The sequence below is a fragment of the Lagenorhynchus albirostris genome, chromosome 12 (genome assembly GCF_949774975.1).
Source record: "Lagenorhynchus albirostris chromosome 12, mLagAlb1.1, whole genome shotgun sequence".
In the NCBI taxonomy this organism is placed as follows: Eukaryota; Metazoa; Chordata; class Mammalia; order Artiodactyla; family Delphinidae; genus Lagenorhynchus; species Lagenorhynchus albirostris.
The window spans coordinates 28,702,459-28,759,748 of record NC_083106.1 but is presented as its reverse complement, the minus strand read 5'-3'; the positions used below and the strand labels follow the sequence as shown (position 1 = coordinate 28,759,748).

The 57,290-nt window shown below is 42.5% G+C and overlaps 1 protein-coding gene across 1 annotated transcript; it reads right to left on the bottom strand.

Annotated features, from left to right (window-relative positions):
* Positions 1–698: 698 nt before the first annotated feature.
* On the bottom strand, positions 699–56,768 carry SLC2A12 (solute carrier family 2 member 12). Its single transcript, XM_060167603.1, has 5 exons — positions 56,538–56,768; positions 35,793–37,133; positions 17,101–17,223; positions 13,540–13,672; positions 699–2,103 (listed from the first exon to the last, which is right to left on the bottom strand). Exons 1-5 carry the CDS (start codon positions 56,650–56,652, stop codon positions 1,950–1,952), a joined length of 1,866 nt encoding a protein of 621 aa, XP_060023586.1. The 5' UTR covers positions 56,653–56,768; the 3' UTR covers positions 699–1,949.
* Positions 56,769–57,290: the final 522 nt, after the last annotated feature.

The following is a 57,290-nucleotide window of genomic DNA, read 5'->3' as shown; positions in this document are numbered from 1 at the left end:
AAGATACTGAAGTTGAAATCACTTAGTGATAAACCTACTAGGTTTATAACAGTTTCCTGCCCATTTACAATGTATGGCTAAGCCAAGAGATAGCTAAAGTGTATACAGTGTTTGAACTGCACAGTGAAATGTGTAACAGTTTTGTTAAATATCTTACAATCTGTGATGCTTGGCAAAGAAAAAGAAATTCATATTGATTACCTGTCTTGACCTTTTTTAATCTCAGCGTATAGTTGCACTGAAGGTTCATAATAAATTTCTTAAATTGATCCTCTACAGAACACACTTCCCCTTCTTCCAAAACAAGTGAACGATGCATGTTCTAACTTGCATATGAAATGTATCATGCAGAATGAAGACTGCAAATCTCCCTTCCTGGTAACTTCCCCTGCCAATTTTAATTTAGATAGTATGCTTCAGCACCAGGACTTTTAGTCATTCTCCTGAGTTCCTGATAATACAGTTTTACTATTGCTTACATAGCTTGTAGTCAGATCACTTCATTATAAGGGAATGCAGTAGATCATATTTCCTTATATCAAACTGGGACAGTTTCTTATGGGCCAATAGAACATTTTCAAGCTGAATAAAAAGGGCTTTTGACTCTTAGGATTCTCCTTTCTTCAGATTAATCATATTTTTGTGTTCTTTTTCAAGTTAGGTTGTTCAGTACTTTTTGTGTGTGTCTCCCATGGTTTATAATATTAGTCATTTAATGGGTTACTGCATAAGTGGTTTGAGATTCTTTATTGTAGATTTTCTATCATCGTATCCAAATTCTATTGGTAAAATGCCTCCCCACGTCTTAAAATTCAACTGGTGAAATACAGAAGAGAGCAATCCATTGTTGCGTGGGTGAAAACCCAAGTTTCTGGTACAGTCGGTGATCTCTGTTTCATCCTAGAGAAGACCATATTGAGGGAATTGTCCCGATGTTTGGATGTCATTTATCATGTTTGCAGGCATCTGAAAGTCAGCATCAGTTATAGCCTGTAGGCCATAACCTGAGGTAGTGATGATCCTGAGGAGTGCGAAGAATCACAGGAAACTATGGATCGCTATTAAGGTATCAGGAAAGCCTTACAAAGAGGGAACTGTGTAAGCTTGACTTAGTAACTCAGACCTAACTACTGACAGATTTGGATAAATAACCTACTGGCTTGACTTCTTTTCTCGTGTTTTACTAACAGCTACTTCTAAATAAATATGGTCCCAGGATTTTGAAATTGTCCTTTCTAGCCGTATTTTTTTAAAATGGATGGAAAATGCTTATTTTTCTCAACTATTGCAGAGTTGTTTCTCTTAATATTTTATAATACTAATACCAAATTCATAAAAGGATATTTTGAATTACATTGTAGTTCATTATTCATAAAATAGGATGTATAATCTTTATCCTTGTTGAACTGTAATTAGAAATTGATCGCTAAAATCCTAACCAGGACCCTATCCTAACCTAGAACATGTTTGCAGTTGTCCACATTGTGTCCTGGTTCTTTTTTACACAAGACCCAGTGCAGGTAGTGTCTTGGTAGGTAGGCAAAAAACCATAAGTTTATGTTCAGACAGCTTCTGTGTCTTAATGATAAAGCTGCAACTGGCCTCTATGCATACAAACCTTAAGGTAAAAGTTATTCTCGTCACTAGTTCATAGTCTTTCAAAGGCTGCTCTGTGAAGAAGGTGGAAGATAACCAACCGGTATTATTTTTTAACCTGGTATTCTGCTCAGAGTAAGAAAGGGATCACTTGGGACCTTGTTCCTCACCTACCTTTCATGGTTCCTTTTGGGCGGGTAGAGATTAAAGATTGTCTCTATAATTTCAGGGTGTCCCTTTTAAACTAGCTCTGTGATACTGAAGAGAAAACATGGGAGTGGCCAATATGTATTGGTAGGAAGACACCCTAAATGTTCTCATACTGTGTCAACAGTTGTAAGGTTTTGAGGCCATTAGGTCTCTGGAGAAAGCTGCCTTGGCTGTCCCCTACCCCGTAGCTTTTTAGACTCCAAGAACTGATCTTGGGGTTTTCTTTTTTGAAGCTGTTTTGGCACTAATTCCTCTTGGTGATGACTCATAAAACAAATATTGTTTTTCACATAGTTCCTGAAAGAGAAAGAGGCACTAATGAAAATGTCATTCTTAATTTACAGTATTTAAAAATGTGCAGGCTATAATTTTTTAAATCACCCTGGGGCTTTAATGTTTTAGCTCTGCAAAAATAGACCAAGGTTTATTGCAGCGTTTCCACGTGCCATGAAATTAAGTGCACCACAGACCTTTGATCAATCTCATGCAAAGGGTAAGGTGGGGTGCCTTCTTCTCAGAACATAATCATGGCATTCCTGTCTGCAGGGAAGGATTCCAAGGATAGTCTTACATAGAACTACTGAAGATTACATCCCAGATCCTCTTTCATTTCTTCCCTTTTCTCAAACTCTGCTTACCAATATGCCTATCTATATTTATATCTACATATTCTGCTTTCTGCATTATCCCCTCGCCCCTGCATTAACCAATTCATTTCTGCAACATTATTCCCATCAGCATAAAAACATGCTCTAGTATTTTATGTTTATTTAAATAAACACCTTTGAGGGCTTCCCTGGTGGCGCAGTGGTTGAGAGTCCGCCTGCCGATGCAGGGGACGCGGGTTCGTGACCCGGTCCGGGAAGATCCCGCATGCCGCGGAGCGGCTGGGCCCGTGAGCCATGGCCGCTGAGCCTGCGCGTCCGGAGCCTGTGCTCCGCAACGGGAGAGGCCACAACAGTGAGAGGCCCGCAAACCGCAAAAAAAAATAATAATAATTAAATAAACACCTTTGAACCTGTCTCTCCCCTTTCAAATATCCTGTCCTATAATTTAACCAGTTCATCGAGTGGCTACAACATGCCAGGTGCTGTGGATGGAGGAGATAAAGAGTCTGGCTTTCAAGGAGCTTACACCTTAACAGGAGCCAAGCACGTAAGCATATAATTTCAAGCAGTAAGAGTGCTAAGGAGAAAAGTAAACCAAGAAAGGGAAAAAGAATGACTTAGTTGGGGTCTGGGGGACTGTATCATACTGCTGACATCTCTAAAGATCAGGTGACATCTGATCAGAAACTGGAGTGAAGTTAGGGAGGGAACCATGTGAAGGATTGCAGCTAAGTGCTGTGTTGCGGAAAGTCCAATATGGCTAGAGCATGGCGAGTACCTGAATGACAGACGTGAGGTCGGAGGGGAGGGTAGCAGCCATAGTTAAGAAGCTTGAATTTTATTCAAAATGTAGTAGGAGCCATGGGATTTTGAGCTGAGGAATGACGTTTTTAAGACCCATCTAGGGACTTCACTGGTGGCACCTGGATAAGACTCCGTGCTCCCCATGCAGGGGGCCCGCGTTCGATCCGTATCAGGGAATTAGATCCCACATGCATGCTGCAACTAAGAGTTCTCATGCCACAACTAAGGAGCCTGCCTGCCCCAACCAAGACCCGGCACAACCAAATAAATATTTTTTTAAAAAATTTAATCCCTGAGCCTCAGTAAAGTCCTCAGATGATTGCAGCCTTGACCAACAGCTAGATTGCAACTTCCAGGACCAGAGCCGTCCTGCTAAACCACTCCTAAACTCCAGACCCGCAGACACTGTGTGAAATAATAAATGTTTATTACAAAAAATAGACAAAAGATCCATCTAACTGCTGCATGGAAGGTAGCGTGCAGAGCGCAGGAGTTGAAAGAGGAAGACTAGTTCGGAGGTGAGTAAGTCCAAATAAAAGATGGTGGCTTGGATTTAGAACAGTACTGGTGGAAAGTGTATATTCATATGTTTTGTTAACAGCTAACAAGACTTACTGATATTAGCTGTGGGGTGAAAGGAGTAGCGTGGATGAACCCTAAGCCTCTGGCCTCAGAAGTTCCCCCCAAGCAGAAGACCCGTGGAGGAAATGTGACTGGGTGATCAAGGGGACTGGAAATCAAGAGTTCTGTCAGATTAGAGATGCCTGTTGGATGTTCCAACCACAGATGTCAAGTGGACAGTTGGATTTCGGAATTCGAAAATCAGGTAAAAGGTCCGAGACTAGAGATAATCATTTGGGAGTCATCAACTTATGGATGGCTGGTAAAGCCACGGGAATATATCCAAGAAGTGAGTGTAGATGGAGATCTAAGGATTGAGCCCTGGGCGTTATGGTATTTGAAGGGAGGGAGGGAGGAAGGGGAAGCAGCAGAGACCAAGGAATGACTAATGAGGTAGGAGGAAAACCAGGAAACTAATACTCCAGAAGACAAGTGGAAAAAAAAAATGTTTAAAGATAGGGAGCATGAGGGCCTGGGCACGTGTTGCTGGAAAGTCACATGACACGGGAACTGACCCTGAGGTTTGGTAACTCGGCAGAAGTCGTGAGTAGCCTGGGGAGTCAGAAAGCAGGAAAGAAAGCCTGAGAGCAGTAAGTTCAAGAAAGAATGAGAGGTGAGGACCTGGAGACAACAGAGCGCTCTGGAACTGAAAAGTGGGCAGGGAGTGAGTGGGTACCGGGTGGGGAATTTGAGATTTGAGGTCTAGGGAGGTATGTTGTTTAGGATGGGGAGTACTGCAGCTCTGTGTGTGTGTGTGTGATGATAATCCCATAGAAGGGGGAAATTGATGACATGCTCAAGACAAATGAAAGAATTGGCTTTTGCACTGAGAGAGAGAAGGTGGGCATAGATGTAGGTAGTTGAATAGACGGTGTGCAGGATGAAGTGGGCTCTTTCTTTCTGTTTTCTCAGTGAACTAAAAACCCAAGACCATCAGCAGAGAGTGAGGAAGTGGGAGGGAGTGCTGGAGGCTTGAGAGGGGACAGGGTGTGAGGCCACCATCTTGGACAGTAGGAAAATCAACTGACCAGGGCCATGTGGTAGGTTGCAGGACATTCCTGAAGACCTACTTGAGACTTACGTTCATCAGTTTAAAACTGGACTTGTCAGTATAGTTGGGTGTATCTCAAGCCAAGTTCCTTGGACGCAGGGATAAAACAAGCTAAGAATTGGCTTAATCAGAATTAAGGTTTGCCTGAATGGAGGGAGAGAGGGCAGGCTAGAGGGAGGGGTGGTGCATGGGATCTAAGGAAGGTAAGAAAGGAAGTGAGGACACGGGTGATGACTCTTCAGTGGATTCCCAGTCCTGGTAGGTGCTTGAGAGAGTGAGCTGAAACGCAGAGTGGGCCGAGGGTGAGTGGGATGCTTGTGAAAGGAGCAGCAATGGGTAAAGACAGTCGAGGTTATGATCATCCTGTTTGCTCCCCTTCCCAGCATCATCCAGTCCCTCCTTCTGGCTTCAGTGATACCATATTCTCCTGGCTCCTCTCCAGCCTCACCGTTGGCTCCTTTTCAGTCCTTTCGATACTCACTCTCTGCCTGTTCTCTCCGTGTTGGTGTAATCCAGGGCTTGGTCCTGCACCTCATTCTCCTCTCTGCTCTCTGACTAGACGATCTCATCTGGTTCCATAACCTAAATACCACTTACCCGAATCTGACCCTGACTCTGAGTGTCTCCAAAATTTCATACTTAACATATCCAGCTGCCAACCAGTACTATATCCACCTGATGCCTAACGGACGCCTCTGCAATCCTTCCAGCCCTGAAACCTAGTTCTGAAAGGGCTCCCCTGCATTACCGTCCATGCAGTTTCGCAAGCTAAAAATTGAGGTACCACCCTGACTACTTCATTGCCTTACTCCTATATCCAGTTAATTCATTAATTTATTCATTTTCAACAATGAGCTTCAATTATATGCGAAGAAATTATTCCAGGTGCTGGGAAACAACAGTGAACAAAGTATACAAAATTCCCTGCCCTCAAGGAACTTAATGGAGTGAGAGGAGGTAGACAAGAAACCAAGTGAAATATAGAAGGTACCAGCTTTGGGGGAAAAACTGAAAAAAGAGAGTGGATGCAGAGTTGGGACATGATTGTGATTTTAAATAGGGTAACAGGACAATTCAGAAGGAGATAAAGTGGTGAGACAAGTGGATATCTAAGGGAAGGGAACTCTAGACAGAGGAAACCAGGGCAGAGACCCTGAGTCTTGAGCATTGCGTGGTGTGTTTGGGATGCAGCAAAATGGCCAGTGCAGCTGATGAGAGTGAAAGAGGGGGAGAGTAGAAGGATATGTAGGCTGTACGGGCCGTCAAAGCCGCTGGAGGATTTGAGCAAAGGAATAGCTTGATCATATTTAAAGGGATCACTGGCTGCTGTGCTGAAAACAGATCAGAGGGGATGGAGGCTGAAAACAGGACCAGGCAGGTGGTTACTACAGTAACGCAGGAGAGAGCACGGTGACTCAGATCAAGGGAGGGGCAGTGCAGGTGGCAGGCTCTGGATCTATATATTTTTTAAATACATTTATTTATTTAATTTATTTATTTCTGGCTGCGTTGGGTCTTCATTGCTGCGCGCGGGCTTTTTCTAGTTGCAGCAAGCGGGGGCTGCTGTTCGTTGTGGTGTGCAGGCTTCTTATTGCAGTGGCTGCTCTTGTTGCAGAGCACGGGCTCTAGGCGCACGGGCTTCAGTAGTTGCAGCACAGGGGCTCAGTAGTTGTGGCTCACAAGCTCTAGAGCACAGGCTCAGTAGTTGTGGCGCAGGGCTTAGTTGCTCCGAGGCATGTGGGATCTTCCCAGACCAGGGCTCGAACCCGTGTCCCCTGCACTGGCAGGTGGATTCTTAACCACTGCGCTTCCAGGGAAATCCCTGGATCTATTTTTAAATTAGAGCCAACACTGTTTTCTGAAAGATTGAACATGGGGTGGGAGGGAAAGAGTCAGGGGAGACGCCAAGGTTTGTGACCAGAGCAAGTAGAAGGATAAGGTTGACATCAACTGAGGTGGAAAAGTCTGCGAGTGGAGTAGGTTTGGGGAATATTGGGGTTCAATTCAGATCATGTTTGTAATATTTGTTAGACATTTGAAAAGAGTTGGAGAGCAAACAGTTGAATAGACAAGCCTTGTGTTCAGGAGAGATATTGAAGCTGGAGATGTAAATGTTGGATTCAGTGGCATATGGATGGTGTAAAGACCATAACTTTTGAGATCAATGAGCCAGTGAGGGGATAGAGGAGGGGTCAGAGGACGAAGCCCTAGGGCACACCAACTTTAAGACAGCGATAGATGAGATGGAACCAGCAGAGGATGCTGAGGAGGCGTGACTGGTAGGAGACAACCAGGAGGCCGGTCCCTGAAGGCAGTGAAGCAAGTATTTTGGGAAGGAGGGCGTGCTCACCCCAGTCAATGCTGGGGATGGTCACCGCATGGGCTATTAAGACAATGGATGAGAACTGATCACGGGGTTTAGCAACATGGAGGTAACCAGGATGTTAAAAGGAGCAATGACAGTAGAGTAATGGCCATAAAAGTCTCATCAGAGCAGGTTCATGAGAGAATAGGAAGAGAGGAATTGCTGATAGTGAGTAGAGACAACTCTGAAAGAACTTTTCTATAAATGATGGCAAAGAATACAGGTGAAAATAAATGATAGCAGGGCAGGACTTCCCTGGTGGCACAGTGGTTAAGAATCCACCTGCCAGTGCAGGGGACACAAGTTCGATCCCTTGTCCAGGAAGATCCCACACACCACGGAGCAACTAAACCTGTGCGCCACAACTGCTGAGCCTGAGCTCTAGAGCCTGTGAGCCACAACTGCTGAGCCCACATGCCACAACTACTGAAGCCCGTGTGCCTAGAGCCCATGCTCCGCAACAAGAGAAGCACTGCAACGAGAAGCCCGCACACGGCAACCAAGAGTAGCCTCCGCTCTCTGCAACTAGAGAAAGCCCGTGAGCAGCAACGAAGACCCAACACAGCCAAAAATGAATAAATAAAAATAGATAAATCTAATTAAAAATATGATACAAGAGCAAAACCTAGGGAGGAAAATGGGATCAAAAGATCTTTTTTTTTAAGCTGGGGAAAAAAATCACACAAGGTTGCTCTGCTGATGTGACATAGAGATCTAGGAGAGAGGGAAGATACGGATGATGCAGGGGTGATCAGGGAGGACTATTGGGGAATGTTCTGGAGAAGGGAAGGGCAGAGGGCATGAAGTGGTTGGCTTCACATAGGAATGAGTTAAAAGATAGAACCCAGAGGGATGGTGGTGTATTTGGATGCAAATACTGATGTGTGGGTTGAGGTGGAAGGGTAAGGAAGTTCCCTTTCTGATTGTGTTCATTTCTTCCGTGAAGTCAGGAGCAAGGCTGTTGGCGGGAGTGAGGACGGCTAAGGAGGTGGGAGGTTTCCAGAGAGAGGCCGGCATTGAGCAGTTGTCTAGGAGAGACAGTTCATGGACAAGGGACATGGCTGATTGCCAGGCAGCATGGAGGGGGCCTCTTGAGGTCCGTCAGGATGATTGAAGCTGGGCCCCAGCCCTGTGCTCGTGAGCTTTCGCAGCCGTGTTCAGCTGTGTGCCTGCAGACGCTGGCTCGGCGCGCCTTAAAGCAAATGAGCTCACGCCCCTCCCCTGCTGAAAATACTTTAGTAGCTGCCCATTGCACTTAGGATGAAATCCAAACTCAGTCTGTAAAGCCCCACACGTCAGTCTCCACCGACTTCCCCACTGGATCTCAAAGATCGCAGCCTCCTGAGCATCTTTTGGTTCCTGGAACAGGTCCAGTGTGTTTCTGATTTAGTCTTTGCACTAGCTGTTCTCTGCCTGAATTCTCCTTCCCCCTACCTTTGCAGGGTTGGCTCTTCATTACTACTCAGATTTTATCTTAAATGTTATCTCTCAGGATAACCTTCTCAGATCACCAGTCAAAAGTACCCCCCTGGGCTTCCCTGGTGGCGCAGTGGTTAAGAATCCGCCTGCCAGTGCAGGGGACATGGGTTCAAGCCCTGGTTCGGGAAGATCCCACATGCCGCGGAGCAACTAAGCCCGTGCGCCACAACTACTAAGCCTGCGCTCTAGAGCCTGTGAGCCACAACTGCTGAGCCCGCGTGCCACAACTACTGAAGCCTGCATGCCTAGAGCCTGTGCTCCGCAACGAGAAGCCACCGCAATGAGAAGCCTGCACACTGCAATGAAGAGTAGCCCCCACTCGCCGCAACTAGAGAGAGCGCACGCACAGTAACAAAGACCCAACGCAGCCATAAATAAATAAACAAATAAATAAATAAAGTACCCCCTACAATAAGATACCACCTCAAGCCATTAGGTTGGCCACTACCAAAAAAATAAAAAAATAGAAAATAACAAGTGTTGCACTACTATACATAAAATAGATAACTAATATGGGCCTACTATATAGCACAGGGAACTCTACTCAATACTCTGTAATGATCTATATGAGAAAAGAATCTAAAAAAGAGTGGATATATGTATATGTATAACTGATTCACTTTGCTGTACAGCAAACACTAACACAACATTGTAAATCAACTACTCTAATAAAAATGTACAACGAAACAAAAACCCCAAAAAACAAAAGTACCCACACACACACATGCTTACTATCTTAATTCTCATGGCATTTTTGCTCACTGATTAATGTTATAGCACCTAGAACAGTGCGTGGCACGGAACAGGTGCTCAGTAAGTATTTAGCGAATAAATGAATTTGGGTGAATGAATGAAGGAATGACCACATAAAATGAGCTGCTAAAAGTGAAAAATAACCTAAGTCTCAGAACTAAAATATTTACAAAACATTAACTTGTTAGTTTTCTCTAATTGTTTCCACTTAAACTGGGGAAAAGAATGAAAGTCACAGCTGAAACAGCACATATGGCAAATGTCCCATTTTGTGTTTGTGCTTGTAGCTGGCAGGGCACAAGTTCAAAATGAAATCCTTTCAAATTACATTATTGCTGAAATCTTTTCTGACCTCTCCACTGAGTCATTGTTTATCTTACAAGAAACTTAACAACTTTGGAAGAATATTTGTTTTCTCAGCCTTGTAGAAATAGAAGGAAAAGAAGCCAACTCCAAATATGAGAAAGGAAAATATCAAGCGGTATGGAGTACCAAATTTGAAGTTAATTTGATATTATAAATAGTTTCCTTTCTTGCTGCTTAGGAAATCATTGGGACATACACATCTGGACTCTCTTTCCCTGGGGACAAAAGTTGATTAATTGTTTCATTAACTCCGAAGTTCATGAAGACTCCCTTAGCTCGGCAGTAGCCGTCCTCCATCTTCGAGTTCACTTCAACTTTCCTGTCCTCACAAGTCCCCGGGGGCTTTCCACCACCCCCACGTTCACTTAGCTAGTTCGATCACTTTTCAATACCATTATGTATTTTATTTCTATTTTTGCCTCTGCCATTTCCCTCCAGGGAACCTCGTTTAACACACATACTTCATACATAACTTTGGTCAATTTATATCATTCAGGCTGCTTACATTTTCATTTTTAAAGCATTTGCCAACCTACTGCTTCAAGCTAAGGCATGTCCCAGGCTCTTTGATGTTGCAGAAATCGGAGTTAGCCAAGATTTCTGAAGGCAACTGTTTCCTTTCTGCCCTCAGGTACTGGGCTTTCCCCACAAAAATGCATCCCTGGTAGACACTGCTGCTTGCTCCTCCTAGAAATGAATTTGAAATGCAGAATTGTTTTGCCACCTTGTCTTTCATAATTCGCACCTGTGCCCTTATCTCTATTTGTTCTTCTACACCAACCTCCTGGTACTTGTGGAATCTGTCTAGGGGTGGGTAGTACTTGGGCTTTTGGATCTCTCCTAATTTGCAATTTAAAACTTTCTTGGAGAGGGTCTGGATTTAAGTTTGAGTAATTCAAAAACGTTTCATCATGCAGAGTTTTGTTAATTTAGACAGATTTCTTCCCCACCCCGAATTCTGAATGAATGAATATGTTTTGTTGAGTCTTAGACACCCAGATCACTATGTTCTTACGGAATGTCTTATTCTGGAGGCCTACTGGATGGAAAGATTGGCTTAAGTTTTGTCTTCAAATTTGGTTTGAAATTTGATCCATTCTGACAGCCCCATATTAAAAAAAAAAAATCTAAAGGTTTCTTAACCTTAATTCGTTGAGTACATTCTGCCTTCAAGTTAGACTTTTTAGAAAAGAGGGCAATGAGGAGTGATTCTTAGTTTCGTTCAATGAATTCATTGCTGCTTTCTCCCTGCTTCAGTTTTTTAGTTAGTACTGCTCACAAGAATTGTAACAAACCTTTATTGTTAAAGGCATTCTCTACCCCAGTGCATATGCCCTTCCTCTGCACTTGCCAGCACAGTGTATTGCAGTGGTCTGTTTTCTGGTCTGCCTCTCCAAATAAAGGAGCTATGGGTTCTTTGTCTCCTATATTTTCAGTCCTTTCCTAATACAGTGTCTACTCCATAGTAGATAATCAACAATGAGTTGAATGAATAATCTCTGAAGTTGCGGGCAGGGAGTGGTATGGTGCAGGCCGTATGTCTCTCTTTTCTGAACACATACCTCTTGCTGTTGCACAGATTGTTAGATCATAAGATTAAATCTCGTCTGTGATCCACAGATCAAAACTTGTTGTGGTTTATATTGTTACCCATAATCTAATCCCCACACACAATGAATTCAGCATTGGATTGACCACAAGGTATCCAACTGAACAGTGGCTACTTTTTAATCATCTGCTAGGAATCAATTTCAAGCTAGGCACTGTAGAGGTTACATATGAAAGGTAATGGGCCAAGACCATTCCCAGATGCCAAAACTTTATAACCTACTTAATGAAGGAAGTGAAATCACTGGAGTTTTAGCTAAGGCAATATAAAAAGAAAATGGGAATTCCCTGGCAGTCCAGTGGTTAGGGCTCCCCATGTCCACTGCAAGGGGCACAGGTTCGATCCCTGGTCAGGAAACTAAGATCCTGCATGCCCTGTGGCGTGACCAAAAAAAAAAAAAAAATGTGGGATTAGGAAATATTGATGATCCTGGTGAAAGGAATACTATCAGGGCTAGGGTTACTCAAGGCTTTGAAGATGAGGATTTGCATTGGCCCTTAAGGCATAAGGCTATAGGGTTAACTCTTCAAAGATAACTCTCATGTTACAGTTTACAGATGAAGGCACTGTGTTATCAAGGTCTGAGGCTGTTAGTTATTTGAATCATGTATGTGTAATTAATTGTCGTTCAGTTTCTGTGCTCTCCAAGAAATCCAATTATTTGACTTCAACTTGAATAGAGCCAGGCAATGCTCTGGCCAGGCCAAGGAGATAGCCGGCTTTCCTGACAATTATATTTCTCTTTGTAAATGAATACTTTTCATTTTCATTGAAGGCTTTCAAAATAGGGCCCTATCAGCATCAAAAATTATCCCTACAGTTGACATTTACCTTGAGTTAAGAGAAAAGTTTTTCTGCTTACTAAAATGAAATGTCTTTAAAATGTAAACCTTTTTTTTTTTTTTTTTTTTTTTTGGCCACCCCTCTCGGCTTGTGAGATCTTAGTTCCCTGACCAGGTATTGAACCCGGGCCCTGACAGTGAGAGTGCCAAGTCCTAACAACTGGACCGCCAGGGCATTCCCTGTAAACCATTTTAAAGTATATAAGGTACAAAGTAAAAATCATCCATACTGCTACTTACTTCATACCCTAATAATAATAAAAAACATTATATAATACTAATAAGCCAGGATTAAGAGCTCGGTCTATATATGTGTACACATACCTACCATCAATTCACCTATCAGGTTTACCCTTCCTTCAGACAAAAGCGGAAGAATCACTATGCCCACAATTTCTGTAGCCATCACACATTTCTCTCTACTGTAATGAAAGTTTTTTTAGAAGAAAGGCACAAACGGTAATTATGTAGTTTCCTCCTGTTATATTAAAGTCCACGAACAAGTATCCCTACATTTTTGGGCAGAATGATTAAATCCTAGGAAGTGCAACAAGTTCCCCTTCATTCCTGGCCCCTGTGCATCCTCTCCTCCCCCAGGCCACAGTTTCGACAGTCAGAGCTGTGAGACCTGCTCCTAAAGAAGAGGGGAGTATTCTCCAGGCCACTGCTATGTCAGATTGTTCAAGCAGTCTCTCCCTATGAATTTTATTTAACCAGTGTTCTAACTGCCTATTCATGTAGGAAACTCTTTATCTTTCTTAGTGCACTTTGTGCCATATTTGGAATAATTGTAGACATTTAAGCCCAAGAGTTTTCCTGGTAACCTTAGCCTTAACAAGTGTTTAGGGCTTAGAGACCTACAAGTGTGATAGAGGTGGAAGGCTGAAGCCCACGGTGCTAGCACAAGGCAAGCAGGACATTCCAGGACCACCTGAAACCCCAAGCAACTCCCACCCACTGTGTGGAAAACCAGAGATGGGCGAGGTTCTTCAATCATTACTGAAAAGAGCTTTGAAAGTTTCACTTGTTAGAAAGTTCTGCTTATTCCAATTCCTTAGCTGAATTAACCAAATTAAACGCATGGCAGAGAAACTCAAATTATGCTTTGAGATATGGTTTCTCCACCAAAGGGAATATCCTAAAAAATTTCAGATATTATTATTATTCCACTGTATATAAAAGCTGAAGTTTTGATCAAAGAGTGTTGCTTGGAGAGCAGTGCTCATAATACTCACTCTTTTGCCAGCTCCATTGATATTTGTTCCAAAGAGCATCCCTTTGTTTCGGGTATAAACACAACAACAAAAACCAGAGATGCTAGACTCATAATTGTATATATAAAGCACACACATGGCAGGCCAATGAGATCTAGAGAGGACAAAAGAAATTGGTTAGAGATGCATTTTGTGTTGCTTTCATCCCATTTGTGGACAGCTGCTTCTTACAGCATATATGAAAACATATGTATTTTCAAACATGCTGGTTGTACCCAGGGAAATAGCAATCACAAATTAAAAATATAGCCAGCCTCTGAAAGTTTCATTTTCACAAACAACCCCAGCTTTCTCTGGTAAAGTGAATAGCAGTCTTGTAAATATCACAATTTAAACCCAATGCCATCTTCTTGGTGAACATAATACTTTTCGTTTTCAAAATGGTAATAGAAATGCTCATTGCCAAAAAAAAAAAAAAAAAAAAAAACTCAAACAACACAGAAACACATAAAACAGAAGGTAAACTATCTCCTCTCTCCTCACCCTCTACCATTCCTCTCTTGGGAATCCCCGCCATAGCAGTTTGGTTTCTACTTGGTAGACATTTTTAAAGACCTATTTATACAGATGGACTCTTCTTGGAATGAGCTCCCCCTTCTTTTCTCTGATTTGAATAAATCGTTTCCTGTTGGCAATATTTCATCATTTTAGTAGCTGGCAGTATTTGTAATACTGCTTCCTGGATTCAGAGAAAAAAAGTGATAATGGTTCGAATGAAAGGCATTGACTTGCTAAGATGCATCAGCAAGAAGCAGGACCCTCCAAGTTCTGATGGATCTCACCCGCCAACCTAGTTTTCCTTCTGAGCGCTTCTAGCCAGAGGTACAGTCCCTTTGTAGTACTGACCAAGGTCAAGTTATGTTAGCTGGTGAGAGGTGGCCCCCGATGCACTTGAGTCTGCCCTTGCACTGCGGCACCCCAGGCTCAGCGGAAAGTCCAGTGTGGCCAGGAGCAGGGAGGAGGAGGCTGGATTTTTTTGAACACAGGCTCAGACCAGCCACAGACTGAAACAATGCAAATAGCCCTTAGCGGCCACAAATCACAACTGGTCAGTCGGGAACATTGACTGAGCAGTTATGCGGAAGGCATTTGGTAATGCAAAGTGGAAGGAGCTATGCATATTAACCACTTATAGGTCAGCTGTGCTGAGGTGGGGAGAAGCAGGGAGAAGGAACAGCTCTGCAGTCCTTCTGGCAATTTTAATTGAAGTCCGCTCCCTCTGTGCTTTTCTTGCTGCTAACACAGGGTTTTGTCCAAGAGAGTGCTTAATAAAGTGCTTGGAGAATTGGTCCTTCTTTCCTCTCTGGGGCATAAAACCAGAAAATAAAAAGTGGAAAAAAAAAAAAAACCCAAAACGTCATCTCAGCAAACTTATATGCTCTTCTGTTTGAGTATTTTCAGTAACAAGGAACTCATCACTTATCAAAAATGCACACTACATTGCGAGTCAGCCCTGTCTGTTTCAAACATATTCCTCACTCATTCCTAAGCCCAAGCCTACCTTCCGGGAACTTGGGTTCAGAGGTTCTGCTTTGTCCTCTGGATCAGCCTTCCTCATCCCTTCACGAAAATGGCGCAAATATTTGAATGCACCTCCATCCCTTGCTGAGCATTCTCTTGTCCAAGTCAAACTCCCAAACTCTTGCAACCGTTCTTCACAGACCATAGGTCACCTGCCATGTTATCCAGGTTGCCCTCCCTTGGTGGGCACACTGCAACCCTCGTCAAATATTTTACTCAGAGCTCAGAGCAATACTGCAGCTGTATTATGAGCACAGCAGAGTATGTCTGTGTCTCTGGTACACTCTGTTCTTATTGATACAGCTGAAATTGTGCTAAAAGTTGGTGTCCAAGGGCTTGCCACCAAGCAGAACCCTTATATCTTTTACTTGGAAAATTGATTTTTGAAAAGAAGTACAGAATTTCAAACTTAGTCCGATGAAATGTCATTTACAGGTTTGAGCTCATTCCCGAATTTTTTTTTTAATGAGTATGCTTTCCCAACATTTGTTCTAAGAGCCCATGCAGAACTTCTGAATCTTCATCAAGCTCGTCCTAGGTATTAGCTATCCTTCCCAGAAATTCGTGTCGTCTTTATTCAACCTTCATCATTTCCATTCTTTCTTTTATATTTCTCCTTCTCCATATAAACAGTAGGTAAGTGTGTGTGTTGTGTGTGTGTGAGAAGGTGAAGGGCACGGGTCTATGTGTGTGATCTAAGCAGGAGACGTACGGTTGATGCAAATGACCAGTTCCTGTGTTTCCTTTCATCTTGGGCTATTTCCAAAAATGTAGGACATAAATATTTTAAAATTTTGTGTAAAAACCCAAACTGTGCTTAATTAATAACTCTAAAAGTTCATTTCCAAAAGTAGATACACTCCAAAAAAATCAACAAGATTCAGAAGTACTACATATAGATATATACTTTTTTGACTATACATCCACTTTTGAAATGGTATCTATATATTATCTCTGTATTATAGATACTATTTAATATTTATGCATTATATATATACATATAAAATAAAGGAAGGGATGAAAACTCAACTCATTGGTCAGTTTTGGAGGATGCTGGGGAACTACCTCATTATTTTGAAAAGTAGAAAATAAAGAGAAAGTTTCAAACATTAATCTTGGCTTTCTTATATGATTCATACTTCAGGGCAGGCAAATAACTAATGAGAAAAAATTTCTCCTTAAGAGAAGTATTGCTGATAAAAAACTTAGTAGGAATAATGAAATGAAGATAACGGATCTGGGAAATGATCCTCAAAGGATGCAGGCATGACAAAGTGGGAGATAAGCACACAGGACATGCCTCTGATGGCAGGACACAGGCCATCACCTGGGAAGGAGTTTGCAAATAAACAAGAAAATCTAAATCTTTGTCAGCCTCTACATCTAAATAGCAGTTTACAGGAAACACAAAGGACAGAGGGTCACGTGATGTGACTACAATCAGCAAATCCAACCCCGGGGAAAACTCTATGAAACAAACGACCCAGTTTCTTCATTAAAAATATAAAGTGTAGGGGGAGGAGAAATGGAGGTGAAACCTACAGATTATGAGACATATCAATCAACCATAAATTAAGTATTTGGATTGTGATTCAAACAAACTATAAAAAATAATTATGAGACAATTGGAAGGATGTGAACACAGACTGGATACTTGCTACCAAGAGACTATTAATAGTATAATATTTTTAGGTGTGATAATGATGTTGAAGTTATAGTGTTTAAGTGTCTTATCTTTTAGAGGTCCCTGCTGAAATTTTAGAGACAAAATGACATGTTTGGACAATGACTCCAAATAATTTGGGGGGCAGAGCAGGTGGGGTCATAAATGAAGACTGATAAAGTTTTAAATTGGGTGGTCAGTACATCAGGTTCACTGCCATTCTCTTTACTTTTGAGTGTGTTTGAAAATGTTGACGAGAAAATGTTTTTCAGGCGAGTGTGCTTCCCTAAGATTCGTCCTAAGAGCACAAAAGGCGTTAGAGGAAAGCGAGTTCTTACCTGTCACAGTCAAAAAGGTCAGAGAGATGAGGAGATTGATGCCCCAGTTCATGCTAGAAGTTAGAGCCATGGCTCGTCCTCGAATTCCACCAGGAAAAATCTCACTCAGCACCAGCCAGGGCACTGGAAGACAAGGAAGAGTGGGTGGGGGACAGCAAAATGATCAAAAAGCCATTGAAGCTGAGGGCCAGCCCACTGACCTCTGCCCTAGTCCCTCATGATCTGTGGTTGGAGAGCAGGGCCAGGTCCTTTTACAGGACGAGGGAGGAGAGAGTGTGCTTCCTCCTCACCTCCAATCAAGTGAGAAGGGATTCAGGAGAAACACTGAGAGAGCTTGACAATGGTCCCTGGAAGTAGAGGGAGGGACATAAAGGGCTGGTAGGGGACACTGGCCTGAGACACGCAAACAGAAAGGGCAGTGGCTAGGGCCATCTGCCCACGACAAGGGGCAGCTATGAGCCTCAGTGCCAGAGCCCGGATCTATCTGCTTTCCTCTGGGCCCTTACCTGTAACCTCCTCTGCCCCCGACCTTTGCCAAGTCCAACATCATAGCTACTGAGTGGGTAGGAAGTAGAGCCAGGAGGGCGGAGGAAGGAGGCTGGCTCCTCTCCCCTCCCCCACTTGGGCTTCCTGGCCTGTGGCAAGCTGGGTGGAGAGAAGCTCTCAATTAGACAGAGCTCCAGGATTCGGTGTTACGCCAGGCCAAACATTTGACTTTCTGAAAGGAGACGACTCTTGGCACGAAAACTGATCAGAGGACTTTTTATGATCTGAGAGTGACACAAAACATTATAGGACCTGCCTGACGGGATTAGAAAGGGCAGCAGAGGAGCAAATTAACTTGTCTTCTGCTCACAGCCTATCAAATCCAGTTTGCCGAATAGCTACCAGTTCTTCCAATGGGCTGAGACCTTTACAAACCTTATCTCATTTGATCCTCGCTGAATTCCTACCAGATAGGAACTATATCACTCTCCCTCTTTTATAGAAGAGGAAATGGAGGCTTAAAGGAGTTCATAATTTGCCAAGGTCCCAGAGCCCAGAGGTGGCGCTGAGCCTGGGCAGCCTCTGGAACTCGTGCTTTTTCATCTTGGTGCTCTCTTGGGGGAGGCTCAATAAATATTCGTTAATGAATACATAAATGTGGAGTATCAGCACCTCTGATTCTGAGGAAAGAAGGGCTTAGGAGCTGTCCCAGCCCTGCTCCCTGCTGGCTAAGTCACATTGTGTTGCAAAGCCGGTGTTCAGATACAGACCAGATGCATCCTCTTGCCCGAGAGGAGGCGGTGTGAGGGAGGAAGCAAGAGGCCAGGGAGCGGCCCCCCGCCAGCAACCACCTGGGCTGCCAGGGCCAGCCAGAATCATGGAGCAGTCACCTGTGTCTCTGATTGAAAAGTCACCTCTCGCGACAAGATCATGCTCTGTAGAGAAAACACCTGCTTGGAGTAAATGTGCTGTTTCAAAGTAAGAAAAATATTTAAATTATACAAGAGGGCTGGGAACACATTTTTTTCTTGATTATCTTCTCCAAGTGAATCTATGTGGGGCGGGGGCGAGAACTGTAACCAAAGGAACATGATTATTATTGTTCTAATTAATAGGGAATTCAAAAATAACATTCCAGATCCCTCCCCTCCACTCTTTCCCCCAGAAGACCTTCACTAGATTCTTGCAGATTATATCCTTGGAGACGGGTGCAAAGCTCAGGTAACCTTGCCTTGAGGTTTGCAAGACAGGGGATCTGGATCTGAGTAGAATGACAGCTGCATAATTCTGGTGAAGCCTTTGTAATGACCTGTCCTTGGGCAAATACAAGATGAAAGTATGTAAGTCCACTCTGTTGAAGATAAATAATCTATGCTGCAAGCCAATACCCCAGGACCCTTCCTGCCTTGGGTATTTGGTGAGGGTAGGGGTGGAGCAGAGCGTTCCTTATGGCCTTTTGCTCTAGCAGCCGTGAGGAAAACGTGGGGGAATGGACAGGCTGATTTTCTTTGACAAGAGTTAGCACTGGTTTTCTTGATCTACTTCCATCCCCACTTCATCACCTCTGATATACCCCGCTTCCCCTCCCCACCTTGCATCATGATGGCTTCTTGGAATTATTTGGTGGGGTTTGGGGAAAATCCTTTCCACGCTGTCCTCAGATGAGAATGAGTTGATCCTGCTGTTACAGAGAGTGGTGGATCTTACCAACAAGAAGATGGGACAGTTGCACAAAGCACTAGTTATAAGTGCTCAGTCTGAACTGTCAAGGGCTCACCTAAAAGCACCCGGCAACCACACTGAGGCCTGTCCTAGGCATGCATTCAGTGCAGCAGCTGAGCCAAGTTCTTGGGCAGTTTAACCAGTCAGTGAGCAATGAACTGAATACTGAAAAACAGACTTCCGTCAGTCTCTGATGGGCCCTTGTTGTCAGGCAAAACTTACACCTGACATTTCCAAAAGTAATATATCATTGCTGAATGCGACTACTTCTTTTTTGATCTAGTGGAGAAATTTCAAGAATCGATGCCTTGGTTTATGTAATATTGACAAACTGGATGTTGCAGCAATGGACAAAGGTTTTGACAAGGATGGTTCAACACCCCCAATATGGAACCTGTCAAGTCAAAAATAAGGAGAGTAAATAATAAATATTTGTAAATTAATTTAAATAATTAATTAATTATAATGTTAAAATAATTTTAACAATGATCTCAGAACCATAAAAATCGCAGGTTTTCAGATCCAGAGAGCGTGAAATAAAAATCTGAAAGTGGAACTTGCAGCAAGATAGAATTTACTGAGAGGGTAAAGTCTTCCCATGGAAGACTTAGGAGCAAGATGGTGCCAGAATCTTATAGGCCTCCATGTTGCCTGAAAAAGGGCTGTGAGCACCCAAAGCAGAAGGAATGGAGAAGCTCTTTCAATTCATAAGTAAAGAGCAAAGAGGTATAAATCATCACATACGGATATATATTGGTATTCAATAATAACAGGTGGAAGTTTTTTTGTTGTTGTTTGTTTGTTTGAATCCCTAATGTTTTTCCAATGAGATGGCCTAATTTCTCTCCAATAAAAATCAAGCTATTGTCACGTGCCACAGTAAGATGGTGGCTCTCTCTGGCTGTCCTCATTATCCCCTTCCCTGATGACAGGCCCACAGGGGGTGCTTTGCGCTATCTGCTCGTGAGGAATCCACAGAGTAGTCAGAGATATAATAACTCTTCTACAGTGAATGAAGCCACTCACTGCAGCTTAGCAGGCCCTGCAACAATTCTCCTCGATGCCTGTTATTTCACCTTTAACCCCATTATTCCAGGCCCACCTCAGCAATATGTACTTGTGTAAATGTTAGAGTCTGCACGTGTCTTTAAAGTCTTCTCTAGGTTACAAGGGTTGAGGAAATTTTGGTCTTGCTGGGAGCTAATTGTCCACAAATATTGAACCTCATATTTCACATGGCATTAAATCACCAGGGCTGCCCATCAGAACTTGCCCAATCCAGATGAAATCTGCAGAGTTTATGGCTGCACTGAGTGTCATAAAAAGACCATGAAGGACAAATACGTTGAAATGTCTTTGTTTGCAATGGAGGACATGAACTTGAATGAATAGGGCCAATCAGTGGAAATGGCTGAGCTCTGTCGCATATCAACAGCCACACTTAGCTCCTCCCTCCTCCATATTTCAGCCACTGCAGAACATTTTTTTCCACTGAGGCTGTCATTTCTCTCCCTGTGCTTTCAGATTCAACCCCCGCAGCATTTCAGGCATGCTTTCCATTTGGCTTGAGCATTTTCTGAACCACCTGGCATGGCAGCCTCAGGTTTGAAAGACTCATGGAGGCCTTGAAACTCTTACCGGGGAACTCCTAGCAACTTTGGAGGAAGTTCTGCACTTAGGCTGCAGAGTTCTCAACAACTTGATGGAGCCAGTGTCCTATACTTTGCAGGAGTGAAGCCAGTTAAATTATGGCCCTATAAGTTCCTTGAGTGGGAAAGTCTTGTCCTTGAAAAATATACTCCACCGTAGGCCACCATCTCCAATATCATCAGTGATACTGTAGCTTTACTTTATTTTTATTTTTTGTATTCTCCCTTTTCTCAGTCTCTCTGAGTTTTGCTTACTCCTGGCCTCTTTTAAAATACTTTTTTTCAAGAATATGATCTTGGATTACTTAACAGGAAAACAATGAAATAAAACCTCAATGTTCCCAATCTTTCTATCTTAATGATTTCTAGTCAGAATCAACCGAAATGATTTCTTAAAATATTTTTTAGGAAATTGGATTAAATGAAATAACCCTTAATAAAAAATGCCAGAGTTAAAAATGGAACCCTTTTGTGATCAGGTATTAATTGGGAATAAGAACAGTGGCAGTGGTCTCCAAACTTTCTTGCTTGTGTAGCCTTTAAAATAATTAGAAAAACTAAGTACTTTCTTTCATTTATAAATCAACATCTAACATTTTTTTACCATAAATTTAAATGACAGCAAAAGATGCAATTTCTATGGTATTTTTAAACTCTATATTTACAGTAGAGAATAATTATATCACTCAAGTATTTCCAGTGGAATTTAAATACAATACCTATTTGATACTCATCTTCATCCATTTAAAAATATAACAATAAAGCATTTAACATAAAGTTGACATCATTTTCAAATAGATGAAATGTGGGGGACTTCCTTGGCGGTCCAGTGGTTAAGACTCCGTGCTTTCAATGCAGGGGACGTGGGTTCGATTCCTGGTCAGGGAACTAGGATCCCACATGCCCCGTGGCACAGGCCAAAAAAAAAAGGGAGATGAAATGTACTGTTTTCAAGAATAATAAAAATAGATGGGGATTTGAAAAAGTTTTTTAATAGGAGTGTCACTACATTCTTTAAATTAACAACAAAAGTTTGTTGTAATGATATATCAGCTGATAGCTTGATTAGGTCATCCTACAGTTTTGTTGAAAGTAAATTATTAGAAATATCTAAGCTTATGAGAGAATTATTATCTAGTCATTAGAGTCATTTTTCCCTACCACACCTACACCAATATTTCCAACTGTCTTTTTCATTAGTGTTCCTAAGGTTTTTATAATTGGGGACATATATCATAACAAGATTTCTGGTGGGTAACAGGTGTGCTTTCTTTTAAGTGGAAGAATAGTTATTACTGGCAAGACAGGGAAGAAGAAATTTTAGGAAACAGACTTTTCCTAAAAATCGAAAAATTGATTTCCTTTGATGTATCATTGAAGGAATATTCCAGAAAGTAGCCTCCAGGATTATGCTTATCCCAATTTGCAGATCACTGAACTAGAGTTCAAAAGGCAAAACAAAAAAGGAGAGGAGATACAAGAAATTAGTCTTTTCTGGTTTACACTATAACTTGAATGTCATGCTTCACATGTAACATTTTATGCTGTGCTTTTTTCATGAATGATGCTTCAGACTCCAATGAGAAAAGTATTAATAGTTTTTAATGTTACAGGTGTTCCTTGGAAAAATGCTTAACATTGTGTTCTGAAAAACAATAAAGTAACAGGTGAATGTTGTGTTTATTAAGATAGTGTTAAAACCCTAGTCTGTTTCTTTAATGTCTTTACTGTCTGATATTCGTAATTTTCAAGGGCATGGGCCTATGATCATAGCGTGGGATGGAGAGGAAAGTTAAACACCGATGTATTATATTATGTGAAGAGTTGCCTTTGGTAATGTTGTAAATGGTGTTACTTCTCTTTGTTTAGCTGTGTTCATGCTACAAAAATGTAGTTTTAGACTCTTTGGTTCTATTAGGTACCACTGTGCATCATTTAACTCCAAAGAGGAGAGTGAGATTTAATTAGCTAAGGCACATATTTCTTTAAGTTTTTCCTCTTGCTTGGGTGCAAATTTAGTATAAAACCATTCAGATACTATTATTTGTTTACTTTGAATTATTGCAATGACTAACACCAGAGGACCATATAAATCACCACTTTAATCAAACAAAATAACTTTTAACTTAATTAACTGGAAAAAAAAGGAACAGTATTGGTGTGAATATTGATGATAACTGAAATGTAAGATTTAAAAGGAAAAAAAAAGATTTGAAAGATATTAAAGGTAGACACAATTAACACAAACCCATTGTGTGAATACGATTGTATAATGGCTACATTTGATAATAAAATTCTCCTGTTTAAAGAATAATAATTTAATCAATATGCCTCTTCTCTAAGAGTATGTGATTATCCAAGAAGAATGATAGAAAAAGAGGGTGAGCACTAAAAAGTCTTTGACGGTGATGGTTTGGAATATTAGGGGCCTGGTGTCTAGGAGGAAATATGAAGAATATCAAAATATCTTTGAAAACATTTGATATAATTCTGGTCTGCAACCCTTTGTTCTAAACCCTGTATATCTTAGAGTGAAGCAGCTGAGTAAACTTCCAAATTAGAACCTGCTGTTCCACACCCCTGGAATTGTCATAATTTTTAGCTGTACAAACAACACATAAACAATTGCTTTTGGAAGAGCTGGAGATATTTAGGTATAAAGTCTAAATTCAAATGTTATGGCAGATGAGTCATATGCTTCCTACTGATAACCATCCTCCAAAAGACTGGTTAAACTCCATAAAACCGAACAAAACAAAAAGCTAGGCTCTACAATCTTTGTACCTTAAGAAGTTCTAATTTCTTGTTTTAAACAGAAAATTGGCCTTTTCAGAGTGTTTGAGTTGAAAGACGATTTTTCATGGGTCTCGCATTTCAGCATGTCTCATGAGAAAAAGCACCAATTTTGTTCCAGGCTGTCTTTCTAAGGATGTTCATAAAACAAACAACCTTGGAAGACAGAGTGTCCCCTCTAGAGCAAAGTTTTGTTTACTATCCAGTAAATTAAAGATAATGTCTCCCTCCAGGGGAAAAATCAGGCTGGCTTACTGTCTATTATAAAAGATTTGGGTTCCCTAAGCTTGGGGTTCCTCTCCTCTAAAATAACCCAGTCTAGGTATAGGTGTCACCTGGCCTGGTTCATAATGCCCTGTGGATATTGGGGCCTGGGGAATTTGTGCAAATGCTGGTAGTCTGGCTATGGCTATTGCTATGAATAATAAACCGTCCTTTGTCTCTGACCAAGGAGTCTTGTGTCTTTGTCAAAATCCATGAAACTGAGGCTAACTTGTAAGCTTGCAAGTGGGCTCAAATATCAGCCAGTTTACAGTTCTTGAGAGTTTGATTACTTGTGGCTATGGTAGGATTTTTCTACAAAGATCTTTTATTGCTATTATTAACTTTAGACTTCCAGCTTACATCTGAGAAATTTAACGTGATTGTTAAGCCTGAGATAATCCACTGAAATATTTCTATAAGCTCTAACACTAATTAAGTAAACAAATTCCAGGCTCAGACTTCTACATATTTCTCTTAGGAAAACCAGGAAGGAGTTGTCTCAAATCTTTTTTGGAAAGAGCTAAGTTCTAAAACATTCAATTACTAAACCAAGGTAGGAATTATTATCCCATGATATGACTAATCTCAATCTCTCTCTTTTTTTTTTTCCCCACTCCAGGGGAAAGGTTGAATCTTGTATTTGGAGCAAATATGGAAATTTGGAAATGAATATTTTGGCTAACACCATACATTTTTTTAAATGGCCTTAATTTTAGTAAATTTAAAACATGAAACTTCTTTAGTCATCAAATGAATTAGAGGTGGCCACACATCCTCAATTGAATAGTTTTACTCAGATATAACTTTTGGTCAAATGTGCATGGGGTTCCCCACAAACCACTTTTATTTCTGATGGCCTAGATATTGACACAGATTCATACTAGAGGAGATCAGGATATGTCAACCCTAGACTAGAGAGACAGCTCCCCTTCATCACAGAAGCTGAGAGAGTTCCAGAAACTTTTTTTGACTCATCTAACAAATATTTCTTGAGCCCCTATTGTGGGCCAGGCCCTAGGTTAGGCTCAAGGAAACAACAATGAACAAGCCAAAGTTTGTGTGCACACAGGACACAGAGTCTAAATTAGTTGCACCAACTTAGAAGAATGGACAGTTGGGTGTTTCTCAACCTAAATCACACCTTTCACCTTTCGCCAAAGACTCAGAATTTTCTGTAACACCTGTCTGATAACCTAGAAAACTCTCTTGACTGTAGGTAAGGCAGAAATGAACCATATTTCAAGCAACACATGTATTTTCTTTAGTCTTGACCTAACTGGAATGGTGTGCATAGAAGGGAGGTGAGGAGGACCATGGCATCATAATTCAATATGTGGCTATGGAGCATCTGCTGTGTCTCCTGATGTGCCTTAAGCAAAATGACTGCTGGGGTCAGTGCTGGCCTTACCAAAACTATACATCTCTTGTCTAGACTACGGCCAGATATTTTAAAATAGCACTAATGACTAAGTGTATTGAGTCCATGCCACACACCAGGCACTACACTAGGTACACGTCATACAAATGGCTTTGTTCAACCCCACAGTTACACTGTGAGGTGGATCAGGAAGCTGAAGCCTGGGGAGATGGCTTCACCTGCCTGGAGTCCTACACTGTAGAGCTGTGATTCAAGGTCAGGCAGCCTAATGCCAAAGCGTAGTCTGAATTCACACACTGTTGTATAGCCTCCACAGGCTTTCTGCTCTTCTCCTAAACCTCCAAGCTCATGTCTCCCTTAAGGCCACTTGATGTTATCCCTGATCCTTCTTTATTTTTCTTCATCACTCTTACCTCCACCTAGATGTTGACACTTCTCTCCTCCTGAAGTTGTATTATACATGTATTCATTTCCTGGCTTATTGCCTGTCCCCACCACTAGCTCCATTGGGGCGAGGTGTGGCTCTCTCTCATCCATCCCTAAATCACCAGCAATGGGTACCATGCCCAGTGGGTTGTGGTGAGCAATCCACACGTGCTGGACAAGTAAGTGAGCAGATGAATCCCTACCACTGTCTCCCTCTCTCCTCTCTTCGTAATCACTCTAAGATGCTTTCTTGATGGAACTCCTGCCTATTTGGTAGAAGAGATTGGGGGAGGTGATTTGCTGTCACCTGTCATTCAGTCTTCAGTGTAAAGTTCCGCTTGAACTTGTGAATACAAAGGCAGTTAAAGGATGACAGTCATAGCCTCATTACAGAACTTAATATGTGACCTTGGACAAATTCCTTCCATCTGCTCTAATGAAAAGATATTAGTCATGAGATGGAAGAGGAGTTTAATTAATTTATGGACATAGGAATTTTTGGATTTAAAAAAAGCCCTAATAATTGTTCTTTTTAATTAATTAATTTATTTTTATTATTTATTTTTTATACAGCAGGTTCTTATCTATTTTATACATATTAGTGTATACATGTCAATCCCAATCTCCCAATTCATCCCTCCACCACCCCACTCCCCTGCTTTCCCCCCTTGGTGTCCATACGTTTGTTCTCTACATCTGTGTCTCAATTTCTGCCTTGCAAACCGATTCATCTGTACCATTTTTCTAGATTCCACATATATGCGTTAATATACATATTTGTTTTTCTCTTTCTGACTTACTTCACTCTGTAGGACAGTCTCTAGGTCCATCCACATCTCTACAAATGGCCCAATTTCATTCCCCTTTATAAAAGCCCTAATAATTGTTGTGAAAAGAACAGTCACACACATTTTTCTGAGTTACAGAGACTGTTCTAAGGAGGGCAGCTACACAAGTGTTACCTCAGATGAACTCATGAAATAATAACTTTACGCCTTGGGCTTGGGCTTGGGCTCATCTCTGCTTTACTTTTGAAGCCCAAGAAGAAGAGAAATCATTATGTGGCTCTATGTCCTCATAATGTCAGGACTTTTTGGTTCTACCCTGAAGCTTGAACCACAATAATAAAGTGTTCAGTTATTAGAAGGAGCTAAAATGATCAGGACCACCCCAGAAAGACTGGAAAGTCAAGTTAAGATTTCGAACATATTTTAAAGTGAGAGATGAAGCGTGGAAAACGGAATGTTTCATAAAAATCTCCAATAAAAGCAGTGGGGTATATATTGTGATTTTTATTTGATGGAAGAGTTTTGGTATTAGTTACAGAGAAATGGAGGGCAGAGATTCTTAACCTCGGGCTATGAAACCCTTCAGCAGGCTAGTGAAGCCTACAGATTCCTTCATAGAATAATATTTTAAATGTATAAAATAAAATATATGAGATTACTTGGTACCAAATTTATGCCCCCTCCTGAATTCTAGATTCCAGGGTACCCCATTTATGCTAAAATCAGGGAAACAGATGACCAGAAAGTAAAATGATGTAGGGCATACACTTTAACCTAAAAATAGAAATACTTTTTGACAAGAGAAACTATGTTGTGATCTAATACAATGAAGGAATGTTGTTCTAAGCCAACACATATTTTAAAAGATTTAATAAAGATGATTTAATCTTGCTTTGATTTTGCTTTGGAACAGCAAGTACTTTTCCCTTTATGCCCCTATTTACACAAAGGATTTACTTCTATTACAAGTAATAAACTCTCTAAATGAAATACCTGAGCAATAATCGCATCAGGTTAATACGTTTATAATGCGTTCACGATCTGGTATGAAAATTTGCTCTTAATAAAAATCTTCTTTAAATTCCAACTGGTTCGTGCCAATGCTCTAGAATACAAGTTTGGTGACTGAATTGGAATTCTTATGGTATGTTTTCTTTAGAAAAGAAAAAATGAACTGCAGCATGAATATAAACAGAAATGGCTAACTCTTAGCAAGAAAAATAAAGGACAATTATTCAGATCTCTTCTAAAAACCCTAAGAGAATTGACAGTCTCAAGCCACCCACGTGAATTAACTGCTTGTTTTCCTTAGAGGGAATGTTTGGGATTCTGTCTCCGACTGCTTGCCTTCTACCCTCAGGCGTGACTATCCGGATCAGTGCTTGGAACAGCAATTGCAAGTTGAAGAAACCGTGAGATGAAGGGTTATTTCCCTTTCCCAGACCCCAACCTCCTTCAGACTGAGATTCTCCATCTCATTAGCATTGCTTTTGTTCTAAGAAACGCTCAAAAAGACTCTCTTCTCCATGTGAAAGCAAAAAGCAAAGGTGTCCAAAAAAAATCTGGGACTACTTTTAGATACTCTGTGTCTAAAAGTAGGAATTAGTGAAAGTCCCAAATAACTCTTTATGACCTGACAAAGAAATGCCCTAAATGCCTCCAACTACTTATTTCTGAGCACTGCTAACTCTCCTGCATCTTTTCTTAGAGGCAAAAACAGAAAGAGATTTTTAAAACTCACACCACAGTTGAGACAGGAGGGAAGGCGGCAAGGCACAACCTTTAAAAGAATGACATAGCTGTTGAGGATATGACAAAAACTGGTTAGAACAGATTATGTGCAAGATGGTGGAAGATTTGACTTCCAGAGGACCTTAAGCCTCATTATAAGCTCATTATGATACACTAGCTATGCTAAATGACATACACACAGGCACCACGACAGTTCCAAAGCCAACCATTAAAGGCCAAAAAGTGGGCCGTGGCCCAATTCCTGGAAATCTCTGTCTCTTCCCCAAAATAGTTGTAATAATCCTTCCACTTGTTAGCCTATGAAATTACCCAGCTCATAAAAACTAACTACCCCATATTTCGGGGCCTCTCGCCTTCTGAAATGGTCCATGCTCTGCCTGTGGAGTGTGTATCTCCCTAAATAAACCTGCTTTCCCACTTAACTTTCAGGGCAGAGTCCTCTTGCCTGCCCTCTTGTATCCTTCACAAGCGTCCTATATTAATAAATCGACTTGCCTATCACTTCGCCTCTCACTGAATTCCTTCTGTGCTGAGACGTAAAGAACCTGAGGTCCATTAAATCCTGTGACCAGGTGTGTGGTTTCAGCTGGGAGATTGTGGGTTTGAGTCCCCGCCTAAGCCAGAAATTTTGGGTTCAAGTCCCAACTGAAGTGCAGCTGGATTCGAGTCCCACCTGAAGGAGTGAGATTAGAAGATTGTGGGTTCGAGTCTCAAACTGCGGTGTGTGGTTTCAAAGTGATAGATTGTTTTGCAAAAACATGATGGTTTCAGGAGGAACAGGCGCTTCTGTGGCAACCTAGTGTTCCCAGCTTTCCTGGTACTTAGCCTACCCACTAGATAGCTTGACACAGATAAAGAAGCACACTTCAAGATTTTTCCTGTATATTCACCTTAGTTTTAAAGTTCTTCTTTCCCTCTCCTCCTTAGAAACATAAATGTACCCCTGCATGGTTTTCAAACAGATATATACAGTGCTGACTTAAAGGGACAGAAGGAAAAAATGTGAGATATCATGTCTTCCCTCAAAGAGCTTACAATCCAGTAACCACATTCTGGTTAATAAACCAAACATACAAAAGCAGTACCAAACCAAAGCATACAAAAGCAGTACACTATATCATTAAGGACTAAGTTGTATTATCACGTGGTAACTTCCATTTACATCACACACTGCACATGTTACATCCAAAACACTTGCACATGCATTAGTTCCCTTGATGCTCACCTATACTCTGTGAGATAAGACAGGTATTATTATGCCCAATTCATGGATTTAGAGAGCGCTTCAGAGAAAATAAATGACTTAAAAACATATAACCAGTAGGCAGAAGAACTGAGATTAGAGCCTAGGTTTTGTGATTTTAAATTCAGGCTTTTTGTAGCCCAGAACTGAACTAGTCTACACTAGAAATAACTAGTAGTTCATACAAATAAAGACCTTGAAGAAATGGAGTGAATTCATAAAAGAGATAAGACTTTCACTGAGCTTTCAAGATAGGAGGGACTTGGGTAGAGTAGGGGGGAAGGAAAAGAGGCCACAACAGATGCTTTCTGTCTCTTGACCTTGGTGGGGAGCAATGGGAAATAAAAATGCCCAGAGAGGCGAAGCATTGCCTCATGTCACAATGCCACGGGGCATCATTCTCCTTATATCCCATGTGGAATCTATATGTGTTTCTATATGAATGGTAGCCCTGGAAGAAAACTCCACAGACTACGATGTAAATGGTGCCCCTTGGAGTTGTGCAGACACTCTGATGGAGTTGGGTGGGATGATGGAGAACCTTGAAAATCACACATCTTTTCCCTCCAGGATGAGTGATATAGTCATAGAAAGAGCATGGAATTCGGCTTCAGATGTCCAGAGTTCTAGTCCTAAATCTGTGTGATCTCAATCTCTGAGAGTTTCTTGTTTCTTTTCTCTAAAAGGAAAATGTAGGACTAGGTCATTTCTAATCTTTTCATCTTGAAAGGCATTTGGTTCTTCTGATATGGAAGAAAGTGGGAAGCCGTGGAAGATTTGTGAGCTGTGGTGACATGGGGAACATGATTACTTAGGGAATACTGGTGTGGAGGATGGTTGGGTGTGGGAAAGGCCTAGAAGGGGAAAGAACCACAGGAAGGGTCTCCCAGTAATCTAGGGATGAGACTGAAAGGGGTAGACTAGGATGGCAGAAGTGGGAAGGAAAAATGAACACAGGAACCCTTTGTGAGGGAAAATCCAAGAGCATTTATTTGGTCATTGACTGGATTGGGAAACGGGCCCAGAGCGTCAGACCTGAGTGACTGGCAGAGTGACTACCCCATGGAAGAGAAAGACAAGTCCCCTTGACATGAGGGGAATAAGAATTCAGCCTCAGCTTCTTTGTGTTCAGCGGACGGTGAAGCATCAAAATGGAAAAGTTCAGCAACCATTGGGAAAAAGGGAACAAGAAGTCACGTGAGGCAACGGAACTGGAGATACGTGACAGTGGTCAGCTCAAGGGAGACAATTAACATTCCTGAGAAAATAAATATGAAAGCTTTTATCATGCATTAGCAAAAGAGTGTTTTTTGGTTTTATAGCTAAAGAAATAAAAGCCAAGAGACTGTAATGAAATGACCTCATGGCTTCTTTAGAACTAGATGGAATGGAAACTAGTCATATAGTTTAACAAGTAATATTTTAATGAAAAGAAATCAATGTCTATCACAGAAACTGAAGACAGAATACAGAGGCTTTGACCTTCTGAAATATTTCTTTCCAGATTCTCATCTATTCTCTTAGTCAAGTTTATCACTCTGGCCATTTTGTACTATGTCAGTTTAGCTAAGCTGGAACTACATTTCCTTCCCTGTGTAGTTCCGGGTAAGGGTTGCCCAGAAGAGAAGTTTGCCTGAGACTTGGCAGGCTAAAGTGACACTCAGCCCTGTGCTTGGGGGGTTGGTGCCCTGGACATCAGTGCAGACTGTACACATTGTTGTCATCTGCTGGTTCTCCTTGTTGGCATGGGGAGCAGCCAGTGCACCCAGATCCCCTCCGCCAACTTCTCCAAGTACCAGGCCAGGCACATGGGCAGGGCTCTGTGGAGAAGGACATCAGTTTTTCTGCAGGTGGCCTGCGTCATCAGAGTTGACATGGGAGACAGATGTGGGTTCCAGGTTCTTCTTATGGATTCCAGTTTGCCCTAGCAGGGTCCCTTGTCTTTGCTGCCCCCTGCTCTGCATCCAGCTTTTCCTCCCACCTGCCCTGCTGACTTGCAGAGACTTCAGGCTGCAACCAGATGCAGAAGCCACAGGCTTCACAGACTCCACCGGCTTTTCTTGGCGGCCCTGATTAGTGACTTTCCCCTTTGCCTCTAACCGTCCCCTACCAGACCTTTGCTTGCTCAGCAGCTCTCACAATTATGCAATGTCTAATCCCTGTAGAGAATTCCTTATCTCATATCACTCACAGCAGTTCTGCTTTTCTGCTAGGACTGCTCACACTGTCTTCTCATCCAGGCCTTTCAATACCTAGCCTCCCTTTAACTGACTGTACTTTGTGCATTTCACTTATTCTCAAGGGATCATTAGCTATCAGAAAAGGGTGATGAAATTTTTTTTTTTTCTGTACGCGGGCCTCTCACTGTTGTGGCCTCTCCCGTTGTGGAGCACAGGCTCCGGACGCGCAGGCTCAGTGGCCATGGCTCACGGGCCCAGCTGCTCCGCGGCATGTGGGATCTTCGCGGACCGGGGCACGAACCCGCGTCCCCTGCATCGGCAGGCGGACTCTCAACCACTGTGCCACCAGGGAAGCCTGGGTGATGAAATTTTAAACTTCATCTTAATATCTCTAAATAGGCATCACGATAGACTGGGAACCAATATTAAACCATGGCGTCTGGGGACATTATCTATAGCCTTCTAGTGCCTGGGCTGGAAGCCTCCACAGTACCCAGAACTACCCAGCTCTGTTAACAGAAAGAAAGAAGCTGCTATCTTGTTTAAGCCACTGTTATTTTGGCCTTTATTATAGCTGAGCTTGAATTCCAACCAATATACACACTAAACATTATCTTAATCAGTTTAGTTATTCAAGTAAATGCACATCAAAAACTTCTGCATTCTCATCATTATTTTCCTTCTCTTTTATCCTGTAGCTCAGCCTTATAAAAACTGTTCATGCTCGCTTAGCTAGCAGAGCTTCAGAAAAAGAGAGACTGTCTCTATCCTGCATAAAATGCAGTGGCCCATTAATAGCCTCATGTGATGGACAATAATACACTATTTTCATTCATTCTTTTTTCTAATATATCTTCAGGGAGAGGACTGAACTGACAATTAACAGTTACTATCAAGACCAACACAGTTCTGCCTATTCTTGTCTTGGCCATTTCAGAAGACAAGAGATGTTTTCATGAGAGCAAGTCACTTAACTTCTCTGAGATTCAGTGGTGTCATTTATAAAATTTGGTGAATACTTTTCTTCCCAGGCTTGTTGTGAAGGTAAAATGAAGTACTCCAAAATATGTAAAATCTTCCTAGAGCAGTGTTTGACATAATAGGTGCCAATAAATACTAGCTGAATCTAAAGCTTAAATTATGTATTTTTAAAAATTAATATAGAATACTATTTAAGGAATTCTAGAAGGTAAATAACAAATAGCCTCCAATAATTTTGTCCAAAATCAGATTGAGCTTCCTGAAAAGGGGAACTCTTGCTCTAATACAATAAAGTATCAAATGGTATATGAGTAACTGAGGATTTACTGTACTTTTCAATGTTACCCAAAAATTAAAGAGAAGAAGAGTATCATGAGCTCGGGAGGACTCTTACCATGAATAGGTTGGCTCTGGAAGTTTAAGATCAATGTCTCTCATATTATAATGTGTGTCATGTCATAACCTCTGCCAACCTGAGAGATCCTCTGAATGAAAACAAAGAGGGCATCCTTTTCTTAATTGATCTGTGATATTTCAAAAGATTGGATCAAGAAAACTGATGCAAAAAAGAAATATTTTTAGTTTTATGATGAATATATAGGGAAAAAAGATGTCAGCAAAGGGAATCAATGGAACAATAAATACCACCTGAAGTTTATCAAGTAAGCAAAGCTTATTGATATAGAAAGGTTCACAGACAAGGTTAAGTTGATTCCTTGGTACAAGGTAGCACTCATATCTTGCTCTTCTAATAGACTTTAAAGAGTTTCTGAAAATAACAATTTTTAAAAGGTGCTTACTCAAATTTCATTAACTTTATGTATCAGAATGGCCACATAAGTATTGTTATTGCTGCATGTTATGGCTCCCCAAAATTCATATGTTGAAACCCTAATACCCAATGTGATGACATTTAGAGATGGGGCCTTTGGGAAGTAATTAGGTCATGAGGGTGAAGCCTCCATGGTGGAATTAATGCCCTTATGAGAAGAGACACAAAAGATCTAGTCACTTTCCTCCTCTTTCTCTCTCTCTCTCTCTCTCTCTCTCTCTCTCTGTCCCATACAGCAAAAAGTCTGCCTCTACAAACCAGGAAGAGAGCCCTACCAAGAACTGAATCTCCTAGCACCTTGATCTTGAACTTCCCAGCCTCCAGACTGTGAGAAATAACTGTTTGGTCTCTAAGCCATGGCAACCCAAACTGATTAAAACAAGTGTCTCACAGGTGCACACCCAAGATAATTGAATCTTGAAAGAATGGTAGAAGCCTGTTTCCAGGAAACTATTCGTTAATGATGTTTATCATTTTCAGTCTTAAGAAGCAGGGTCAGGGTCCAGGAACGGGTCAGAGAGAGCAGAGGTTGATGGTATTGTAGCATTTCCTCTATCTGCCCATGCACAACCCCTTATGGGGAAATCTGTCTACTCATAGTGCGAAAGGAAGGGCCATCTTCTGGACATCAGTGCTTTAGATCATGTAGTCCAGTCTAGCCATAGCTGCTTAGACTAAAACAATCCCTTATGACCTGGCACAGCAAAAAGCAGTGTACATCAGATTCCCTCTATGGAATTTGAATGAATCAGTATCAAGAGATTGATCTCACATAGACGTAGGAGTAGAAACTAAAAGATGAGGAAGCAGAGTTGAAGGAGAGGCCGTATCGGCCATGTGCAAGTCCAGTTATTAATTAACTGAGATTAAGCAGGTCAAACCTGCTGGTTGCTGACCAGAAAGAATCAGACACAGGGAGCGTAGCTCAATCCATTCAACCAAAATCTCCTTGAAGACAGGGACAGTATCTGCCTTGTTCATTACTGTTTCCTTAATACTGAGCATAGTTCCTGGCTATTAAAACAATTAGTCACTGGGTACATATCATTTGAATGAAGAGTTAAGAGTGGATCACTAGGACAAGCCCTCTCCAGAAACACTGTCCAGCGTCTGGCACCAGAAACCTGCACGTGTTCATGAGATTCCTTCTGCCTCAACACAGCCTATGTCTTCTCATTATTCTTGAACCTCCAGCATTTCCCTTTATGGGAGCAAATTTGTCTGCTCCTTGATCATTGTAAACAAAAGTTTCAATATCAACTCTGTAGGAGAGGAAAGGAAAGAGGAAGAAAGGGAGAGAGATGGAGAGGAATGAGAGTGGGAGGGAGAGGTGACAGGTAGGAGTTGAGGGTGGTAGAGAGAGACTACCCTTGATTTTTAAGCACATCATTTTCTAGTGAGGTGTAAAAAATAGCCTTCACAACTTCCCTACAGAGAGGTTTAGACTTTGGATGTGAGGCTAAAAGATGAAAGAACTGCAACAAACAACCTATTCTAGCAAACTCGAGTTTGCTCAAGAGAAGTGATTAAACTTTGTCACTGCAATAGACTGACTATATCAAATAAAACAACCTTGTGGCTACCTCCCTGTAGATTGTTTGTACTATGTTCAATGGGAATGCATTGACTCCCATTCTCTTGTTTCACAGACAGAGTAAAGTGCCCCAGGAGGTTACTCTAGCGGTCAAATATACTTCAATAATGCATTATCCTTCCCATAATAATTCCTTCTTAATTCCCTTCTTCTTCTTTATTACTGGAATGCATCTACTATTGTGTCTTTAAGAAAATCTAAACACATTTTTTTTTCCTTGCACCTATGAAGAAAGTAGAGAATGATATAGAAGACAATGTCCCAGTCAACTTTGTTTTCATAAAACAATATATTCTCTTGAGCAACAAATATTTTTCAAGGTCTGATTCATTCCTAATCAACTGATATTAAAGTATCCTCATGTGACAGATAATGGGAAACTAATCCTTGGTTGAATACTAGCCCTGCGCATTTCACAAGGCAGATATAAGCCAGCCATACTTTCCTCATTAGCAGAAACATCAGGTGGCCAGTATCATCCCCATCTTCCTTCTAGCAGTTCCATGTATAAGGTACTATAGCAGTAGGATGCTCTGACGGGTCAACGATAATATATAACATTCATAAGGGGAGAGAGGGAAGGAATGAAAAATGAAATACTTACTTGGTCCTAGACCAATTGAAAATGCAGCCACATAGACAAGCAAGCTGGCCAAGGACAGCCATTTCAAAAAAGCTGGGACATCCGCAGGGTCCGTGATGACCTGGTACTCAGTTTGGCTTAGTCCAGCATTCGATAAGGATGCCGAGGTCGTTTCTCCTCTCCTATCCAGGTCATTTCTCGTGGGCCTTAGCGAGTTTCTGCTGCGGGAAGCCATCCCTTTAAAGGATTCTCTAAGAGTGTCATTGCTGGCTGACAGGTTCCCTGGTCCATAGAGCACAGACTCATCCAAAGACTGGTTGATAGGACCATGGTTTCTGCAGATATTGGTAAAGTTCATATGGATGTTGAGATTCACGATGCCCATGGTTACCAACGAAGCTGCCATCACAGAGGAGCCGACACAGAGGAGGGTTTTGCTCCCGACGTGGTCTACAAGCAGGGTGGCCGGGATGGTGCTGAGGACCTTGACAACCCCAACCCCTGTGGAGGCGAGGCTGGCTGCCTCGTTGCTTTGGAAGCCAACGGACTTCAAAACAGTGGATGCATAGAATAATATGTTTGGCTGACCAGTGATTTGTACAAAAAATACCAATGTTAAGCCTATCATGATTCGGGTCCTCATGTTGTCCTTTGAACGAAACAGATCCCCAAAACTGTACTGATATTCATCTTTCAGGGAAGATTTGATCACAGTGAGTTCCTCCGTTGTATCGGAGATGGCTCTCAGCTTTCCGAGAACCTTGCTAGCAGCTTCCTCGTGTCCCTTCATCACCAGAAACCGAGGACTTGGAGGAAGAAAGTACATCGCAATCGCCTGCAAAACTCCCAAGGGAATAACAAGGCCGAACATGTATTTCCAGCCGTGGGAAACATTGGCAAATGCGTAGTTTGAAATGTAGGCAAAAAGGATGCCAATGACGATCATCAGCTCGTTCAGCGACACAAGAAGGCCTCTCTTGTGTTGGGGAGCAATTTCTGCGATGTAGACACACGTGGCGATGGAAGAGAGCGAAATGGAAACCCCAATAGCAATGCGTCCCGCTATGAGAGCCGCATAAGATAAACTGATGATCAAGACCAGGCTCCCAAGTCCAAGGAGGCAGGATGAAAGGATGATGGCGGCCCTTCTTCCGCACCTGTCAATCAGGACCCCTCCGATGAGAGAGGCCAGTAGGGCCCCGATGAGGAGGGAGCTCACAACCATTTCCTGCTCGTGGCAGGTCAGGGCTAACAAGGTTCTTATCTGCAGAAGAGCCCCAGAGATGAGCCCAAGTTCATACCCCACCAGGAAGCCGCTGACAGCAGCCGTGACAGATGACAGGAGAGTAAACATACCGCAACCTACGAGCAGAGAGAAGAAACAGGTCAGTTCTGAATTGTGTCTGATGGAGACTTAAGCTTGTCTAAGTACGTTTTTCATAGCACTGAGTATAAACACATATAATCATAGTCAAATAATACACTAACCAAAACATGAATAAAGAAGGAAAAATCCTTTTTCTTTCATTTTTGGGGAGGAGAGGGGTGGAGACATTTAGAAAGTTATTTCTTCTATTTGTGATGTGATGTTGGTTTTTGTTTTGAGCAGAAAGATATGCGAGATAAGCAGATGACAGATGATGAGGACTGAATAAACAAGAACATGGTTTCATTCCTGCCTTGGTGTTGGAAGAGAAATTCAGAGAGCATGGCTCCTCGGGTCCCACTGTCTAAGGCAAACCCTTGAGGGCAGGACAGAGAGTGAAGCAGCCTCTGCCAGGATGTGAGCGCCTCCATGAATTCAGAGCTGGGTCAGAAAGAAGGAGGCGGAAGTAGGTGCAGGGAAAGGACCCGACAGCATCCATCACTCACTCTGAGGAAGGAGGAAGGGGCATGGGACAGGGGGAAGAAGAACAAAAGGGGCTTTATATTGTTCCATTCTTGTAGGGTTAACATCTGAGGGAAAATGGTGAAATGTTAAAAGTCATTAATTTTCGGTGGTAGGTGCATAAGTGTTTGTCACATGTCTGTAACTTGTCATAACAGAAAGGATACAAAACAAAAAGACAAAGGCTTAGAGAAGAGGATCACAGGTCCAGGAAGCACTAGTTTCCAAGGCCGGAGCACAGAAAATCGCTCGTCCTGTTTTAGGAGCTATGAGATGCCAGGACGTCATGTCATGTACGGGGGCACAGCATGAGCTTGGGGAGGGAGGTGGGAGGGGGCATCAGTGAAAGTGGGTAGGTAGAGAGGGAACACTTCATGCAAGGCCTGGCAGGTCCCAGTGACAACTTTTTATTGTATTCCCAATACAGTGGGGTCCATGCCCACTGACCAGGAAGAGGGAAGACACTCTGAGCTTCTTGCTGCTGTGTGGAGACTAGTTGTCAAAAGGCAAGACCGGTAGCAGGGGGTAGTTTGTCGCCTTCGTCTTGACAAGAGACGGTGCCAGCTTGCATCTGGGTGTGAGGAGTGGAACTGATGACAGGCAGACAGATTCAAGAGTTAACGTGGAGGTAAAAACGATGACACTTGCTCGTGAATTGGTGTTGGAGGGTGAGGAAGTGGGTCAGAACCCAAGATGGCCCCCTGGTTTGAGCAGTCTGTTGGGTGGTTTTACAATATTCAGTACCCGGTATGCAGGCTTATGTACTATATGGGCCACAGGTGGACCTAGGGAAGAAGCAGAAGGGACCTGGCTATGGGCGGAGGTGAAAGGAGAAGGGGAAATCAGAAGTTCCATATTAGATTTACTAAAATGGTTTACTTGTTTTACCTGTAAGGTGTTCCGATTAAAATATCAGGTAGTGGATTGAGAATACGGATTTGGAACTGAAGAGGTAAGTCAAGGCTGGAGAGATGTATTTGGGATCCAGCAGTGTGTATTTGGTATTTACAGCTACAGGGACGGGAGAGATCACTTAGGGAGACAGAATAGAGGAACAAGAGAAGCAAGACGAGGACGAGGACCTAGGGAATGCCAACATTTAGAAGAGGAGGCAAAAGCAAAGGCGATGGAGAAGGAGCAGAATGAGATGTGTGTGAAATGGACTAGAAACGTGTGCTTGGACACAAAATTATCACAGGCTGAGCTAAGGCTGTTCAACTATGCCATTGCTGGAGTAGGAGGTGTGATTTAAAAATGCCATTTAGGGCTTCCCTGGTGGCGCAGTGGTTGAGAGTCTGCCTGCCGATGCAGGGGACGCGGGTTCGTGCCCCGGTCCGGGAAGATCCCACATGCCGCGGAGCGGCTGGACCCGTGAGCCATGGCCGCTGAGTCTGCGCGTCCGGAGCCTGTGCTCCGCAACGGGAGAGGCCACAACAGTGAGAGGCCCGCATATCGCAAAAAAAAAAAAAAAAAAAAAAATGCCATTTAGCTTTGGTGAAAGGAGCAGGTCAGATAAAGGTGATCTGACATCGCCTCTCACCACAAGTATCCAAAGGTATTTTACATCTCTGGGATCCTGATGGCATGTGGAAAATGGGAGACTTCAAAAAAAAATTTAAAAAGCATCAAATATTTAGATGGAGGAGCAAATAAAAATGCAATAATTCACAATAAAATAAAGTTGATGTATGAGCATTGCAAATACAAACCATTAAATTGAAACTACATCAGCAATTTAACCAGCTAATCAGAAAACAAATATTTAACATCATTACACAGCAGGCATCTTCCTAGGTACTGGGAGATATCTATATATATGTACAGATATCTCTCTATATATGTATCACAATGAAACAAAACAGATGTGGTTCTCGCTCCCCAAGAAACTTAACATTCTAGTGATATCTCTATTTTCTATTATTTCTTATGTACTCTTTTAATTTTCACATGCAAAATGACTTTGAAGTACTTTCATGCTCTCAATTTCCACATATTCTTTTTTCTCACTTGATCTTAAAATCCTCAACAACAAATTCTTCTACCACAGGTGATCTGAGTCAGATTCTCACATTTGGATAAGAATATCACATTGCTCCGTATCTCTTCTTGTCATCGTTCTTTACACCTAAGTTTGATGTGCTGATTAGGGTGTGTGCTCTGGTGGTTGGTCTCCAATATTCAGGTTGGAGAAATAAGCGGCTCTGGAGAATGGGGCACTTGAGAGGCAGGTTGAGTGAGGCACCCCAGAAGCAGATTTAGAGGGACAGAGCGTGGCATGGGGTACTGAGTCAAGGACACGGGGGAAGAGATGTGAGAGCTGTGTGAGTAGCAGAAGACAGTCTTTGCCACCTTGTCCTTCTCCTTAGCCTTCCTTAGTTTCCCCGTTTTGTTGGATGGGAAATAGTGCCTCCCTAGAAAAAGAAAGACCACTTGAGATACAAGAGTTCCTTCCTTTGATGCTTTATTATCCTACTTTATTTTTACTTTTTAAAAATAAATTTATTTATTTTTGGCTATGTTGGGTCTTTGTTGCTGCTCGCGGGCTTTCTCTAGTTGCAGTGATCGGGGGCTATTCTTCGTTGCGGTGTGCGGGCTTTCCATTGCAGTGCCTTCCCTTGTTGTGGAGCACGGGATCTAGGCACATGGGCTCAGTAGTTGCGGCTCGTGGGCTCTAGGGAGCAGGCTCAGTGGTTGTGGCGCACGGGCTTAGTTGCTCCGTAGCATGTGGGATCTTCCCGGACCAGGGCTCGAACCCGTGTCCCCTGCATTGGCAGGCGGATTCTTAACCACTGCGCCACCAGGGAAGCCCTCTATTATCCTACTTTGGAGAGAGTCGAGGCAGTGGGTTAAGGAGGAAAGGGGATTGGGGGGAGGGGTGCAAGTCCCAAAGCCAGCTTCTTGTGGTCTTGGGGAAATATCCCCTGACAGAAGAGAGACCCAGCTTTTTCTTCTGCTTTCTGGACTTAACTTCATATGCCTAGTTCTTTTATTCAGGGTTCATAGGACACTGACAGACTGGGATGTGTGCAAAGGGTCTGGAAACCATCCTGGTTTGTCAGGATCAGACCCTCTTGAGACCCAGCAGCTAGCACTGAGTATAATTCTTTAGAGATATAATAAAATTGTCTCCATATGAATAAAAAATCTCTTTACAAAATTACAAGTTTTTAAAAATTATATATCACAGTATTATCTATCTATCTAGGCAATTTGCCTTCAAAAGCTTATACAGTTGCACTAGGACATTCTATGACCCTATACTCACATAGGTTGGGGGGAGGATACCAACACAGGTTGTATGCTACAGAATTAAGCTATGGTCTTTACTGACTGAATTTTATTTGAAGGATACATCTTCCCATTATATGCTTTAAGGGCTACTGACCCAAACTAGCTTCCCCACTCATCTCACAACTGCTGTTTATTACTGCTGAGGTTCCATTACAGTCCTCAGGCTGCCCATTCAGGATTTGGAATTCTAATTCAGTGTGGAAGGCTAGACCCTAGCGCTTCCAGGATCTCAACCGTGTGACACCTTAGGACTTCCACCATGGGAAATTTTCCTGCTGCTATTTTACCATATAAATAAAATGAAGAAAGACATAGAGTGGGTTTTTCTTTTTCTGTGTCTACTTTTTGGTTGATGATGATAGAAGCAGGATGCTATCTTCTGGATGCCAGAAAGTAGAGATGACGTTTCCAAGAAATCTGACAGAGAACGGGAGGAAAGAGAGAGGATGTCTGCCTAAACACGAATGGCAGAGTCTGGGGCAGCTGGGTGGACTGAGGAGAAGCAGCCAGCACTACAGGAGAGAGAAGGGTGAGGAATCATAATTAGAGCCTTTTCAATAAACATCCAGCCCTGAAGCCAGTCCGCACTTGAAGTTCATGGTGAAGTTTAGCATTCCTGGCCATTTGGCTCATGGTCTCGATCCACGAGGGCCCTTCTTTACACCCCAGTGTCCCCCCAAAGATGCCATAGGGAATTCTCAGCCTTTTGTGGACATCACGGAAGTAGAAACTATCTAGAAACTTGCAAGTGGTACCCACAGGCTCCTGGGTCATGCCTACCCTCTGGGTCCGGCTGCTTTGTTAGACCAGCCGTGTTCCTTTCGATGCGATGATAATTCCTTAGTAAGATGATAAAGTAAAACTGTTCCTATTGAAGATGTGATCACAACTCAGAGGCTTTATGCAAATGAGCACTGAGACCCACATCCAGGGCACAAAGGACAGGCAAGCCCCACTGGCTAAGAGGCTGCAGCCGCTTTCACAATAGCTGCATTGTCTCCTGCTCACGGTGACTCAGACAGAACCACAACTTTAACAGGCAAGCACATGAAACACTCCATTTTTCACAATATTTGAGTTTCTGCCCGCTTTCTTCTTTCCTTTCTCCCCCATGTGCCTATTCTAGCGTAGGTACATAATGGACACACAGCAAACGCTTGCCAGAGGACTGAATCCTACAACAGACTGGAAAGCAGCGTGCACACACAGGTCTTTTTTCAGCAGGCAGCCAGGTCATTATACAGCTTGACCAACTGTGAAGGCGTCACACATTTCAAAGACCTCCTACTTCATGTTTTGCTCGAGAAAAACTTGCAGTGGCCCCCAAATGGCCTTGCATTTGTGTTCTCCTCTTTCTTTGCTCCTTCCCTCTGAATACCTTTAATCCCAACCCATCATTCAAGAGTCATTTCAAGTGCCACCTCCCCCATGATGACTACCCTGCTCTGCCACCTTCTGCTGTCCCACCCCAGCCCCTCTGCACACCTGCTGTGCACAGAATGTAGGGTTTCAGATATATGAAGGCATACTTCTGTCACTCATTTATTGACCTGTTTGTCTTCCCCTCTTACACAGAAAGATCTTGAAGGCAAGACCCCACTTTCTTTTTTTTTTTATTATTTTTATTTATTTATTTGGTTGCGCTGGGTCTCAGTTGCTGCAGGCGGGCTCCTTAGTTGCAGCTCTAGGGCTCCTTAGTTGTGGCATGCGAATTCTTAATTGCAGCATGCATGTGGGATCTAGTTCCCTGACCAGGGATCGAACCCAGGCCCCCTGTATTGGGAGCATGGAGTTTTAACCACTGCACCACCAAGGAAGTCCCCAAACCCTGGTTTCTTTACATCTGTATTCTTACCTCTAGTCTTTGGCACAAGGTCAATCCTCAATAAATATCTGTTGAGTGAATAAATAAATGAATGAATGGTAACAGCACTGCAAATGCCAATCCTTGGTCCTCTCTTCCCCATGGTTGGTCAACAGACTAAGGTTAATACCTAGTATGACTTAAGGGTTAGCAGCTGGAACTTTATATTTACATAAATGCTTAGCATCTGAACAACATGCAATCAGTATTTCTATAGCGCTTTCAGCACTGTTATTAGCCAGTTAATGTGGCACCATTTGCAGGGACTCTAAAGTGTTCCACTGTCACTCGTGTATTTACGTTTTATTTAATGTCAGCCCGATGCACAGGCTTGTTCACTAGTCGCTCAGGTTCCAGGTTTAGCAGAGTCTCCTTTCCGGGGACCCGGTTTTCATGTCCCAACAACAGTCTTCAGGCACAATTCTCAGGCCTTCTGCACCGCCGGTGGTTTCTGGAAAATGCCTGCCCTTTCCCAGACTTGTGTTTCTCTTCATGCTGTTGTCCCTCATTTACGGCACGTGGCACATCTGGCCTCCCTCCTTCACAGCCTAGGGAAACCTGAGTCTCTGAAGATCCGACTCAAATATCCCCCCTCTACAAAATCTTCCAGACTGCCTCTCTGTGGTTAGCATTAATCTCTCTTCTCTCTTCTGCCTTTGTGTCCAGGGCCTTACAGCACTCTGGGTTAGTCTGTCTCCTGCTTAGATTGGGAGTCCCTTGAGAGTAGAGTCTGTATGGGGGGGTCCACACAGGACCTGATGCCAGAGCTCTGCAGAGGCTATTGGATGCCCGGGAAGGAGAGCGCTGGCTTAATCAGATAGCTCCCTTGTTCAGAGGGTGTGAGGAGAGTGTGGTGTTGTGGTATGGTGTTTCCAACAGCTGTCAAAAGTTCCAGATGCTGCCTCTTGGCCTTGGACCATGTGTGGTGCTCCCTGTGATGGTAAATATTGGGCACTATCCTTTATCTAACCACCCTCCCCCCACCTCACCCCGTACCCCCATCCTCTCTTTAACATGCAATGGAACTCAGAACAACAGAAAATGTGGCCTTCCTCTATACCTACTATTGTTTGGACGTTCTAGGACAAAAAGGTAGGAACTTTACTTTCTTTCCTTTTATTTTTCCAACCCCAGGTAGTACTTTCACAGACACACTTTTCTGAAACTAATCTTCTCCCAATTCTGTTGACTGGGGAGGTATAAAGAGGGGGCGTAAGGACACTTCCCTGCATTTTGCTCTGTTGTTAACACTCCTTTTCTGCCTGATTCCTTGTAGGACTTTCATTCTTTTCTTTCTTTCCTTCCTCTCTTTCATCTTTCCTTCAGTTTGAAACTTTCACCAGGACAAGTCAGAGTACTTGTTTCTTCTAAATTTTTTTTGCTACTGGTTGAGTTCTCCTACTCAGAAAAGATTGCCTCTAGTATTTTGAGGGGTTTTTCCTTCCCATTTGTTTTGGAATAATAATTTATATGTTAGCTAAATATATTCATTTCCTCATCTCTATCTTATTGTTCTTTTTATGTACATCCTAGAATAGCTTCTCTTATTTATCCTCTGAATCACAGATTTCAGATAATAATTCTGCTCTTGCAGTTTTAGACTCTGACACTTTACACATCTCATATTAGGTCTATTAGCATCTCTGATCTCAGCTAGTTCCATCTTCACCTCAATTTACTCTTATCACCAGATGTTGTCCTGCATCTCTTTTTTCCACAGAGTCCACTTTTTTTTAATTATAGAGAACAGAAATCAGATGCTGTCCAAAACGTATTTGTTTCCTGTAAAGAGAAATCTTAAAACGCATGCTTTGCCTTTGTATTTAAAATGTGCCTGACAATAACCAGATTGCCACATTCTCTTTACCCAGCCCCCAAATCATTTATGATATTTTTGATGGCAGGAAACCAAAAACCTGAAAAACATGGGCATTTATTGTTTACTTTGTGAGAAGACCAAGTTGAATTTGGTGTCTACAAGGATTCACACTCTATGAATCCTTCTGTTCCTGCCTCCTCAGAGGGTTGGCTTTTGTCCCCAATCTGTCACCGTATGTGCAAGGTGGCTGTCACAGCTCTAGATATTAGACGCTTTCACAACCAGACTCAAAGGCAGCAGACAATGGAAGAAGGCTTAGGGCAAGGGGTTACTCCCATGTGCCTCTTTCCTTTTATCAGGGAAGGAACTTTTCAGAAGCACCTTGGAAGATGATGGGGTTCAGGACATGCTACCCCAAAATACAACCCCTTGGCATATTGAATATTTTAAGCTGAAGGAATTTGAGAAAATGCCAGTTACAGGAAGGTGGCTCTAGCCTTCCCCCTGCCCTTCCCCCCGAAGCAGGTCATAAAACCCTCATGTGAGAGGTGCTCTCTGTTATACCCAGAGGAAAAGAACATCCTTATCTCAGAAGACAAAGGGCCACCAAGAAGAATTCAAACAAACAGCTTTGCTAAGTTTCCCCTGGCTCACTACACTTACCTCATACTCCTTGACCTGTCATATTTTCAGGACTGTCCACTGTTCATCAAATCTAGCATAAAAATACTCAGGCTTAGTCATGTCTTTGGGTCTTTATTTCCTTATGAAGGTTTCCATGTCACATAAAACTTATATTAAATAAATATGGATGCTTTTCTGTTAGTCTTTGTCAGTTTAATTTTCGGACTCAGCCACAGGCCCTAAAAAGGTTGAGGAAAACTTTTTTCCTCCCCTACAAAGACTTGCCCTAATGTCTCGTTGACCAGAACTAGTGAGTTCCACAGTCAAACTTGGCTGCAAGAGAGACTAAGTGAGTATCTGAATCTTCTAGTTCTCCAGATGGGAAAGACCAAGAAATAAGAAGGAAGTTGGAAAAGCTGTTGGGTTTTCAGTGTCTGACACACCTTAGTCTAGCCACCCAGCTGCAGTTGGAAACTCTCGTAGTTAGACTTGAAGGAGCAGTTGATGTGCACAGCTGCTAGCCAAATTTCTGATGTCTGGAAGTTATTTTTCTGGAGTGACCCCACTGGACCGAGAAAGGAATTTTTTTTCTTCCACTTTTTGGTCCCCTGACTATGAACAGACTCTCATTTTTTGCTTGTCATAAACAATACATGCAAAATTACAACTTCTAGAATGTACCATTCCAGCGGCTCATTTGGACTTTGTCTCTTCTTAACACTGATTTCACATTCTAGAATGCAACGAGCCAGTCAGAGTTGCTGAAATCTTGAAAATTGTAGCCCTTGAGAGATATAGAAAGAGAAGTGATGGTGACAGGATAGAGTGGGAGGAATTGGACTATGGAGCAAAACCTTCTGACCCTCCGAAAAAGCAGCTCCGTGGGAGTCTGTGGAGATGTCATCCTTTGATTGATGAAAATTCTCTCATTAGGGGTGCTGAGTGAGAGTTTGTGGAGAGCTAAAATATTACCGCCCTAGTTTATACATTAGGCCGATATTTGCATTTTATTTAGGGATAAGTTCTAACTCATTGATGAATATATCTGGCTTTAATTCTATTGTAATTTTGCATCTCTTTTCATCTTTTCAAGGGGATTTTCAATAGATAGTTAAGAGGGGGTGAATCTGGAGAACAAACCAGCAGCCATTTTACCCAGAGGCCTCTGATGTCTCCAGAGATTTTCAGCGTGTGTGAGTTGCGGTGAGCGAGGGACTTTTGAAAATTGGCAAAGTCTTCAGAAAGGATCCTCATCCCATCAATGATTATTAAACATTGGGAAAAATAGTAACATACATATTTGTACTTCAAGATTTCATACATATGTAGATGTGACTGAAAAAAAAGGTCTTAATTCAAAGTGCGAGTGAATGCAGAGTAGCTTTCTGTCATTCTATATTTTCTAATCAATAAATATAAAACTGTGAAAACTATTATGCGAGAATTTGAAGTTGTTTTTCTATTTAAAAAGGAGTCTAGGACTTCCCTGATGGCGCAGTGGTTAAGAATCCACCTACCAATGCAGGGGACACCAGTTCGAGCCCTGGTCTGGGAAGATCCCACATGCCACAGAGCAACTAAGCCCGTGCACCACAACTACTGAGCCTGTGCTCTAGAGCCCACGAGCCACAACTACTGAGCCCACGTGCCACAACTGCTGAAGCCTGCATGCCTAGAGCCCGTGCTCCGCAACAAGAGAAGCCACCGCAATGAGAAGCCCGCACACTGCAACAAAGAGTAGCCCCCGCTTGCCGCAACTAGAGAAAGCCCGCATGCAGGAAAGAAGACCCAATGCAGCCAAAAATAAAAATTAATTAATTAATTGATTAAAATAAATAAATAAAGGAGTCCAGGTTTTTCAATTTAAAAAAGGAGTCCAGGTACTCAAAAATGGTTGAGAATCACCTTCAGTGCTTTAAAAATTCTTTAGTTAAGGAAATGAAATGCAGAAAAAATAATATTGTAAAGCCTGTGGATGTAAAGTTCTTAGGAAGAGCACTTTATTTACTAAAAATGAATACCTAGAGGGCCACCTCAGGGCCAAGGGGAAAGCCCGTGCGTCATGTTGGTAATACAGTGGTGGGCTATGGGAGAGAGAGGGAGAACAGGAGAAAAGGCCAAGAAGCAAGAATTTTCGTGTGTGTGTGTGTGTGTGTGTGTGTGTGTGTGTGTGTGTGTGTGAGGGAGAGAGAGAGAGAGAGAGAGAGAGAGAGGGAGAGAGAGAGAGAGAGAGAGATCAAGAAAGAATGGCCTAGGGCTTCCCTGGTGGCGCAGTGGTTGAGAGTCCGCCTGCCGATGCAGGGGACACGGGTTCATGCCCCGGTCTGGGAAGATCCCACATGCCGCGGAGCGGCTGGGCCCCTGAGCCATGGCCGCTGAGCCTGCACTTCAGGAGCCTGTGCTCCGCAACGGGAGAGGCCACAACAGTGAGAGGCCCGCGTACCGCAAAAAAAAAAAAAAAAAGAAAAGAAAGAATGGCCAACAGAACCCAGAAACAAGATAAATGAAAGAAAAGGTCAGGAGAGTTTGTCAAGTTCTGGGGGATGGGGAATGAAGACAAGGGAACAATAGTGCAAGAGGCCTGTAGCTTTTAGAAAAGTTGGTTTACAAGAAATTTCCTATGGTGGATTTGACAGGAGAATTTTATGAATGGGCCCACCTAATATTTAATTGCACTATAGCTCTCTTCAAATTGTCAGTAAGAATCGACAAAGTACTTGTGTGAATGGGATTTGAGTATATGAAGGAAAAGGGCTGTAATCCACGCATGGATTGGAGCAGGGATAAGAGGAAAGACAAGCTGCAGGAACTGAAGGGCAAAAATCCAGGGGAAACAGCAAGTTGGTGCAAAAAGTGATCAGAGGGCTTCCCTGGTGGCGCAGTGGTTGAGAGTCCGCCTGCCCATGCAGGGGACGCGGGCTCGTGCCCCGGTCCGGGAAGATCCCACATGCCGCGGAGCGGCTGGGGCCATGAGCCATGGCTGCTGAGCCTGCAGGTCCGGAGCCTGTGCTCCGCAACGGGAGAGGCCACAGCAGTGAGAGGCCCGCGTACCACAAAAAAAAAAAAAGTGATCAGAAACCACAAGACTCCTAAGGTGTACTGGGTGTGTTTGAGGATGGGCGAGGGCAGAAGAGCAAGGGCAGGGTTTGAGCAAGATGGAGGGCGTGTGGAAATAACGTTATGGGGGCTGGAGCTACTTTTGTTTAAATATTAAAGGAATGGTGATCCCATAGAGCGGAAGGGTTTACAGCCATGCAGGTGGAGCTTTCCAAGACTCCCTAATTCTTTCACCACTATCATCACTTTCAGAAACTTTTCTTGATTTCTATAAACCAGTAGGATCTCTTCCGAAGAATTCCTCCTTTCATGATACTTATCACACAAAGGTTTCATAACATGGTCCCTACTTACACCTTCAGATGTTTTCATAACCCTCTTTCTCCTGCTTTGAACTCTGTGCTTTCATCAGACAAAAATATTCATAGTTCCCTGAATGTGCTTGTACACAACTTGTATACAAGCTATCTTCTCTGCTTAGAATTCTCTCTGTAAATCTATTGGCCTCAGTGATACTTTCTTGACTCAGCTTAGCCATACTGTCTTCCAGGATCCTTCAAAAACTGGCTGAGCTGCCCCCTGTGCTCTACTGTGGCATTATGTGTCTGACCACCTCCTCCCTTGTAGGTTTCCTGATCTCTTCTCTCTCATCACCAATTGTTAGTAAGTATTTGCATCGCATGAATGTCACTGGTTCACCATTGGACCCAGGGTCTAGCATCATGTCTGATTTCTAGGAGACACTCAATATTTGCTAAATGATTGTCTTGTCATTATTTAGACTCTTATGTCTCTGATGACTTGGTAAAACTTATGGATCTGGATAATGTCTTAGATATCTTTCTTTTTGTTTTTTTACTGTGAAGTATCCAGTACTGTACCTCTCACACAGTAAGTGGTCTCACACAGTAGGTGGTCAATAAGTATTGCAGAATTAAATGCTCTTTAGTTCAGCTCAACAAACACTTCTTCACTCACTCACTGATTTAACAATCAAGCATGTACTCCATGGCAGTACTGTCTTGGACACAGATGGCAAACAGTTTCAACTATATGGACAGTGCAATCAGCACGGTGGTCAATCCAATCACAGTGCTGACACATTTCCTAGGTTACAAGATGGCTGTACTTGTGCCATTTGCATGTGATCCCTAATGGAAATACAGAGGAAAAGGCATAATTCCTCCCTCTTATGAGCTACACAGTACTTTCTAAACACTTGCAGTTAGCTCAGAGCTCTGATAAGTACAAGAATATATATTTTATCTGGGAATTTATAATCTTATAGAAAAAGACATGTCACATGGAAAATTAGAGAATAGCTAAAACAGAATGCAAAAAAGTTCTGAAAGGCGTATACTGGGTACCCAAATTCACAGATCAGATCATGGAACAGACCAGGAAGTAGAAACATTGGTGCTGGATGGTATTATCATTCAAGTGGGCAAAACCCTGGCTTGGATTTAGGTTACTGAGGCTTGGATCTCTGGGCTATTATCCATGCTACATGGAGCAAGTCACTTTGCTTCTCTCCCAGAGGTACCTTGGCTTAATGCTGAAGGTACAATCTGGAATCAGAGCGTCTGGTTAGTTACCAGCTAGACCCTGACATGCCCCTTAATTTTTCTGTTCCTCTGCATCCTCATTCCTAAAATAAAGATAATATTACATAACTCATAAAGTCGTTATGAGAATAAATGAGATAGATGGGTGGCTGGTGCATGCTGGTAAGTGCTTGGTAAATGCTAACTGTTGCTCTCTTAGCCTCAGTTTCCTTATCTGTGAACTGGGGGGTAATATTACCTCATTGGGTTGCCCACAAAAATCATTCAACAAAGATCTGTTTAGTCTGAGTCTATGGGGGAAAATCTCCATAACACTTAAGTAGAACTTTGAAACAGTCTCTTACTGATAGCAAAGGAAGTAAAGTGATACCTTGCTTCCAGCATAACAATTCTGCCTTTTCATAAATTCTTGAATTCCTCTGTTTTTGGCAATATCTACACAATTGGGCTTATGTCATTAAAAACTCTTCCTGTGATTTTTGCCTTGGGTTTTCCACAATTTTGTGTCCCAACAGAAATGAAATATTCATTAGCTTAGGGATGTTCTTTCACGATACCAACTGATTAAAATTACAACTTTTTCCCCTATTCTTTTTTCTTCACTTCTCTATTTTATTTTATTTATTTTATTTTTGTTTTTTGGCCATGTCACGCGGCATGCAGGATTTTGAGTTCCCTGACCAGGGATCGAACCCTTGTCCCTGCAGTGGAAGGGTGGAGTCTTAACCACTGGACTGCCAGGGAATTCCCTCCCCTATTCTTAAAAAACCTTGCACATCTGAGGCTGAGATGTCACATCTAAATTAGCATTGCACATGGGTCCCAAATTCCACAAAGTGTGGGAAACAGGTGCATGCAGGAGCAATACATTATAAAAAATAATATAAATAAAATAATATAGTTGTAGCTAACAGCCCCAGAGCCTAGTAATGCCAGGCAGACGTGTGTCATGAATGTTTTTGAGAAACAATTACTTCCAAGGGAAGCACAATTTACCAGTTTAAAGTTTAATAACCCTTGATTTACTTAAGGGAAAAAAAAATACTCCTGTAAGTCAAACAAAGGACTGCTTTTCTCCCTGATATTTTGGTACAACAGTATACAGTGAGTCATGCTCAAAAAGAATGAAAACTCCTAAAATGAGAATAATGTGATAAATTATTTTAGTCTTATTACTTCTACCTAAATTGTATAGAAAAATTAGTATATCCCTGAAGCATAGCCATTGTGCAAATGCAGAAATGAATGTGCTGCAACGCAGGAAGAGAAGTAATACCAAGGAGCCAAAACAGAACAAAATAAAATAGAAACAAAACCCATGTGAATTTATGATTTACTATGGAAGTAATATATTTGGCTTAACATTTCAGCTGGGAGATAGTTGGAGGGATTTCAGGTTCTGTGCCTTTTTTTTTTCTGTGGCTGTTCCGCACAGCTTATGGGATCTTAGTTTCCTGACCAGGGACTGAACTCGGGCCCTGAGCAGTGAAAGCGCAGAGTCCTAACCACTGGACCACCAGGGAAGTCCCAGAGATTGGGTACTTTTTGAGGGAAGATGGGATGGGAAATTATCCTCATTTGGTATTTGGTCAAATAGCTCCTTGGGAAGAAGCACATTTCAGCTTTTCTCCTTTCTTACCACCGTGACTTGGTGTACTTTCACGTGGCTTTCATTGCCTTTTTTTTTTTTTGTGGTACGCGGTTCTCTCACTGCTGTGGCCTCTCCCCTTGCAGAGCACAGGCTCTGGACGCACAGGCTCAGTGGCCATGGCTCACGGGCCCAGCCGCTCCGTGGCATGTGGGATCTTCCCGGACCGGGGCACGAAATCGTGTCCCCTGCGTCGGCAGGCGGACTCTCAACCACTGCGCCACCAGGGAAGTCCTCATTGCCTTATTTTATTCGCTAACTCATCCTCTTGGGGAAGACTTCATGAGAAAAAAGTTGAACTTAGGAGTCCCGACTCCGTTCAATTTAAGAATCTTATAAAGCCAGTTCTTGCTCATACAACCTGAATAAAAAGCTGCTTCAAACCTTTAAAAGCCCAAAGCTAATTCCACACCCATGCAGGCCTGTTTGGAGCTTTTAGAACTTTTTGAACCCTGAGGCTAAACAGTATTATACTTCAGTTCCTCCTAGTGAGATGAGGCGATGAAGCCAGGTTCAAGAACTAAGTATTCTTGAATGAAAAATACCATACCACACATCTACAGCAACGAAAAACTGCATCTTCAGATTCACCTCAGATACATGTGTGTAAATTGGAGTTTCCGCAGGCAGTTCCAGGGTGGACTCATTGTATTTTGAGTTCTGTTTTTATCAGCTTCTACAAGGTCTAGACCACTGAAAAGGACCTCCCTGAGAATTCACAAAAAACATACCTGAGGGATCACAGTAGGGTCCTACCAGCTACCACCAGTCTCTTTCCTAAGAACACAGCCACTCAGGTCCCGCTGGCAGTGTTACCGGACAGAAGGGTAATGTTTAAAATATTTAACAACTGGACAGAGGCATTGGCCTATCGGAAGAGTCATTGGCTATAAAACCTGTTCAGGCATGCTGGTGTTTGCTGGGTAATTTCAGGCCCTCTGGGTCAATGGCACTGTTGGTGGCTCCTTGGCCTGGCCTTGTCTGCCAGGCCCTGCCAACACAGGCACTCACAATACATGCCTTTTGCTGCAGCAGCCTAGAGGTGGTTTGTGGCAAGCGGCAATCTCTCTGCTCTCTCTGTGATGTGATATTAGAGGGGAAAAGAGCCCTGCTGCGCGAGCCAAACACCACCCAGAGTTGGCGGTGAAACAGCTCCCGCCATGTTTATTTAGAGCCTCTCCCTTCTGAGATCCCAGAGAAGCCATTTGCCCATGCCTCACTGTCACAAAAAGCCTCAAATTTAGACTTTTGATATGATTTCCAAGTGAGGTTAAAGGTACAGCCCCAGAGATAAGCTGACTGAAGAGAAAGGGGAGATGGTTATCTTTAAATCTGGTCTTATTTCCAGTCAAAAAAAATCTATTGTTCCTCATAAATTCAAGTGTCTATAAATTCTGTCATTTCCTTGGGAATATCAAGCTACACAACATTTTTTTTTGCTGCTGTAACTGCCATCAATTTGTTAAATACACATGTTTTTAAGGACACAATTTTTGTCAAGGGTTTTGTCACTTTTTCTTTTGATACTTAATACTGTATAGATTTTATTAAAAATTTTATCTCTGCTTTTTTTTTTAAGGTATAGCTGATTTACAATATTATATTAGTTTCAGATGTCACTTTTTAATATATGGAAAGCCTGGAAAAATGGGAACGGCCGAGGCCTGGGTCTTCCCAATGTGACCAGTCTGTTGGTCTCACAGCCAAAGCTCTGTTAACAGGTCAAGCTGGTCAGTCTGACCTTCTCTCCCCCTGTGATGTTTGTTCCCCAAAGTCTCCTCAGTCTGTCTTACAAGTAGATTTCCCCTTGGGCTGCCTGAGGAAGCCTGAGAAAGCCAGACCTGACTCAATTCAGGAGGGTCTGTTTTAGGCTAATCCTGAGAGCCCAAGGCTCACAGCAGGAGCACAGTAAATATGCCCCAACCTCAAAGACATGGCCTGCATAACCGGAGTGGTGATGGACCTGAGGTTTGCTAATGTGATGCTGACCCAGGAGCTGGCTCAGGGCCACAAGGGATGAGAGAGGAGCAGGGAAGCAGCCAGGCTGCAGGTCCTTCTTTCTCCACCTCTCCCCTTTCCACTACAGAGGCACCGCGTTTACTTGTCTTAACATACTGACCACCTACTCAGCTTCCATTTGCAAAAAGGAGTTCACAGCTTTAAACAAGTTTGAGAACAACTGCCATAGGGTATTCACCTCATTAGCAGAAGTGTGCATTTCTTAAATCTCAGCTGGTTCGGAGTCTAGTTCTAGCGATCTGGGTTCCACTGCTTTCGGCAGCTGGATCTGCAGCGCAGAGAACCGACACTCATACGGTGAATATTGTTCTTGGTTTCTGACCTTTTGGGCAGATCTGAGAGGAAAATGCAGCGCTGGTGGGGTAAGGGGGGACTTAAGGAAACCCTCCTCCTAGCCAGTTGTTTGAATCATGAATTAGAAGAGCCTGGGAGACCCAGATCCTGAGATGAAGGAGCAGGCCCCCTGGGCCACAGGTCACCAGGGTCAGCTTTGATCAGTCACCGCGTGAACGTGGGCCAACCACACATCTTCTGGACTCATGCTCTCCTTGTGTAAGATGCCCCAGCAGTCCATGTTCCTCACCTCACCTATATCTGTTGTTGGCTCGAGGTAGCGACATTTAAAATTGAGCTCAACCGGCCCTACAAGGTCAATTATAACGTGTCTATGAACACTGAAAGGTTTACTAAAAATGTACCCACTTTGAGCCATAGCTTTTTGAAAATGAATTTAAATTCATTAGCTTCTAGCCATTGAAACAGAGCATTCTTTCCAGTTTAGAGCAGTTAGCCAAGGCAAACCTGCCAACACTTTTCATTACCCACAATAGCATTAAGGGGGTACAATCAAAGAGATTAAGGTTTTTGTTTTGTTTCATTTTTCAATATCTCAAATGTTTTAATGACCTTGTCCTGGATTGTATAACTCATTCCTCTTTGCACGTTAATTTTTTCATCTAGGAATATAGAACAACTTGCTATATTGAAGAACAACCTTCAAATGCAGGAAAAGTAGGATAATTTAAGCATTTAAATACTCAGAATTTCCTGGATGAAACTATGGAAGTTTAAAATATAAAGAAGTTGAAAGGAGTATTTGTCAAATATTTCATTAAACCTCAACATCTTCGTAAATCATACAAAAATACAATCCCAGTTGGAGAGGTGAAGTAACTTGTCAAAACCATAGAGCAAGTCCGTACTATGGATTCATTATACACATAGATCTGTATAATGCCTTTGGGTACCAAGAAAGTTTAAGACAATTTATGAAAACTTACAAAAGTAATAATAAAAGGTTTGTATTTGTCTAAATATAAACGACATACAGCACCCATCAAAGCTGTATTAATTAAGGATTTAAGAAAAACATTTAGGTTTCCTCTTCTACACGATAAAGGTTCATTTAAAATTAAGTGTAAAAGATAATTTATGGTATTTGTTCATTTATCATTTCTTTTCAATGGCATAAACAGTTGCACTATAAATTGAATTTTGTGTGTGTATTCAACCTTTACAAGCACACATACCTGTTACCTTCCTTTGGGATCACTGTGAACTTGGGCAATTTAACCTATTAAGAGTAGCACACTGTGCTTTCAAAGACATATCAAAACTAAATAGTCCATTTTTTATTGTTACCATGGAGGCCCCTCCAGGACAAATTTCTTTTCATCTTCTTTGTGACATTTATCAGTGACTCTATCTAGTTAACCCTTTTGTCAATATCACCACCTCAGCTCACCCTAGAGCTCAATCTTGCCGGAATTCAGAGAGAAGAACTTTGCCACTCTTTCTCTTTACCCCTGAATACAAGTTTCTTTTGTCTCCTCTTAGACTTAGGAACCAAAGATCACACTTAGACAAAGGGACAGCTCTGCTGAAGAGAGGGCTGAGCATAGTGTAAGGTGACCCCAGATATTCATTCTTGACTAGAAGGAGGGAAGCTAGGGAAAGCTGAGCAGGGAGAGGGCAGGGGATAAGGAGAGGGTCTCAGTTCCCAAGGAGGGGCTGCTCAGTTCCTCCTTGAGAGGGGCTGTGGATTCAATTCCAGGATCATCAAACCCACCGTGCAAACATAAGTACACAGATCCATCCCAAGGTGAAAGGTAAAATGCCTTTCATATCATTTAGTGTTTTTGGTTATGCATGAAATTCCAATATATGGCGTGGGAGTGTATTATATGATTAGAGGGAGCAGAGCTGAGGGAAGTGGTGGGAAGAAGGGCATTATTTGTGTTTGATTTCATTTCATATTACGATTAGTTCCTATTCCTTTGAGAACAAACTAACTGAATAGGAAAAGGCAACTAAAAGTGTGCAATGTGTTTGTGAAAATTGTAAATGTGGGAGTGAAGAAAGGCATTTGGTTTAGCAAAGATAACTGAAATGAATTAAAACTTTTCCAAATTTCACCTCCGCAAGGAAAAGTATGAAACAAACCTCAGGCTGAAAGGCCAGTTTTAAAGAAAGCAGGAGCGACGAAGCAGAGGTTTTAGGCTGTAAATAATGCTCGAATTCATTACAAACAAATGCCGGGAACTTAAAAAGAGAGTTGTATTTATTCATTATATACCTAATTATTTTATGACGCTTCCTTAAAATGCTGATTTTTGGAATGGTGGTTATAATGTCCAATTGTTACAGATTATCCATTTGTGACAATAAATGAAAAAGTGTGTGTATGCGGGGGGGTGTGTGGGTGTGTTTACACGTGTGATTATCTTGCCAGTCAATTTCTCCAAATGAAAAAGATTTATACATCATACCGTCAACACGGCGGAGGGCACCCAGCTTATGAGTAGTGGGACTTCAACCTTCACATCAGAGCTCCTTGTCACTCCTCCCAGCAGATCCTGTCCCCTCGGCTCCAGGCACCTAGCACGCTTACGTGCGCGCGCGCACACACACACACACACACACACACACAGAGTGAGACACGCGCCCAGCTCGTTCCTCTCGCGGTCCCCGAGCCCTGCAGCCTCGCTTTACCTCTCGCCCAGGGAGGATGCCGGCCGCCGCTGTCTCTGTCGCTGCCATCAGTCTCGGCTGCTGGCCCCTTCGGTTTCAGCAGACTGGGGCCCTCTGCGTTTTCAACAGGTACCATGGTCACGTAGAAGTTACAGCCGTTCCCTGGGCACTAAACCACCCTGACTTCCCCCACTGACACGAGCGGTCACTTTCCCCATGGTCGCATGCTAAAGAAAGGTGAAAAAAAACTTCGGGCAAAGCCAATGTGATTTGTGACCAACTTTGTTTCTATTTCCGAAAGCTTTGCCCTTTTCGGTGACACAGGCTCTTGCTATTCCAAGCAGCCTATCACAGGCAGTGGGAGGGCCGAATCTCCGGAGGATTGTTTTTTTGCCTTCAGATGCAGAGCTGGAAGCAAAGGATTTCCAGGCTTGGGAACCGGAGCTCTGACAGTGTTTGGCGCTTAGCTGGGGGCGTTGGGGCGGGGGGGGGGGGGGGGGGGGGGGGGCAGCTCTTGTATTCCTGCACCTTTGAAAAGAGGCACAGAAAAGAATCAGGCAGATTCAAGCCCAGGCTGAGAGTGAGGGCCAAGAATATTCACAGATGGTATTAGTTAATCTTGCACAGGGAGGAACAATTTAGGCAAAGACATACCAGAAGGAAAAGTGTGTCAGTTTTTCAGCAAGACGGTTATTCCAAGAGCAGTGACACTTAGCATATTCAACAAAGCATGAAACATCTTCATTGTTTCAACCTGATTTTGCCCTAGGTGAG

Excerpts from the sequence above, each read along its gene's own strand:
- SLC2A12 (XM_060167603.1), bottom strand. The coding sequence starts at position 56,652 with ATGGTACCTGTTGAAAACGCAGAGGGCCCCAGTCTGCTGAAACCGAAG. Across the intron at positions 37,134-56,537 it reads GCATCCTCCCTGGGCGAGAG|GTTGCGGTATGTTTACTCTC; the intron begins GTAAAGCGAGGC and ends CTCTGCTCGTAG. Across the intron at positions 13,673-17,100 it reads GACCTTTTTGACTGTGACAG|ATCTCATTGGCCTGCCATGT; the intron begins GTAAGAACTCGC and ends TGTCCTCTCTAG.